We start from the raw sequence: 65,025 nt of genomic DNA, 5'->3' as shown, positions 1-65,025 counted from the left end.
CGTGAATGTTTGATATCTCGCGGGCATAGCCATAGGACTGAGCACCATTAGTTTCACGTTTGCATGTCAAAAAGATTTGCCCCACTCACTGACACACCGGCTGAGCAACCTGTTAAAAGAGTTCTGGTTATAGAAGATTATAGCGACCCCTCTATAGACACCAGCAGCCATAAATTTAAATAAATTTAAATTAATCCTGGGGGCTAGCGCGCCTGACATCATGGCTAACTTAAAGCTAACCGTGATGGCTAAACTTAAATAACCAAACATAGTTATACCCCAATGGTGTGGAGATGAAGCATTCAGAGATTACAAAGGATAATGTTAAAGAGGTGTGTGAGTTAGTAGGTTATGTGTGCTTAACTGCAGCATGTCTAAATGGTGCTCAGAAAACAATGTGGGTTTTATAGAATAACTGGGCCCATTTTGAGGGCAGGCCTGGCCTTTTGTAGCAGGATGTCATTCACCCCTCTTGGGAGGGTGCTGCTCTCATTTCTTCTAGCATATCCACTAGGTGGATGGGTTTGGTGGGTGTAAGGATGGGTTCCGTCTAGGTATCCACTTAATAGTGATAGTGTAGGAGTAGGAGTAGTTCACAGGGACTGACAAACCAGAGCCGAGGCCAGGCAGCAGACAAACAGGCTAAACCGACTGTCTGCGAGCTGCAAAGTGTCACCCTTAAGGTGTGTGCAGGCACTGGACGGCCGATCAGTCGGCGGGGCTTCATCCGTTTCCGCACTACACCTGTACGGCTTACTATTCAGGGTCGCACCGAACACATCTGCTTTTACATTCTCTCCTTCACTCGCCATTTCATCACATTAGGGCTCCCCTGGTTTAAACTGCACAACCGTCAGATAGATTGGACCACGTGGCATTTAGCAGTGCACTCCACCAGCATAGACACCCCAAACATAGCAGTGAGCCAGGTGATACCACGGCCCTATCGTGACCTGGCAGAGGTGTTCAGCTCGGCCAAAGCCCCGCAGTTCCCCCCCACCATCCCTGGGATTGCAGCATAACCCTTAAGGAAGGCACAACGCCCCCGCGAGACAGGGTTTACCCCCTGTCTCAGGAAGAGGAAGCCGTTATAGGTCAGAACATCAAAGAGGCACTCACTCAGGGCTATATCGCTCCCTCCAACTCGCCTGCCTTAGTGCGAGTTTCACCAGCGGGAGGTGAACTGCCTGGATTACACCATCAGGCTGGCTCCATACACATGCAACCTGGTAGGGTGGAGGCGGTGGTCGGGTGGACGCGGCCTCACACACAGTGCAGAGTTTTCTGGGCTTCGCAAATTTCTATAGGCGGTTCATCCGTTCATATAGCTCGATTGCAAAGCCTCTCACAGACTTGTTACGCGGGGGAGCTAAATGACTGCGCTGGAACAAGGAGGTGGAGAGGGTGTTCGGAGAATTAAAACAGGCATTCATCCAGGCTCCAGTTTTGCAGGACCCACCATTCATCATGGAGGTGGATGTCTCTAATGTGTGAGTAGGGGCAGTGCTGTCCCAGCGACCAAAAGAAACACAGGACACAGGACACATCGCTATTTACTCTAAAAAACTCACCGTTGCGGAATGAAACTATGGAGTTGGGGACCGCGAGTTGTTAGCGTTGCATCTCGCTTTTCCAAATGAATGCACTGGCTCAAGAGTGTTAAGCTTCCCTTTATAGTGATCACGGACCATAAGAACTAGGAATACTGAAGAGCACCAGGCGCATGAATGCGCTGAGTGTGCCCACAGCAAAGTGCCACGCACCCCTCCGGCAGGTAATCTGCTCCCTCTCCCTGCTCCAGAGCAGCCTTGGACTTTAACAGACCTCACCCTGTTTGAGGGCATCACCGCCATACTGGTTATCATAGACCGCTTTTCAAAAATGCGCTTTTTTCTGTTGCCTGGCCTGCGTACCTCCTGTTCCGACACATGTTCAGGCAGTTCGGTTTGTCTGAGGACATTGTGTGGCGGGAGTTTCTGTTCAAGCTCAACATCATTGTGAGTCTAACATCTGGTTACCACCCACAGGCTAACAGACTGGTGGAGAGAGAGCGAACCAAGAAGTGGGGCGGTTCCTGAGGGCCTATTGTAGCGAGCACCCAGACACCTGGTGCTCACTCCTCTCATGAGCGGAGTATGCACATAATTCACTTACCCAGGCCAGTATGGGAAAAACTCCATTTGAAATTGTGTTTGGTTGCCAAATTCCCTTATATCCATATGCATAACAGCCCCTCATCGGACCAGCCCATCATAGAGGAGTGGTGTAAGCGGAGCGAGAGGGTCTGGGCGGACACTCACCTGTATCTTAAGGAGGCAATTAAGTGCTTTAAGCACAAAGCGGACCGCAGAAGGAGCGAGGCTCCCCCATACAGAGTGGGAGACAATGTCTGGGTCTCCTCTGGTGACGGTCGCCTGGGCACCAGATGTAAGCTGGGGGGCAGTTACACTAGTCCCTACCTCATCACCAGGCACCTTAACCCGGTGATCTTCAGGATCAGCCTGCCAGGGGACTGCCATTTGTCATTCCATGCCTCTGCCTTGAAACCCTTCCAGGACGAACCCATGGGGGACACGGGGACCACGGCTCCGCCCTCGCCCTTACAGTTGCCGGATGGGCCGGCCTACCATGTGCAAAAAATTGGTGGACTACCGACACAGGGTAAGACCATGCAACCTTGTGGATTGGGTGGGCTACGGCCCTGAAGAGCAGTCCTGGGTTCCAGCCTCCCAGATGCTGGACCCCTCCCTTATTGTCTCCTTCCACCCCAGTATCACCCCAGTATTGACACCTGTAACTAATCAATGTGCACTCTCTTAAGCCCACAGGTTGTGTTGTCCAGTGCTGCACACTGAAAGTGGTTCACGCCTCGCTTCCCGAGACCTGTCCTTCGCCTCACAAGTGATTCAGCATTTGACATCCAGTCTTTATTTTGGCTGTATAGTTCTTTGTTGTTACTTTGCATCCTGTGCCTTTTGTTGCTTCTCACACTTACTATGGAGAATACAGAGTTCAATACGCAACCCCTGCCTCTGGCCGCCTCTGTCCCCGCGTCACACAAAGAGACATCACCTAGGTTACACGGGATTGAAACTGTGTCTGTTCCTTGTGTATAAAAAAAAAACAGTTCTCAAAAAAATTGTGGACAAAATTTTATAATTACTGAGATTACCGAGAATCATTTTAATCTGAATAAAGGGTTGCTAAATATAAGATTGTTGTAATCGAAAGCACTACGTCTTAATGAAATGATTACTCACAACAAGCTAGGCATGCCTTGCTTAACTGAAACCTGGACTCAGCCAGACGACTATATGGCCCTAAATGAAGCATCTCCCTCTGGCTATACTGTAGATATGTTCATAACCCCCGTCCAAATGGTCGCGGATGTGGTGTCGCCACACTATATGACTCCAATATAGGCGTCTCTGGAAAATCAGACTACAAATTTTATTCTTTTGAATACCTCATTCTCACAGTGTCAAGTTCATCCTCAACTAGGAATGCATCACCGCCATTTATGTTAATTACTCTTTACTGCCCTCCAGGTTTTCGGACTTCCTGTCTATTATAAAGTGCCAAATCTAATCCCTAACCCCAAAGGAGTGCAGCAGTAATAGTTTTATGAAGTTCTTTAATGATAAGATTGATAATATTAGGGGGAAAAATTAAGTCATGCAACACAATATTTCCAAAAGTTTTCACTCACCTTCCTTGACTCACATATGAGTTTAAGTGACATCCCATTCCTAATCTATAGGGTTCAATATGACGTTGGTCCACCCTTTGCAGCTAGAACAGTGTAAATTCATCTGGGAAGGCTGTCCACAAGGTTTAGGAGTATGTTTATGGGGATTTTTGACCATTCTTCCAGAAGCACATTTGTAAGGTCACATACTGATGTTGGACAAGAAGGCCTGGCTCTCAGTCTCCCCTGTAATTTATCCCAAAGGTGTTCTATCGGATTGAGGTCAAGACTCTGTGCAGGCCAGTCAAATTCATCCACACCAGACTCTGCCACCCATGTCTTTATGGACATTGCCACAAAGTTGGGAGCATGGAATTGTCCAAAATGTCTTGGTATGCTGAATCAATGAATGAATCAATCAAATTTAAATTATATAGCAGCTTTACAAGTGTCCGAGTCCAAGCCCCCAGTGAGCAAGCCAAGGGCGACAGTGGCAAGGAAAAACTCCCTAAGGGCATGAGGAAGAAACCTTGAGAGGAACCAAGACTCAGGGGGAGAACCCATCTTCCTCTTGCCGATACCAGTAACCATGCCAACGACAACAATTTAGACAGAAAGAATAAAAAGAAAAGGAAAAGATGTCAAGAATCATTACGTTCCTTTCACTGGAACTAAGGGGCCAAGCCCAGCTCCTGAAAAACAACCAAACACCATAATCCCCCACCACCAAACTTTACACTTGCAGCTGCTTGATTATGGAAACCCATTCACTCTTCTTCACACTATTCACTTCAGCATCTGCCAACCACTTCGTGGCTGAGTTGCTGTCGTTCCCAAACACTTTCATTTTCTTATAATACAGCTGACAGTTGACTGTGGAATATTTAGGAGCGAGGAAATTTCATGACTGGATTTGTTGCACTGGTGGTATCCTATCACAGTTCCACGCTGGAATTCACTGAGCTCTTCTTTCACAGATTCCAATAAACACAGAATGAGATGTTATTATTCTTGTGCGAACACATACGCTAATTAGCACTTGGAGAATGGTGTATGGTGCACTTAAGGAGAACGAAATGGGTACGCATCATCAGTATGAATTGATGGGTACGCATCATCAGTAGTGTACTGCTGAGTCATGGGGTGTTTCGGCCTTTAACACTATACCCCCTCTCCAGTGGCGGCCAGCTACAGGGTGATCAGCCCTGAGCTTGCGTCCCAAGCCCAATTACTTTGCAAATCACCTTTTTGGTAGACATCTCAGGGGACTATGCATGGCAGGGTCATCCACTTCCCTGTGTCAGGCCTAGGCTGCTTGACTGCATCCCTTCTGCTATACGACTTGGGAGCCCATCTGGGGTCGTTCCTCTTCAGCCAAAGCCACTGGCTACTCCTTTCAGCTGTCTCTGATGCAGCTTTAATGGCTATGGCTCTGGCCTTTAATTCCCATATCCTTCAGAAGCTTTGTGGCAGATTTCCCCACAAAGCCTCTGCACCCTATCTACACTGGGCAGACTTCAGTTTTCCAACCTTGCTTTCGAGTTTCTGCGGTCAACTCAGAATACCGTAGGTGTTTTTCCACTCATATGCCTCCTCCATGGAGTCCTCCCAGAGTACTGTGAGCGCAACCATGTATACCTTCCTTAGTGAGGGTGACCAGAGCACCAAGTCAGGCCTCAGTGTGGTAGTGGCGATCTCTGAGGGGAAAACCAGCTGCTTGCCGACATCTGCCAACATCTTCCAATCACGTGCTGGACATAGCTGGCTCCTCTCTGATGATTTAGAGTTACTCCTGGCAGCTGTGGCCCCTTCATGGACAAAAGCAGTTTCCCATGAGGTTTTATGTGTTGGCAGCGGTTGGGAGTTAATGCTGGATCGTTTTCCCTCCAGTGTGGAAGCTAGGGTCTTCAAAACTTGGTTGTGTCGCCAAGTGTACCGTCCCTGGGTGAGGCTGGTTTTACACCCTGTGAGTATGTGTTGGAGGGAGGCTGGCTTGGCGCACAAGACACACGTAGGGTCTTTGCCAAACCACTGATGGAGAAAATTACCTCTATATTTCCTCTAAAGTAGGAAATTACCTCTAAATATCCTCTGATAAAATGTTTCTGATAACATGTTTATTTTCTTATACTGTTAGACCTTTCACTGCTTTTGACACTCATTGGCATAAGAGGTCAAGCACTCTACTGACTCTACAAATCCCACCTGACAGATTGTTATCAATTTGTATTTCTAAATAATGAATTCTCAGAATGCACAAAGGTAAAATATGGTGTCCCACAAGGATCTGTATTGGGCCCCATCAAAATTTATATGCTACTACTGAGCATAATCATTCTTAGGTGTTCCAGTAACACACCAAGCTTAGATGTCCCTATTAATTTGGATCTTTCATTTGACATACACATATCCAATGTCACTAAGGCTGCCTTTTTCAATTTACGTAATATTGCCAAGTTGAGACATTTATTTTCTTTAGTAGATCCTTACAAGCTTGTCCATGCTTTTGTCTTGTCAAGATTAGACTACTTTAAAGCTCTTGTAATTGGATGCTCTAAACCGATCTCGCTATCGCCCATATTATAACCCATTTCTCAAAATACAAAAAAAGTTTATAAAAAAGAGACTGCAGCCGGAGGCAGAGCCTTCTCCTTTAAGGGCACTCAGTTGTGGAATAGTCTTCCAGCTCCAATCTGAGATTCTGACAGTTCCATTCTTTAAATCTAGACGTAAGACTCACCTTTTTAAGCATTCAGCCTTCTCAGGGGCCCCCAGTCACTGAGTCTGAGATGTTGATGCTGTCATCCAGCCATGTCATGGGATCACTCTAGTTGTGATAATGACTTCGGTGGAAAGCAATGGCTCAATGAGCTCTAATTACTGTGGTCACCTCCAGACCCCTCCCTTTAGTGCTTCTATAGATAAGCCTGCCAGAGCCACATGCTAGTCACTGGCATGTGTGCTATATATATGGTTGTTTTAAATTGATGTTAACATAGTTGACATGTATTTTATATGCTGGTTACATGCTTCTACCAAAGACATTTCCATACAAGCACCTAGAAGATGTGCCAAAGCCGTAGATGGATGTTCCGATGTCGTGGATGGACGTGCCATTCCCGGCAGCAGATGTGCTGATGCCAACTCCTACCTGGGGCTCAACATCTACATTGAAGGAACTGTGACTGCTAGGACTGGAACCATAACTAGAACTACAGTTCTATTTTAACTAGTAACTATTTTAGAACTATTTTAGAGCGATAAATATGGACTTCTACTAGCGGGCTGCCCAGTGGAGGATGGGTTTGCTTTTGAGTCTTGGTTCTCCCAAGGTTTCTTCCTAATTCCTGCCAAAATAGGGTTTTTTTCCTTGCCACTGTTGCCCCTGGCTTGCTCATTAGGTATCTGAACCCTTTTGACTGTAAAGCTGCTTTGTGACATGTGTTGTAAAAAGTGCTACATAAATAAATTACTTAAATACATTTGACTTTCACTTTGAGATTGACCACAGGATCTGCCCTTTCACACCCATAACTGACCAAAATACTACAGCACAGTTTGATGGCTGCTTGTTAAAGCTTACACAAATATCACACATCTAACAGGTTTTGCTACTCCAAATTACTGAAAATATTGAAAAACAGCATCTTGTGTGTGTATATGTGCAAACGTGGATTTGTGGTCTTATGCATTTATGTATAAATGACTGCAAGTGGGAGTTTGTTCAACCAGTCCACATGTGTTTTGTAGAGATGGAGGAAGCATTCGACCGTGTCCCTCTGTGATTCCTCTGGGGGGGCTCTGGGAGTCAAGGGTACTGGGCCCACTGTGACAGGATATCCACTCCCTGAACAAATGGAGCAGGAGCTTGGTTCGCATGGCCAGCAGGAAACTAGACTGGTTTTCAGTTGGGAGTTGGACTCCGTCAGGGCTGCACTTTGTCGCCAATACTACTCATAACTTTTATGGACAGAATTTTTCGGCATAGCCAAGTGGCCGAGGGGGTTCAGATTGGTGGCCTCAGGATTCCGCGTCTCCTTTTTGCGGATGATGTGGTGGTCCTGTTGGCATCATTGGTCCGAGACCGACACCTCTCGCAGGATCAGTCTGCAGAGTGCGAGACGTTCATGTTGAGAATCAGCATCTCTATTACTGGGACCACGGTTCTAAGTCGGACAAGGGTGGGGTATCTCGGAGTAGCAAAACCTCCCAGAAGAGCTGGGTGAGGAGAGGGAAACCTGGGCCTCTTTGATAGGCTACTGCCCCCATGACCCAGACCCAGATAAACAGATGAAAATGGATGGACTGCAAGTGAATATATTGCATCCATACTTAATATACTTCTGAAGTTGCCACTGATAACAGAAATAATTAAAGTAACATTACAATAATCACTGACTATAATTATCATCTAAGGTGACAAGGGGATATTTTTGTCATTATTTAAAGATGAAAAAGGGTTTTATGTGCAATATTTTCTTTCACTCTAAATTTCAGCATAATTAGACTGCCAGCTATGTGTGAGAAATAATATATATATATTAGTTTGGAGGAATTATTCACCATCTCGTGCAGACACAAATGTGCATACACATGCACACGCACAAACACCCACAAACATACACACATAGAGCTGGAGTGGAGATCCTCTGGGAAGGGTCCGTGCCCTAGCAGACAGGTCCCTTCTAATGGTGAGGACACTCCACCACACACACCTGGTCTCTGCTGTACCCCTCTACATGTTCAGTATGGTTAATGAACACAACAGTCCAATAGTCCTGTCCCAGTGGAGACCCATGAGAGATGCACAAAGAGTATAGGTAAACAACCAGATCTCAAAGTGGGTCAGTGGTGTGGCTGTGCGGGTATGTGTGTTTGTGTGTATGCCTTCTGTAAACTGAGGATGATCCGTATAAGCTGTTCCTGACCCTTAAGAGCCAGAGCATTTCAGATTACTACCATATGGAAAGTGACAAACTTTGCATAGATATGGAACATCTAATGAGAGGATGTAGGGTTATACTATTCCAGTATGTCATAGCTGTGTGTTTCATTTGCTAATGCATCACTGTCTACAACGCAGGTCTGAGAGTCTCACCAGGTACGTGTAAATTTCCCAAAGGAAGAGCATGAAAGTTTTTCATCCTCCAATTAAATAAAGTAAAAAAAAACAGCCATTAAATTAGACAAGGTGTGGATCCATTGTCTACATAACCTTATCCAACATGAAATCAATTTAGGAGCTGCGTCCATGAAAAAAAAATAGCTCAGAAAGCTATGCAAGTACCATGATAATATCAGGAGAGGGTGTTGAGCTGCTTCATGGTGATGTAAACAAGGTAATAATCATAAACTTAAGTCTTGAAATGCAGAGTGTGTTTCAGCTGCCTACTGGTGTTGTCTAGGGTGATTTGATGTCCGGGTTCAGTTCATGTATCCATTTCAGAGGTGGGGACTCGAGTCACATGACTTGGACTCGAGTCAGACTCGAGTCATTAATATTAAGACTTTTGACTTGACTTGAAAAAATATTCAGAGACTTAGACTTGACTTGGACTTTTACACCAATAACTTGGGACTTGAATTGGACTTGAACCTGTTTACTTGCCAATACTTGATTTTTTTTTTACCCCAAATCTAAATTTTAAAACGCATATTAATATTTATAAAGTGCGCCCCATTAATTTCATTTCCGTCCTTCTGACGCAGACCGGCGTTACACCAGATTCTGTGACCGTCGAGTTTTGTGACCACAGGGGGCGCTATTTCACAGTTTCTGTTCAGAGGCACAAACGCTTTACGAATGCTACGTAAACTACGCTGATGCACTTTCTTTACTCGTTTTGTTGGTGTCCACGAGCCAAAATATGACAGATGTTTATATTTACATTTATCGTCTCTTAATTACATAAATGTACTTAAACAAGATTTACCATCCCCTCACCATTGCAGCCAACAAAGAAATCATGAATGGGATGTACAGGCATGGACGTAGTTTTGATTTCATAAGTGGGGGGGACACAACCTGGGGTGGCGAACTGTTGAGCGGGGGGGGGGGGGGGGAGCTCGGAGCTGCATGATCCTAGTGCTAGATTTGTCGCTATTTGGATATTGTTTTTTTAACCGTTAAAAAGTAGGGGGGACATGACTTCGTCGCTACTTAAATATTTGGTTTTAACTGTAAAAACTGGGGGGGACCAAAACCGGCTTTTGAAAAAGTGGGGGGGACATGTCCCCCCCGTCCCCCCCCAAAACTACGTCCGTGTGTACAGGTGAGCCTTTTTAACTGGGGTCACCAATTCTGACGGCAGCCATCAGAATATGTGACCCCACTGAATCTCCAGGTAACAATAGTAGCCTACACCGTGACCCCACAATAACAGAAAACAATGAAAAAATAACCATAACCTTTTATTAGTCTATATTTAAACATTTTATCCAAATGTTTAGAATAACCAATCGTAATGACAGCATCTTGCTTACGATGAAGCTTGCTATTTTCGTGTAAAATGATGTAACGAAACATTCTTGTTTAAGTACATTTATGTAATTAAGAGAAGATAAAATGTAAATGATCTGTCATCTTTTGGCTGGCGGACACCAACAAAACGAGTAAAGAAACGCATCAGCGTAGCATTTGTAAAGCGTTGGTGCCTGTAAAAAAAAAAGACTCGAAAGGATTTGAAATTCCAAGTTTCAGACTTGGGACTTGACTTGACGGTTGCTTGTCTTGACTCGAGACTTGACTTGAGTTGACTGTCTTTGCTTGAGACTTGACTCGGGACTTGAGGATAAAGACTTGGACTTACTTGAGACTTGCAAAACACTGACTTGGTCCCACCTCTGATCCATTTCAACTCCAGTTAAATGTTCATACCCATTCATCCATTTAAATAAGGCATACAGCTAGTTCAACTGCACAGGACACCTATCAGTCCACGCAGCTCGTTTGGTATTGCATTTCTCTCGACTTACATCCCACAAATAACTCCACGCTGCTGTAATGATTTCAAGCATACTGTGCTACACCTGTGCGGAGAAAGAGAGAAGCACTTTGGAATGGGGCTGATGCGTGTGTGGTGCTAGCCTGTGTGCTAGTCTGAGCTGTCCAGTTGATGAAGTGAAAGGTGCATGGTGTTTAAATACATTTAACCCTTCTTGTAACCCCACATGAAGTTGTCTTTCATGTTTTTGGCCAGGAGACCGTGGAGATAAGTTAGAAAACTTCCTTATCCTCCCTTTTCTTCACTCCTACTACATAACACTGACCGCATAAATAATTGAATTAATTTTGGCGAGGCTAAGCAGTACCCAGTCCATTCCATTCTTTGTCCTGTATAAGAGAGAGAGAGAGAGAGAGAGAAAGAGAGAGAGAGAGAGAGAGAGAGAGAGAGAAGACGAGTCCCAGGGGAAATACAAACATAAACATTAGCCTGGCTAAGCCCTCTTTAGGCACACCTGCCTTCTTGCTCTCCAGACTGTACAGTCACTAGGAAGAGAATCTCATTATCATTCCTGGCCTCCTGTCATTTCTGCGCCTGAAGCCTTTTGTGTTGCACTTCTGCATTGGTGCTAGGATAATTTACAGTGGTTTTGGAATGGAGGAGATAATAAACAAATGCTAATGAAGTAAATGTTGACATTGTCCTGTCAACTTTGCCAAAGTAGTCTTTGTTAGATTACAAATCAATCATCAATAATCTTGTTTTTCAGGGTCTTGGAGTAAGAGATGTGTTCATATTCTTGCCATTGTCAAGCTTGTTCAGTGCTCCTATTTGCAAAATGTAACCAAGGACAGGGGGACTTCCACTGATTATGCCCCTGTGTCTTCTTTGCAGACGTCTTCAACATACACTTTACATAGCTGACTGTGAAGCAATCAATATGGGCATCAGCACATTCAAGTATGAGGCCAAGTCCAGTTTGCTATACAGGAACTTTGTTATTCCAGGAGGAGCTCAAAGCCCCTTCTCCTCTGTAATGAAGGGAACCAGTTGAGGTGGTTTGGGCATCCAGATGCCCCTTGGTTGTCTCTCACCAGAGGACTTGAAGAAGACCCAAAATGTCCTGGGACTACGTCACTAGGCTGGTCCCAGGGCACCTGGGGATTTGATTTGTGCTACTGGAGACTTCCCTCCTCACCCTATTGCTATGGCAACCCTGAAATCCCTCCCCTATCCCTCTGACACCACATCTCCATACCAGCATGGCAGAGCTGGTCGTTGGCGCTCTCTCTCAAGTGCTGTACAGTGAATTAATGCTGGCGGCTGTTCAAGAAGATGGAGCGGCTGGCTCCATGTTGGTTCAACCCATGTGCTAGGGTTCAACCTACCAGGTTGATAGCATCATGGGATTGGGGAGAATGAGTTAGCTAATGCATGGAATTGGAGACCGCTAACGTTGAAATACATTTGGGGAAATTATAAGATTCTATTGCTCACAGTTTGCCACTTCAAGACCTGGGAGAATATTATCAGTTGTGTAACTGTTTGCTAAAATGTACATGTAGGATAATGTAATATACATGTAGTGAAATTAAAATGCTGATCATCATAACAGGCTCATTTGATTTATAGACAGCATTACAGCATTGGAGATAAACAAACAACATGTTTTAAATAAACATGTTTTCTAGATGCTTTGTTTCAGAAGGAAAATACTAAAACTGAAATATTCTCACAATCCGAGGTACTGAGGAATCTTACAAACGGAGGTACTTTTACTCTGTGCAGTGTTCAGACTGAATACTTTATCAGAATTTTGCCAATGATAACTGATAAATGAACCTGCCACAAAAAATGCATTGTGGGCCATGTTTTCACTGAGGAATCTACCAACCATGGGCATGATTTGGAGAACACTAAAGAGAAGGTCTAAGGAGAAAATGAATAACAAGTAGAAAAAATACCCTGAAACCATTATTTCTGCTAAAAGTAAATGATGTTTTATTAATTAGAAGTGATATCATCTTTTGTACAGCATTTCTTTATGGTTAAAGGTAATGCATCTAATTTAATGAGGAGCTGTATTCATGGATCATAGAACAATGGTATTCTGAAGATTTAATGGTGGAGTCTCCATACACTCAGTTTGTGTGTACACAGTTGGGTGTTGAATAAAACAATGTACTTGCTCTGCACAAGGCCAGAATGAATTCATTCAGCTACCAAAACTCTTTCACTTGCTCAAGGCCCACTGCCATTTATACAGTTAGGTTTTAAAAAGGCCGAAAACTCAGAAACACGGAACAGTGAGCACTCCTCGTCCTTGTATTCGGATTTTTACTTGTTTACTCTATGAAATGCATAATGCTTATGAAACCCTGGGCAGCCAGTGAAAGGTGTTGCTGCCCTGAGTGACTCTGGTACCTTTTCTACAGTCTTTCCTGAGCTTCCTAATATTCTGAATACAGAAAACACCAGTCACACGTCAGCCTGTCCTCATGCTTTGCACTGCAGTCGATTCGTCTACCGTGAGGTGAGGAAGGCCAAAGCTCTTACTAGGGAGCCAGAGAAAAGTCATAGACAAGAACTGGTCTTGTTTAGAAGTAAGTACATTTGAGAAATTTGCACTGTAATCTACAGAACAACACACACGCCAAAAATAAACATGTTATGTTTTATTGCAATTCGTTTTTTTTTTTTTTTTTTTTAGCTCGGGAGAACAATGTTGTATTGTACAATGACTGAAAATGTACAAACAAATATAAATGTTAAATGCAAATGTTATATTTTTTTACAAAAAATCACATGGAATTCAGAAAACCTGCTTTATGCTACTTTCTGCTTAAAAGAGCACAGAGTAAGAGTAGACTCACTAAAGCCCTCTACTGGACTGGAGGAGCACAAACGTAGTGACAGAAATAATTGCACTGACAAAAATAATTGCACGTCTAGTTACGCCAATTACAGCATCACCGACAGGAATTTGTATCAGCATCCACAATTTTGATAGGTTTTCATTCTGAACACATTAGAAGGTTCAGGTTCTAAATACAGTAAACAGCTACAAGAGTACACAAGTTTTTTTTTTTACATTTAGCACCCTATTACCATCATGTCCAAGCCCCAGAAACTCAGAACCCCATACTTTAGAAACATCTCCTGTGACTTTAAAATTGTGCAAAGAGCAAAATAACCAACGGTAAGAAGAGAAAAGCAGAGAAACAGTGACAAAGGGAGAGGCAGAGCAAAAGGACTGCAGTATTAGAGGATTCACTCTGTGAGGGATCTAAAACAAAACATTACCAGAAGATGAACATAGACTACTCTTTAAACAATCAAAATATTTTGTTTAAATGGTCTGAACCAGCTTGATCATTCTTTACCTTATGGTCAACACACATAAAGCATTGGTTTAGAATTTTATATCTAATCTTTTATAGTATAGATTTCACAAGCAGAAGACGCATCGAAAAGTCACTTTAACAAACAGTGGCAGGACGTAATATAATTTAAAACTATAATTTAATCACACCCACAGATTACTTTTTAATGCAGTTCAAAATACCTTGACTGATATAACTGTCACAATTAATGAGCATCAGGTGCCTTTCAGGGTCAAACGCCTCTCTGCTTCTCAAACGGTAGTCTGTAATTGAAGTGGACATCGTGCTCTGAAACATGTTCTGCTAAGTCTCAGTTAAACTCCATGTTGTCAAAATATCTGGACGTGAACTGATTTACAGACAAAGAATACTCACTGCATTTGCTATTCAGATATGCGATGCAACGCGTGCACTGGAAGTGTGTATGTGACGCGTCTCCTGGGTTATCGCTTAGCTCGCTGAGGGTGTGATGATGCTGATGATGATGATGATGATGATGACGATTAATATTTACAGCAGCCAGAGGCAGAGTTGCTATTTAACCCTCAGCCACTCTGGACCTTCTGCTCAATCTACTGTTTAAATGTGCAAACATCAGTAATCTCTCCCTCTGGTACTGCAAAACTAACACAGATTTAATACACATATTTCAATTCAGGCAACACAAGTTTGTTAAGGGTTTGAAGTTACATTCATTTTCCGACACAGTCTGGACACTTTGTGAGAAGTTCATTGGCTATATAACCTGAAGCTTTTTGTGAATCGGTCATGGCGTATCCTCTCGACAGTTCAGCTCTTGGACAAAACCCAGCTTGCTGACATTCAGTGTTCACCTCTCCAGGACTCGATGCACGAGACGCCATCACGCTGGAAAGGGAAGAGAGTTGAGAAATGTCACACGCAGGCCTCATTACGGTGGGGCTGGAGAGGAAGAATGCATTATCACTGACACAATGCCACAGCCGTCAGCCGGGGGCAGAACAAGCCCGCGCAGCATGTGAGACTGCCACGGGGTAGCCGTGATGAGCAGGGCACCTTTCTGCCTGGCACAGACATGGGTAATGAGACACACACACACACACACACATCCTGTCACCTCCACTTCTTTTCCTCTTTATCCAGACTCTAAAATAGCCGCCTCTTATTGGCAGGTGAGTGGTATCATCAGAGCAGCGGTGAGAAATAATTCTTCACCATTCTACCTTCTGTCTTCTCCCAGTGTGTGTGGCTGTGTCCCACCTGTCACTCTGGTGTCAAAATGAAAATCAGTGAGACACATCAGTCATTATGAGTCACATGGCAGTGAAGCCTCATCCTTCCACCACTAGAGTCCCCCACTGGTTCCACCACTGAAGCTTCCCTCGACCATACCTCTCCACCTTTAGACACAGCTGGCCTCGGTCCTACTCATTCATCTCTGGGCAGAGTCAGCGTCTGACTGCCCCTGATCTATGGTGGTGGTGGCTGGGGGGGTGTCATTGATTCTTGTGAAAACTTCATTGAAATGAAGTGCAATCAAAAAGTGTTAGCAAACTGCTATGTGCCTTGAAGTATGAACACAAGAATGACCCAAGGACAGTACTGCAGGGAGGACTCTGTGGGCACCAGGCCAAGACCCTGATTCACTCGGGAGTACCAGCCAATCGCAGCCACGTATTTGGGATGGAGATGCCAGAGCAGTGATTTAGATGAAAGATTGCAGAGGAGCGGTACACAGTTCAATTATAAAAGCCCAATTAAAAGGATGGCAGTGCTTCAGTTATATAGTGTTATCATACACCAACCGTTAATCTGTTTCAGCAGTAAACTGACAATAAAACGAAAGTACAAGCAGGCTGTTAAACATATTGGTGTGGTGACTAGAATGATAGAAAAATAAGCAATTGGCACCTAACCAAACATCAAACCCTTTTCTTTTTCTGCTTAATGTGGTCCATGCTTGACTTCATTAGTTAGAGGGTTTAATTATAGCAAACGACATGCCAGTACAAGGCAATGAAAAATGACATGTCAGCTTGAGTGAAAAAAAGTTGAGTGAACAGGTTTCACAGTGTGATCAGGGGATTTTACACAGTATTGACATTCATAGCCTGACCCAATAAAGGACTGTAGATGAAAAATACATAAAAACCTTTGTCTACCAGTCCCCATCCTAGAATAATCAGTCTTTTGATCATCTCATGGACCACTTTAAACCAAATAATTGTCTTGTGGATGGTTATTGCCTTTGAAGGAAGGCTTAGTGTGCTGTTACAGATACTTAACCCAACCTGCTGCTACACTTACAAACCATCCTGATGCTACAAGCATTTAACTCCAACCTGGTGTTACACACCCATCATTCTACTGTAACAGATTTTCACCCTCCGTCCTGCTGATACAATCACCCTGATCTTGATGCTACAAACAAGCCATCAATACATGCATCATTACGTCACTCTGACCTGCCATGATGCTCAGTCTGTCTAGTGGTCAGTGTATCCAGTCTGTCTAGTGTTCAGTGTATCCAGTCTGTCTAGTGTTCAGGGTATCCAGTGTACCCAATTTCCAGAAAATTCATATATGCTCAGTATTCAGTGTATCCAGTGTACCCAGAGTTCAGGGTATCTAGAATGCCCTTGAGTTCAGTGTAACCATAACAAATTATGTTCCATTGTATGCTAAGTATGAGAAGGTTTTACAATACAGAAGCAAAAATTATGACAGTGCTGAGCTATTATGCCTCTAGTAAATACTAGTGGGTTCTTTTTCTCAAAGACAAACGACATGTAATGGGAGCATAAATTCAACATATGGGCTAAGGACTAAGAATTTAATTTTTTTGTTTTAGAAAATGGATCAATGGGCTAATGACATAAAGCCATAAACTTTGAATGTGGGACAAGTGTTCCTAAACCTTCACAGACATCTACTTAACTACACTGTTCATTGTGCATATCTCTTTATATGTGGAGATAATAAAAATTGCACTGTAGCATACAAGGTTTCCAATGAAATATGATGTTTTGGACTGAGGTCCTTCTTCAGCTGAGTGGGCCGGGTGATTCTAAAGCTGCCGGAGATGAATTACAAATGACACACTGGTACTCTGGGCTGGGTCAGATTTTATTTTCAATGACTGACCTCAAAATAATGAATTTAAAGTGATAGTGCTTTTATGAAAAAAATTCTGTTTGCATAAGTATTCAACTCATGTGCTGTGGAAGCTCCAAGCTTACACAGATTAACAATATTGCCCTAACAAACACAGTTGCCTTACAATTGACTTCTACCCTTTTAATAAATCAAAAAGTTCATTTTCTGGAAAAATTACCCCCTTAATTGGTTAGACTGTTGATCTAAAAGAAATATTTGAAAAAAAATGAAGCCTATTAAAATAAAAAAAGCTAAATTTAAAAGCTAAAGATCTCCCAAGTGAAGACCCTCAGAGGGTTTTCTGAGGGGAAGTCACAGTGAGGCCGGCAATCATTTTCAAGAAGATGCATCGTTGACAGAGACAGATGAAGGTGCACCAGGAAGAGAAGTCAAGAGCTCTACAGTGAGCTCCGAGTGGGAGGGCTGCTAGAAATGAGCCATTTTTTAACACATCGAAAGATGAGTTTGCCAGAAAACATCACAATGATCCATCCTAAATAGAGAAGGTGTTGGTCACATGAGACAAAAATGAAGACTGTTCCATTAAAATTAAAAAGCCAAGCACAAACATGTTTTGACACCACCAGTGAAAACTGGGTATCATCATGATGGTTTCCCTCAACAAGGACAGCGTATCTTGTTAAAATTGAATGACAGCTGGATATAAGGCTTTTTAAGACTACTAAAAAATGAAACCTTGGGAGAAATAATGACCCAGAACACAACACCAAAGCCACTATGGAGTGAGAGAACAGACGTGAACGTCATCCCCAACCCACCTCAGCAGTCTGGAGCAAATCTGAACTCTGAGGGAGAAGCACTGTGGCTGCACAGCTGAAGGACATCTATCCACATCCTGTTTCCCTGGAAACCTCCATCTTCTATGAAGATTTTTACCTTGTACCTTACATCATTTACTACAGTTCACTAGAGTTACTGTCCCTGGAATCTGCACACACAACCATTTATATATATATATATATATATATATATATATATATATATATATATATATATATATATATATATATATATATATATCTGTACGTTGTTGCTTTCACAACAGGATAATCTTGACTGCCACTTTAAAGCATGAACATCTCCACTACCCCGGTTCAGGATGTGCACACTTGGAGAAACGTGAGCTCAGTTCGGACTACTGCCAGATCTTTGCATGAGGTGATGATAGCAACAGCAGAGAACAGCACACAGGGATCATCCTTGGAAAAGCAATTGAGGTAAAAAAAAAAAAAAAAAAAAACTCAGTGGACTGCAGCTGAGGAGACAGCTTACATTTCCCAGCTATAGTTTTGGTAATGTTCTAAAGCTTCAGAAAGGAAGGCTAACTTAAGAAGAAAGAGTTTGTGTTCTCATACAATACTTCTGATTCAGGGATGAAGAATACAGATCCTAGATACTGTATATATGACATGAACAGATGCAGACTACACAAACACATGCCCGGAGGGAGGGGATGTATATAACACATCACGAAGGTGACCTTTTTGGATGTTTCAGAGAATTTGACAAATTTTTGTTTAAATACCACCATCCATTATAAACCTACACTCTCATTCCTACCTACAATACCATTTTTCCCATTCCAAGGCCTGAAAAACTCGATTCTCACTACTCAGACATAAATGCATTTGTGACAGTGAAGACTTCCTCCTGAAATGCATGAACATTTTCAAAACTGGTTTTCTTAAGGAAGTCATAGATGCTGCTGTTGCTCATGTTATACCAATTCAGAGTGGATACACAGACCTATAAACACTCGCTTGCACAGCTGATGAAGGACCTTTGTCCAAAACATCCTGTTATATATATACACAAATACATGGATACACACAAACACATTTTGTATAGTTAAAAAAGGTTTTGAGTATGTTTATGCAGCGTATGCAGTATGCTTACTGCATTATTAGAATTCAGTACAGCTTTACTGAGGATGTCTTCACACCCACGCACTTTCTCTAATCTGCCATCTCTTAATCCCTTAATAATGAAACCTTCACACATGGGACAGCATGGGGGAGACCAACAGCTGCAGTAGCACTAACAGCACCAGCAAATCAAACCATGTCTGTTCATACACTAGTGCGGCTCGCCAGGCTGACGGTCTCCTAACAAGAACACGGAGTGTCTAAGCACCTTATCATCGCTTCTGAACAGGGCATGGTGTTGATGTATTTAGGCTCTGTTGTGGTGGTAAATATCATTATTCTTCCCAGCCTCAATATGCGCAGCCTGAAAAATGTCAAGCTCGTCCGTAAACAGGCAGAGCTGTAGTAGCTCTCCCTAGAGGAGCCCCACAACCAATGGGGATCTCCAGGTTTCTGTGGAAAAAACACAACAAAATAAAAACACTGACCTGGTTTCATTTTCACCCTGGTGGTAAATTTGATTCTGCTCCTGCATTCTTGTGAAATGCAGTTCAGTCCCGCTCTGTTTATCTGAGTTTTAGGAGACTCTGGGCCAGCGCACAGGAACGGTGGGCCCAGTTTGTAGGGGCCACACTCACGGCTCTTTGTCTAGTCAAGCCGATGACATATTTCTTACCCCATCAAACAATAGTCATTCATCCTAGTTTTGTTTACTTACTTCTTAATCTCAGAGGCAGTTAATTTAACAGCAACTGGTTCTAGATGTCAACAGCAACATTGGGGGCTATAAATCATGTGAGGGCTATCCTGAACATCACTGATCTTTTCTGTGGTTATATGGACAATGTGAGGATGAGTTGCACTTACATTGAACAGCACTGGCAGATGGAAATAGTCAAACCTAGTTATTAACTCCTGCTGAGCTGCGTATCAGCACCTCAGATGATTGGAAAACAAGGAACTCCAGGATCTGCACCTTTATGTACATGTAATTAACCAAACTCTGCAGTGAATAGTCTATAAGTCTATAACCTACATTTAAAAATAAGGTGTGTGTATGATTAATGAGGTGTGTATTCTAGATTAGCTGCAAGTGTGTTAGCACTGTCAGGATTATCTGGTCATTCCGATTGAGCTGCAAGTGTGTTCTGAATTAAACAAAGTCAGCGTACAGCACTTTTAAAAGCATGTGTTGTCATAAAACAGCTTTCCAAATATTTGTGTCCTGGTCCCTCATGAGCAAACCAGTGGTAACAATAGCAAGGGGAAAACTCTGCGTGAAACTAAGGAAGAACCGTTGAGGAAAACCAAGACTCAAAGAAGGAAGCCATAAGAAAACATTATGAAAACAAAACAGACAAAATGGCAGGAGTACAAGAAAGAAAGAAAGTAAACCAGACAACATATACATGAGTGAGAACCGAACCTGAAGACGAGGACAACCAGCACAAAGCCAAACAAAGTAATTTACTACATAGACAAAATACACGGCGTAAATATATTAACTAGAAGAGAAACTAGGGCCAGGTGAAATCAACTAAAAGAGGCATAAACAAAAAGAGGCATAAACAAAACGAGGCGAGGAGTTGAAAGGAGGGTAGGGAATGAACACAACTCAAACTAGGAAGCATACAAGATCTATAACCAGGAAACAACAGAAAGCAAATGCATGAGGATGCCACGGTGGGGAGGCCGGGTCGCCTCCAGAGGGCGCGTCTCTCAGCTCACATTGCCTCACAACACACGCCCCCGAACACCAAACCACTCCCTCGGTCCCGATCACCTGAGTACTAGCACCTGTCCCTATTTATGTTGTGTACCCTTTTTATACCCGTGGGTCGTTCGGTCTAGTGCTGCACATTGCCCCGCTGGAAGCTCTACGCTGGACCTCATTCTTCCTTCTTTCGACTGGTGGTTTTTTGGGCCTTGCTAAGTTGACTGCTTTGCAGTTGTTTTTCAGTTGGCTGTTGTTTGAATGCTGTATCTCTCATGGAGAATAAAGATCATTGGATGCAACCCTGGCCTTCGGTCACCTCTGTTCCCGCGTCACAGAGGAGAGGCAGTGCTGTGGGATGAAACGTGGATCGATCGTGAGGTGAACACATTTCCAGAAAAGAGCAGTGACAAATTCATAGTCAGCATTGTTAAGATGGTTCAAGGTCAGTTTACCAATTTTCAGAGTACCTGATAACAGAAAACAACAATGAATGACAAGCTACAAAAAATAAAAATAAAACCACCAATACACACACACAAGCTGAACACATGGAGCAAACACAGGGGTTATACAAATGACAAACACAGGGGTTATACACATGACAAACACAGGGGTTATACACATGACAAACACAGGGGTTATACACATGGAGCAAACAAAGGTGTTATACAAATGACAAACACAGGGGTTATACACATGACAAACACAGGAGTTATACACATGACAAACACAGGGGTTATACACATGACAAACACAGGGGTTATACACATGACAAACACAGGTGTTATACACATGACAAACACAGGGGTTATACACATGACAAACACAGGGGTTATACACATGACAAACACAGGGGTTATACACATGACAAACACAGGGGTTATACACATGGAGCAAACAAAGGTGTTATACAAATGACAAACACAGGGGTTATACACATGACAAACACAGGAGTTATACACATGACAAACACAGGAGTTATACACATGACAAACACAGGAGTTATACACATGACAAACACAGGGGTTATACACATGACAAACACAGGGGTTATACACATGACAAACACAGGGGTTATACACATGAGATAAGTACGAGCAAGGAACTAGAAACAGCTCAAACTAATGACAGCAGGCAGAGAATTAATGGAAGGTGTGTGAAAGCCAAAATAAGGAAGCACATGGAAAACTAAAACAAAGACATGATTGTCAGATAAGGGGCCAAACCTGACATGGAGACACTGACTCCAGCAAGGGGGCAACCGTCCTATCTTATCAGCATCACATGTTTTTTACATTATATTTAGTCTATGTTTCCAGTTCAGTATACTTGTGGGAGTTTCAGCTATTCTAGTAGGTCTAGTGGGGGTGAGTTGCGTCTGCAGCCACTGGTGTAGATGCAGCGGGTGGATGTCACCACCACCTCTACTGGCACCAGGACATTTCCAGGCGTTATGTTAGGTGCACTGTCAACGATGAGCAGGACTGGTCCAGTGTTGGCATCGTCTCTGCAGTAACATGTAAATAAAAGATTTAGACATATCTGTACAGTTAATGCACAGTCCACAGAGAGAAAACACGTGACTGCAGCTGTGACAGGCTTATCTGCAGCAGAATAACTAAAATCACGGGACAAAGGGTGACTGCAGTCAGCAGTAGCTGGATGACAAAATCAATGTCCAAGAATTAGCAAGACAGCCATGTCAATACCCAAGATGACCACAAGACTCTGTGACCAAGCTTCTCAAGCTCTGCATCCTTATATACAAGAGCTTAAAGCCTGAGTGAATACAATTTTTTTTAGCTAGATTTAAAAATGGTGAATGTGTCTGATTATTCCTTAGTGAGCTACGAGTGTGTTAGTATTGCCTGGGTTATCTCTTAACATCTGAATTATGCATTCATTCTTAGCTCATACTGAGTCTTGAGTTAGCACTACCTGAATTAGCTCTTAACTTTTACTGGGCTATGAGAGTTGTCACTCAAATGTCTGTTAGCACTAGTCTGGATTAGTACTTAACTCCTACTGATCCGAGTTTGTTTTAGCACTGCTTGGATTAACTCTTAACACTGCACTTAAGTTCAGTTCATTAGTACCACCTGTTTTGACGCTTAACTTTATGATGAAAGAGTGTTCTGTATTAGTTCTTAATTTTTCCTGAGCTGTTAATGTGTTCTGTATTAATTGTTCACTTTCACTGAGTGTGTGTGTGTGTGTGTGTTTGCAATGTCAGTCCATCTAGAGTTACTAAGCCATGTACAATTTAAACCTGAATAAGACAACCAAAAATATAAGCCATTTTCTCCCACATCTCTCAGTTTAGTTGGATCATGATTGGTTTATGCATTAATTATTTTTCTATAATATTTGTATGCTGCCTTTCTGCCCAGTGACCTATAGGATCCAATAAAATTTGGAGTTGAACAAATAATTCCAATGATTCACAATTAATTACATATTTAATTTTGTAAATTTTTATGTAAACATACTTTAGCAAGCCAGGGCCAGGGTAGCACTGGACCCCTGTGAAATCTGATTGGATCCCCAGGTGCCACCCCTAATGACTGACATGTCGTGGCACTGCACGTTTTGTTGAGGAGAGCCTGTTGCATTTTGTTAGTGAAAAGTCCTGTTGACTTCTAGGCCCCTCCTGTGCAGTAGCATGAATGAAATGAATGCAGTAGTTATGAAAACATTATGTTTACAGATTTTGATTGCAATTGATTGTGCTTCTTGAAAATGTAGAAGTCTAGCTCTGCTACACGGCAGGGAGGGCAGGCACAGTGACAATAACCATTTTAATAATTAATAAGACAGTGTGTTTATGACGGTCCTCATAAACACATCGTTAGGCTTTATTTAATATTATTTTAAAACTAAATATGAATATTAAACATTCTTTTTTTTTTAAGAAAACAAGACAACTCAGTGATGCTCTAGAACAAGGTTCTGAAGCATTTACATGTAAAAGTAATCACAACACAATAATTCTTCAAAAAACCATTAAACATCTACGATGCTGGTGGTTGTCATCACTCATGAGGGCTTTAAGCACACGTTTATTTGTCTCTTCCCCAATTCTTCACTCCACGTGTGGTCAGTAAATGCTTATTTCATCCCCAGATGGAAGCCACTTTAGGACCTCTTACCTTGGAGAGCAAGGTTAGACATTTTATTCCCTCCCTCAAACATTTATCTGACATTTTTAGTTCTGCAGTACCTTGCCCATGGCAGGTCTATGCTTTAATATTAATAACATTCAGCAAAAAAAAAAAAAAATCTCATTTTGACAGTCCCAGTGTTAAAACGACACTCCCCAGGTGTCGTTGGAGAAGCACTCGACCTTTTCCTAGAAAGACTCCTAGAGAGACGGTATTAAAATGGACCCCCCCCCCCAGATAAGAAACACCACCCTAGTCCTACTCAGAGTGGGCAAATGCCGATCCATAATACAGAAACGCCGATGTGTTCCGCCTGAACACAGAAATGTCCAAATGTTCATCCATAACACAGAAATGCCAGTGGTTCCACATTAAAACAGCAATGCAGACCAGAAAAGGGTTTAGTCTGAAATTAGGAGAGAGCACTCTTTCCTTACATTTGATAAGACTTTCATACGTTTTATTTTCAATCTTTATTCTATTGATTTACCTCCTAACTCAAAATCTGCCTGGTAAACCTACTGTTCATCTCTGATCTAATGGCCAAATCAAATCTATCTACTGTGTATGTGCCTCGCTTCAGTCTCTGTTCCAGCTGGTCACGTTATTAATACATCACTTGTTTCTTCTCTTGCTGCCCAACACCTGCAGTCATTTCATTCTTTAATAACATAGTCTTGATGTTAGCACTGAAGGACACTACTCACAGATATCACAGTTCTTCTTCACACCAAAGATGGTTGAAATCATTGTAGCTTCTCAACTGAAGTATTTTTTATTCACATACAACCTGTACAGCTAAAAAGCTGTATAACTCTTTATTTAGTTAAAAGATTGCAATCTCTCTTTTTAAATGACTGCTTTGCTCTCATGGGTGGTTGTAATGATCTGTTCTGTATTACTGATTGCGGTGTTGTCAGTAGCCCTCTCCTCTTACACCTGTGCACTATATATGTTAACATACTGAGACACTTTATTCCCTGTCTGCTGCTGTTATTATTGGTACTGCTCTAACCTGCTTCATGAAACTCAGTTTTCTGTCCTGAGGAAACAAATCTTCTGTTAACACTTGTAACGCCGTGGAGAGTAGACAACAGCTGTTCTCTTTCTTTCTTCCTTTCCAAGTGTACAAGTAGTTGAGCAGTAAGATAAACTCTTCTCACCAATCAGAAACTGTGTCCTTGTTCCTTTGATAGTTTGTATCAAAGACCTAGAAACTATGAGAACCACACAACACAAACGACTAGGAGTGAAACCATAACAAAGGAGTTGCAACATAAAGGTGGTACATAAATGCAACGTCTAGTTCCAATTCCCTAGTTAATCCAGTCCTTGTTTTCTGTAGGGTTCTCCTTTACATGCCATTTTGTTAGGGTGGAGCTTTCCACGCCCTCTTTGGTTTGCCACGCCCCCTCATTCTTGCTCCTGCCCTTCTATTGGTTATATGTCTTGTAGTACTTGTGTTAATGTTCCATGAGTTAATCTATTTTGTCTATGGATTTAGTCATTGTATGTTTCATGCTTGGTTCTGGTGCTTTCGTTAACGTTTAGATAAGTTAGTATTTAGGATTCCTGTGTAAGCAATGTTATGCAATGCTAGGTGATGTCTATGTATAAATCTGGTCTTGAATGTTCAGCCTAGTTTCTGAGTTGCTCACTAGTTGAGCTGAGTGTCTCTTTACCTAGTTAGTTATTTCTAATTTGTGGTCATTGTTGTTTTTTTTACCTTTTCCTGAATTAAGAATTTTCTCTTGGTTGTATTTTAATTAATCTTATGCCTTGTGTCTTTCTGAGATGTGTTGTATGAAGTTGAATACTTCATAGTGCTGTGATGTTGTTTTCAATGTATGGTTATTTCCATATATTTTGAGATTTCCAGACTGCTTCATTTCAGAAAACACTTTGCTGTCATATATTGTACACTGTAGTTAATTTTACAAGCTGAAATGCTACAGGAGGACAGCAGTGGTCAAACTAAGTCACACTAATGAACAGCAGCTCTCTGGAAGCTGCCACTGCATTAATGTGAACACATTAATTAACCGCATCATGATGTATGTGTACGTATTAGCTACTTGTGGTATGATGTGTGTAACTGTATTAGCCATAATTTAGTAGTAATTTTCTGTATTGCTTTGATCATTATTTTAATTATCAGGAATCTGACGGTTACAACTACCTTACCACTGTCCATCTTTCAGGAATCTGGGCCTGTAGTTTTTATTTATTTATTGTACACTCAATATCTTTCATTATTAATGGGTGGAAAATAATCAAAGCATGCTTAACGAGTCTAAGTGGGCAACAACAGAAAGAGAACCAGAAACGTCTTATCCATTAGTAGTCCATTACTTAGCTTTTACGTATTGTATCATCTGTGTGTGTGTGTGTGTGTGTGTGTGTGTGTATGTGTGTGTGTGCATACTGGAGGAAGAAAGAATACTGAAAGTTTCTGTCTGGTTTCATGAGTGTGTGGCTTGTTCTAGTAAGTTAATCTTTCACTGTGAACATCTGGTAAATGGTGCTGGTCAGAAACGTCGAGTAATGATGTGATCTGAACACTGGGGCACCTGCATACTATAGGGACGTATAGCAGGATAAACTGCAATAATAATAAGGATCTACTGTTTAGCAGTGAGGGAAATAAAGCTAATGAAAGGTCTTCCATTCAGAAGACTGTGTCCTGGGCATTTTAATCAGCAAGCCGAGTTTTGTAGACAGTTACAAGAGAGGGATTTGGACGAGGTATCTCTCCGTTTAGACTAACTTCAGCTTACTGCATGATTGCCTTGTAAAGGTTGAGATGTTTCTGATGAAGGCCTCACATTTTACTGTCAATTACGTTTCCTGTTTCCTTTATTTCTGTAATAAAAGTCTTAAAGAGGCACTCTATCTGTCTCTCCATCCAGTCACTTTATTGGATATACCTATATTTTATTGTAGGGGTTTCACCTACTAATCCTTTAAAGTAGTTATACTTTGTTTTACCTTAATTATTAATCAGTCTCATTAATTTAGAAATCAGTCTCATATTCTAATTATACCAGAACCACAAGTTTAGTCATCAACTAAGGGTAATTAATGGTTTGGTATCTGAAGGATTTAACAATGAATTCTTTGGAGGTTTTGGCAACAACCACTTTTGAATGACATCAACACAGACAATTTGGTGAAAATAAATGATACATTTATTTAAAACCAACTATTCTAAAACACAAACGGCATCAACAAGGATCAGTACATTTACAGTGAAGACTGGGTATCTAGTGTGTGTGTGTGTGTGTAAAAAGGGGAGGAGAGTAATGTGTGCACGCGCTTGTGCGCGTGTGAGGAGGCGGGAGTTGTAGTTTCAGTTCTCCTATAGAGAACAAAGCAACTAAAATGGCGCCGACTTTAAACAGTAGAGCAGCGCGACTGTGTTAATTAGCTCAGCTGGTTTATTCCAACGTGGTCAGAACAAAGAGTAATGGAGCTGGCTTAATAACTAAAAATTAATGTGATGTGTCTGAGAATGGGGAAGACTACAAGTTGTCCATTAATCAGATAAATAAAAGATGGTGGCATGCACAGCAAAGAGAACTTTGTATGTACAAATCTTGATGAAGATTATGAAAATAAAGTTAAACACATTCAGAATGTATTAACAGAAAGCTTGGTTAACTCTACAGTTCAAATAACTTTGCCCTTTTATAAACTATGCCCAGCGTTAAGAGTCTCACGTGTTGAGGATTTGGGGTAGTGTCGTCCTCCCTGAATTCTCCTGGAATTAGGAGGGAATTTCCACCGCAGGCTCCTCGTTGATTAAACGACGTCGTCCAGGTGTGCTGGGGAATCGTCCAGGAACGCGAGTCTCGTTCACGGTTTAACAACAGGGAGTTGATCGCCTTTGTTTCAGTCCGTGTGGCCGCGTTAGCAAGCTTGATTGAAGTCGTTCGGTGAATCTGTTGTCGCGGTAACGTTGATCGGTTGCTGGTTAGATTGCACCATAACTCGGGCTCGTTAATTAAGTAATACGACTTTCAGCTGTTTGCCGTTAGTCGTTGCAAAGTTCGCGTGTTCTCAAAGAAAAACCGGAGAGAGAGGAGTGGCGGAGCCTCTCTTTAATAGGTCTAACCTATGTGTCGGTCAAACCAGAGAGAGATATTACGGAGCCTCTCTTTAATAGGTCTAACCTATGTGTCGGTCAAACCAGAGAGAGATATTACGGAGCCTCTCTTTAATAGGTCTAACCTATGTGTCGGTCAAACCAGAGAGAGAAGGAGATATTACGGAGCCTCTCTTTAATAGGTCTAACCTATGTGTCGGTCAAACCAGAGAGAGAAGGAGATATTACGGAGCCTCTCTTTAATAGGTCTAACCTATGTGTCGGTCAAACCAGAGAGAGATATTACGGAGCCTCTCTTTAATAGGTCTAACCTATGTGTCGGTCAAACCAGAGAGAGAAGGAGATATTACGGAGCCTCTCTTTAATAGGTCTAACCTATGTGTCGGTCAAACCAGAGAGAGAAGGAGATATTACGGAGCCTCTCTTTAATAGGTCTAACCTATGTGTCGGTCAAACCAGAGAGAGAGAGATGAATGGCTGTTCAGGGTATTTAAACACCTGAACTGTAGACACACCCTTACTTCCGTCAAAGCAAGCTTGTTCCATGTGTTTCCAGTGGTACTGCCACCTGCTGGTTTAGCATGGTACCTACATTCCCCCCTTGGTCTTCAGACTGGGGCTGATGTCACAGTCCTGAAGAGCACAAAAGGTTATCCATGCAGTCCATGTTCCCTGTAGCATCCACTGGAAGGTGATCAATTCCATGAGTCAAGTTGTCCATCCCGCTCATAGCATAATCCATGAGATGGCTGGGAGACGCTGTAGAGACACATCTGGGCAACAAGTTCACTACTGGGCAGTTCTTGAACAGTAACTAAGGTTAACCAAATCAAGAAAAACAATGAAAGGATACTAATGCATGGCTTAGATTTCTCTTGGCTTTACAATAAGAAAACAAGGTCACATGCAGGATTAAATGCCTTTGATGGAAAAGAGGAAATGGAGAAAGGTGTGGAGTTAGCACATGTTGGTGTTAGTCTGTTGGCTGGAACAAACTTAACAATGCTTTAAAGGAAAGATCTTGCTGGACTAAAACATTTGGGTTAATGTCCAGTTAGAGTGTGGCTTCTTGTGAGATCTAGTAAAATGTAAATGGGGGTTTAACTGAGGTGTAATGCCTCATCCTATCCTGTGATAGACAAGTATTTAAGTATCTCACACTTGCTATACTGGTAGAGGAGAGAATAAGATCTGTGTGAGGGGTAAAATGTAGAAGTTAGGAGGTAACGCCGGGTACACCCCCCTTAGTAAAGAACCTACTGCATTGAGAATGCAGAACTGTGAGCGGAGATGATGTCAGGAACATCTCCCTTTAAAGGGTTAGAGATCTGGAAACATAGCTACATGTTTACAGGCTGAAGGTTTACATGTAACTTCGTATAAAGTCAGTTCTACCTCCTCCTGGCTCAGGCTGGAGGTCCACTAACTGACCCTTATCTATGGCTGTCCCCCCTTCCACTGGTTCTGCCTCTCTTTCCACCTCTTGGCTCTGTCCCTGTGACGAGAGTAGTGAGAGGGGCCTGCAGAAAGAACAGTGTCTGAATTTACAGGGAAATCATAGGGAGGATCTTGGAGCTCTTTGGAGTCTCCTTCAGGCAGACTGGGCTGCACAACAGTCTCCCAAACTGTCTGCGTGGTCTTTCTGATCTCACGCATCGACAGGTCACCTTGGCGTGCTAAAAGTGTGACATGGGTTCTCACACAAGGTTGGAGATTGTGCAAAAATAGGGATTTGAAGGTTCGGTCTTCTGTGAGACCTGGTCCATTTCTTCCCTGGAAAAATGTTTGTTTCAAGCGATTAAAGTAATCCCTGGGATGCTCTGAACGCTTGTGCTTAATTTTAATGGCTGACATGAATGCTGACGCTTCGTCAAAATAAGGGAAATACTCCTCAGCGAGGGCTTTGCATAGCTGAGTGTAACTGTCCCTAATGGAAAACGGCTGTGACTCTATGAACGTGTGAACTGATCTAGAGGTGGTTTTCCAAATTAGCTTCACTTTCTCTCGTTCTGTTGCATAGGGCAAGTCCGAGAGGCTACACTCAATTTCTTGGAGGTAGTCTTCAACATGGTAGTTTGACCTTGCTGGGTCGAATGGCTCCATGTCCTTGGCTAGTGAATCTAGTAACTTTAAACGAGGGAAATGTTCAAGGACATGTTTATTAGAATAGGAAGGTGGACCTTCCCTGTCCAAGTGTTGTAACTCTTGGTCAATATGATGCCTACTGCCTCCTGTCTCTCTGTGCCTAGGTGGCAGTAATGAGCCTTTATGCATCTCAAGTTGAGAAATATCTGTATTTCTCCTTGAGGAAAAAGCTGTAGCATGTACGTCACTGTGCCAGCCTGTGCGTGGGTCAGTGGAATGATGCTCAGCGTTTAAGTAAGGCCTGTTATCTGCTCTACCTGGTGAGACGTCCCTTGTCTGTACGTTCTGCCAGTGGTGTACATCAGCATGCCTTCTGCCGTCCTGCTCTGTGTCTATAGGGGGCAACAGTGAGCCTTTGTGCATCTCAAGTTGGGAAATTTCTGCATTTCCTCTTGAGGAAACAGCTGGAGCATGTACGTCACTGTGCCAGCCTGTGCGTGGGTCAGTGGAATGATGCTCAGCATTCATACAAGGCTTCTTAACTGTGGTACCTAATGAGATGTCCCTGGTCTGGACATCATGCGGAGGATAATGGTCACCAGCATGCTTTCTACCTTCCTGGTCTCTGCCCATAGGGGGCAACAGTGAGCCTTTGCGCATCTCAAGTTGAGAAATATCTGCAGTTCTCCTTGAGGAAGAAGCTGGAACATGTACGTCACTGCGCCAGCCTGTGCGTGGGTCAGTGGAATGATGCTCAGCTTTTAAGTAAGGCTTCCTAGCTGCTGTACCTGACGGGATGTCCCTGGTCTGGACATCATGCAGAGAATAAGGAGGGCCAAAAGACATAGCAGGATTAGTATTACTCTTTTTGTTACTCAAGAGTAAGGGGGCAGAAGCTAGGGACGAGTAAGAGGGCTCTGCTGACTTGTAGCAAGAGGATGCAGACAGGGCATCTGCTCTTGGAGGGTGCTTCTCCACAGAGGCTTCACTTTGAGCTTCAGAAGCTGAACCGTCAGTAGTATCATATGGATACTCTGAGGAAGAACTAGTTACATCTAACCTAAGACTCGTGGGGACTGGAGCCGGGGCCTTAGGATGTACGACAGGTGTATCATCACCTGTGGAGTGCTGACTATATGGGCTTTCTACTGTAACTAATAAAGAAGGTCTAGAGGTGCCAGATCTAGTTATAAGGAAATCTTGCGCTCTTGCACGGGCAAACTCACTCTCCCCTTGGAGGCGGGCAGTTTCTGTTAAGCCCGTGTGACGTTCACTTACGGTGAGCACGTCATTCAGCGCATGAGTGGTCAGTTGGAGGTTGTGGCGAAGGCTCTCAACCTCAGAACTGAGCTTAGCAGTATCCTGTTTGAGGAGTCTATTTTCCTTGCGTAGTGCCTCTACTTCTAAGCGAGCCTGCTGCTGACATAGAAGGAACATTTTAAAAACTACATCTGGAACGGTAGGGGTCTCCTCAAAGGAGTCCTTTAGAGGTTTGTCAACTTCCTTTCTACCTTGTTCAAGCATCTGAAGGAGCTGAACAACCAGAGATGGACAAGTATTCTGCTTTAGAAAAGCCATGGTTAGTCTAAATGTACTTATAGACTAGCTCAAAAAAAAGGGACAAAATCAAGTCAGCTTCAGTACAATCTGGCTTAGTTAATGTGCCGCTATCCTGTGTCTGGCAAGTGTGGGCAGGTAAAAGGGTAATACCTAGATAGGCAAGCCAAATTGAAACTGGGATAAAAAGAATTGTGCAAAAGGTGATTACGGTCTCTGAAACTAAACACTAGCACACTGGACCAAAGACTGCAATAGTGAAGTTATACAAAGACTGTGAAATCTGATAACGGTGCTAAATAATTATCCCAATACTTCTGCAGTATAGGGGAAATCAGTGGGATGCCACACAAGTTAAAGCAACTGAGTTACTATTGAAGTAATCAGAGATTAAATGAGTAAAATAAATATACTGATCTTCAGTTGATTGCTCAATGAATGTGAATAGTAACCAAATGGTAAACAAATTAGAACAAGATATCACCAAACTAAAGTTACCAAGGATTAGCTTTCCTCTATAGGAAGACTTAGGAAGCGCTCTGGCGCCCTCTTCTGGCGAATTTGGAGATGGTCCTATTTTAATGGCTTGAAAGCCTGTGATATGAAAATATGGTCGATATCAAACAAATATGGTTGAGCCAGAAATCTGCCTCACACGGGGCACCAATTATGTAGGGGTTTCACCTACTAATCCTTTAAAGTAGTTATACTTTGTTTTACCTTAATTATTAATCAGTCTCATTAATTTAGAAATCAGTCTCATATTCTAATTATACCAGAACCACAAGTTTAGTCATCAACTAAGGGTAATTAATGGTTTGGTATCTGAAGGATTTAACAATGAATTCTTTGGAGGTTTTGGCAACAACCACTTTTGAATGACATCAACACAGACAATTTGGTGAAAATAAATGATACATTTATTTAAAACCAACTATTCTAAAACACAAACGGCATCAACAAGGATCAGTACATTTACAGTGAAGACTGGGTATCTAGTGTGTGTGTGTGTGTGTGTGTGTGTGTGTAAAAAGGGGAGGAGAGTAATGTGTGCACGCGCTTGTGCGCGTGTGAGGAGGCGGGAGTTGTAGTTTCAGTTCTCCTATAGAGAACAAAGGCCACCACCACCTACAAATGAGCTGTTTTGGTATGAACTGATACAGGTGAATGAGTGTGAACTGATAGAAGTGAATCAGACAAAGCAGCATTGTCCTGGGAGTGGAGCCGGTCCAGGTGTATCAGACACAGCACTGTTGTAGTGGCTGTGGGCTGGTCCATGTGTATCAGACACAGCACTGTTGTCATGGCTGTGAGCTGGTCCAGGTGTATCAGACACAACACTGTTGTAGTGGCTGTGGGCTGTCCAGGTGTATCAGACACAGCACTGTTGTCGTGGCTGTGCGCTGGTCCAGGTGTATCAGACACAACACTGTTGTAGTGGCTGTGGGCTGTCCAGGTGTATCAGACACAGCACTGTTCCTGGTGTTTTAACACATGTCAGCATTCCAAAAAATCCAGTCAACCGTTATGAAACCCAAACATATTCGGTCAGGAATGGTGTGGTTATTTTTACATTTATATTTACCATATAGAGAAGGATAAAGAAAATCACACAATTTTGTATATAGTGACAGCTAAAATAACATCAGTCTCTGAAACCTTCTAAGGAAATTAAAAATAACTTGGATTCTTTCTCAAAGCAAGTGTTGACTCCAAATGTTATTGAGTGAACTACTGCAAACAGCTGAACACCTGAACTCTGTTAATACTCCCTTAAATTGCAAATATGTCTTTGTTTATAAGCACAAAGACAAATGTGTAATTTTTTGCTGATTCACATGGCTGCCTGTTACATAGAACAGGTGAGTTTATGTGACTGTATATATAACCTAGCAGACCTAACTTTGAACACTTCACACACATCACCATTCATCTGAGCTGTTGGTTCCAATTCTGCCAGCTCTATCTCTCTTTTTCTCTCTCCCTCCCTCATCTCTCTCTTTCTCTCTCTTCCTGTTCCTCCCTCTCCCAACCACCCTCCCATCCATGTGAGTAATGGCCTGCTTGGCTGAACGTGTCGTGGGGTAAATTGTTAGCCTTTGTGTCCCGTGTGGAGCGCTGCTAGCTGGAAGTGCCTGATGATTCATCCCAGTCACAGTAGACCCACTGCCCCAGGCAGAGAGAGAGAGAGAGAGAGGGATGGAGAGAGGGATGGAGAGATAACCTGTGTTGTGAAAGACAGAGTGCTGCATCCCTGGCTGCTAAATACACAATAAGGTGTCTCCACCTGAGAGAAAGTGAGTGTCCCCTTCCTGCTTTCGTTAATCCTGCACCCATGTGGTTACATGATTGGTCGTGCACACGCCGGAAGTATTACCTCGTTTTAATATCAGTTTTGTTACATTCATTCAGTTATTAATACAGAGGTAGATCACTTCACTGATGGTAGTGGACCCATTTTCAGTGGAGCCTTGTCAAACACAATAAATAGAAACCATCATATATAATAAAAAGACAATATTTCAAACATTAAGATTAATTAAAATGAAATTAAACAAACATGTAAAACAAATAAGGGCAATAAATGAAGTTAAACAAATTATAAAGCTAGATAAGGGAAATGAATCGTGAAAAATATGCACAGCTCACATGTTTCAATCTATATGAAAGTGCTTTAAATTGACTTAACCAATAAAAGCCCCTGTGTTGTATAAGTAGAACTGGAAATGATTTAATGGGGCATGAAACACTTTCTTACTACATTCTGTAGATGAAGATGATACATTCAACACCAGCAGATTGTTCTACTTCATGAATATTTCATTCGTTTTAAGGCAAAGCGTGGAGGTAAAATGAGGGGAGAGTAGTACTGTAGTCATGAGACGAGTTTGAGTCAAGACCGAGACCAGATTGAGATTACGATAATATTTTAGATAATATAAAGGCAATAGACGAAAATGATACCTGTAATTAATACATGAAGTATCTTCATTGCACTTGTATATTAGTGAAGTTTTATTTAATCATTTATTAAGATCATCATTAATTAACATTATATTATAGTCTTACTAAAATGAAGGTATTAGCGTGTTTGGAAGAAAATGATGGTGATGTTATTTGGCACCTCGATCTTCTCTAAAACCAGTCCGTTTATCGCTAGTGTCACTGTCCAGCCCGGACACCTCCCTTCGGGCATGTCTGTGTGTCTGGATTCATTCTTGTAGGCATTTGTTTCTGTGTGTGTGTGTGAGTGTGTGTGTGTGTGAGAGAGATAGATAGATAGATAGATAGATAGATCTTTATTGATCCCTTTGGGAGGTTTCCCTCAGGGAAATTAAGAGAGAGAGCACTTGTCTCATATTGATGTTACACTTGTTGCTTGTTGCAATCTGTGTATTTAAGTGTGTGTCTTGCTCTTGTTCCTTCTAAGTTGTAATTTCCGCTATGTGGTGTGGTTGTCATTTTTATGTTTAGTAGCACTATTGCGCTATATGCTAATATATCTGTGTAAAACGTGCTGTTGTCTTGACTTCCTGCCTCAGCCTTCACAGCTGGGCTTAACAGTAGACAGCAGCAAGTGGCGGTCATGTGACCGCTGTGAGGTCTCACTAGAAGCACCGCGCCTGTCTGACCTACTTACACCTAGGAGCGCCGGTCATGTGACCACAGCATCCTCCTCCAAAATTAATTCTTTGCACTGGGTCCAATTTCAGAACCCACTTTAATGACATGTCCCAAACTTGTTATGTGAATACATTACATTATGTAGGCTTATTATGTAAATTATGTAAATTAAAGACTTGTAGTAGTAAATGTTGGTGTGTGTGTGTGTGTGTGTGTGTGTGTGGGTATATCTGTGTATTAAATAACATTTCATCAGCATTTTTAAATCATTGATGTGCATCGAAAATGTGCATGTGCAAAATCTTGAAGACAGTCTTCTGCAAAACTGTGCTCGTCATATGTTTTCAGTCATGTGGACGTGTAAGTGGTTGATCCCAATAAAACACTTGTACAATATATATTTATTTTACAAAATACATTTTTTGTTGAGGGGGGTTCAACCCAAAGATTCACTATTTACCATCACACAGTAAAATTTACAATTACACTACGAACTTCCAACATTGTGACATTATTAATTAATAAACTAGTAGGTTACATAAAATTATTAGCTATTAGCAAACTGTCACGGTACGGCGGCCCCCTACTGGTCGCCCCCGTATATAGCGGCAGTTGTCCTGTTGTTGTGGGCGTTGTGTTCGTCCCTCAGGTGGGCGGAACCCGCAATCCGTCTCACCTGAGGGTCGTTTGTTCGTCTATATATGTCTTGTCTTTGTACCAGTTCACCGCTGGTTATTATATCCTTAATTCGGATCATGTTACAGGTTTTTGGTTTGCGCACTTTCTCTATTAAACCATCCTTTTTCCCTGAGACCTGGCGTGATCGCTTCCTTTTTATTTCGCACTCCCTGCCTGTCACACAAACAGTAAATGCATTATGAAAATTAACACAGCCACACACTGAGTGAATTCTCTGTTTGCGTGATTGGTGCAGGGGACACATCGACTTTTCTGCAGTCAAACATCTCTCCATTTGAAATGACAACATAATACAGCGAGAGCAGAGTGATCATCACAGACAGGAGTGAGGCAACTATTAGTGTGAAGATCATTTTTCATACTACCATTGCATTCTATCATTCTAATAATTTTGCATTTCGTGAAAAATTCAAATGTTTGGGGGTGCGAGCCAGTGGGTCAGTGGTGCACCGTACTTTTGTTTGGTCATACAAAAGTATGTAGTTAATTTATTTAAAGAACAAACAGATCTTCAACCAGCTGAATGAACATCATAGTGCTCCAGTCTCCATTCTGTCATTACCTTCTTAGTCATTTCGAGACCCCGCAAAACATGTGGCTTGACATTTAGAGGGATTTAAACAAACAAATGTTAATGGTGTCTTACCTCATCTCATTTTGATAGCATGGCCTCTATAGCAGCGAGCTAAAGAAGATGTAGTAATCCTGAAGCAAACATCATGAAAGTCAGATTAAGCTTCTCTCTCAGTGTGACCCATTCTGTGTCGTGTCCAGATTTGATCTATACCTGCTCCATGACGGTATGCAGCATGGTGAATCATCCCTGTGCAGTTGAGCCCACTTTATCCTTCACTTTATCCACCTGTTCAAAAACTGCACCTACTGTAGGTTACCTCTCATCATTCATTTTACCCCCCACGTCTAAAAAAAATACATTCCAGTGTATCTATCATGTATGGCCAGCTGCACCCAACTGACAGTCATTAATAATCAGTAATTAATCAATATTTCTACTTTTTAACATTTGTGTATATATTCCCCTTCTGTTGAGAATTATTGCACTACAGCCTGGTTTTTCGTTTCTTGTTATCTGCTAGTGGTTCTATAAGCTCTTGTTGTTGTTGTAAATGTGTATGTATGTAGGTACATGTTGCTATTCTGGTCTGTTTATTTTAACCTGCATTGTGTATATCTAGAATGTTGGTGTGTAGTCTTGTGTTTTTAAACTTAGCTGTGTTTCTCCGTCAGTTGACTCCAGTTACATTGTTTTCTACAGCCCTAGTTTGTGTCTATCTTTTGTTGTGCATGTTGTGTTTTGTTTGTCGTGTCTTCAGGTCTTCAGCGTATTGGTAATCTGTCCCTGGAATGTTCTTGTGACTGTTCTTGTGACTGTCCCTGGACTGTTCTTGTGACTGTCCCTGGACTGTTCTTGTGACTGTTCTTGTGACTGTCCCTGGACTGTTCCTGTGACTGTTCTTGTGACTGTCCCTGAACTGTTCTTGTGACTGTTCTTGTGACTGTCCCTGAACTGTTCTTGTGACTGTTCTTGTGACTGTCCCTGAACTGTTCTTGTGACTGTCCCTGAACTGTGCCTGGACTGTTCTTGTGACTGTTCTTGTGACTTTTGGATTAGCTCTGAAAAAGCTCTTCTCAACTTTTACTTCTTCCATCCACTCGATGCATTTTCTAGAAACATGGAAAAAAACTCTCTTTCAGCTGGATATTTTTCCTATGTAGTAACTCTTTAATATTATCCCAGAGTTTGCAAATATGATGATGTAATTTTCCCTGTTAGCCAATCAGAGAGCAGATCTTATTGAACTGAGTATTTTATTCTTTTTCAATGAAACATTGATGTTCAGCAAATAAGCTTCAGTGTCTAATTACCTCAGGTAAAGTCATGGCTCTCTGTTGGTCTTGAGTACACCTTACCCTGAGGCACAACCCAGTGCAAATAATGTCGATATGGTTAATTTACGGACTCTGGACTGAGAGCGCATTGCAGTACTACAACACTTTGCAGCCTATTTCATAGTAACAGAACAAGAAAATATCATATATTATTATATGTCATCCACATAAAAATGAATTACACAGTTGTCACCGTGCTTTCTGAGCTCATTGATATACAATAATAATTTTAAAAACACCTTGACTTGAGTAAGTAAGGGTGGGAGAGACCAAGTGTGTGTGTGTGTGTGTGTGTGTGTGTGTGTGTGTGTGAGAGAGAGAGAGAGAGAGAGAGAGAGAGAAGATGCAACCTTTACAGAGAAAAAGCCATGCCTGATTTCAGCTCATAAAGATGAGGGCCTTTATACAGGGATGATGACCTTGGAATGATGATCGCAGGGATGATGATGATGATGACACTGGGATGAAGATGACAGGAATGATGATGTCATTGGGCATCAGCTGCTTATTCTTCACTCCAGTCATTGATCTTGTGTGACTCAATTTGCTTTTGTCAAAAAAGTGCAAAGTTTAATGTCATTCACAACTGGATCCACTGGATTTGTGATATGACAAGTAATGGAAGGTGATTGGGATAAAAATATTGGAATGAGCAAAACTGAACTCTAATAAGATAAACCAGCAAAGATTTGGCTAAACCTCGTACATGATGCTGTAACTGGATGAATAATAAGATAATGGTCTTACACAAGAAAACTCCCTGAAGAGCTTATGGGAGTAAAGACACCCTCTCTGATTGAACTTCAGTGCAGCAAATCTGGGTCCTGCACAATGTCATTTATCGCAATGCCAAACGATGCTGCACATGGTCGAATGTAACAGAGCTACCTCACCACGTAACACACAGGCAGACTGGCCACACCTGCTTCAGCGTCCCGTACACACATCCTCTAACCCTCCACACACACCCTCTAACCCTCCACACACAGCCTCTAACCATCCACACACACATCCTCTAACCCTCCACACATCCCTTAACCCTCCACACACACACCCTCTAACCCTCCACACACACATCCTCTAACCCTCCACACATCCCTTAACCCTCCACACACACCCTCTAACCCTCCACACACACCCTCTAACCCTCCACACACACCCTCTTACCCTGCACACACACCCTCTAACCTTCCACACACATCCTGTAACCCTGCACACACACCCTCTAACCCTCCACACACACATCCTCTAACCCTCCACACATCCCTTAACCCTCCACACACACCCTCTAACCCTCCACACACACCCTCTAACCCTCCACACATCCTCTTACCCTGCACACACACCCTCTAACCCTCCACACACACCCTCTTACCCAGCACACACACCCTCTAACCTTCCACACACATCCTGTAACCCTGCACACACACCCTCTAACCTTCCACACACATCCTGTAACCCTGCACACACACCCTCTAACCCTCCACACACACATCCTCTAACCCTCCACACATATCCTCTAACCCTCCACTGGTGTCGACATCGTGGGTAACAGATGCTGTGAGCATGTTTTCCTGCCACCATTGCTGTTTCTTTTATTAATCAGGATGGAGCTGTTTAGATTAAGCAGATTGATATTTCGGGGTATGAGCTACCAAGGGAAGGTTGGCAGGGGGGGCATCCAGTCGGTGGGACACCTGGTGGTGTCAGTTAAGGACAAGCAGCACCTTCTGCTTCCCTACACACACACACACACACACATACACACACACACACACACACACACACACACACACACTGTCCAGGCTAGCAGAACCCAGTCCAAACAGAACCTAACCTCCAGCATACGGCTCAATACACAAACACTAGAGGGCACTGTGAGCACTATGGCAGATACATTGGCCACACATCATACAGTCACACACACTGACCACACATCATACAGACACACACACTGACCACACATCATACAGACACACGCACTCACCACACATCATACAGACACACGCACTCACCACACATCATACAATTCAACTCAATTTTATTTATATAGCGCTTTTTATAACATGTCACAAAGCAGCTTTACAAATGCATAAGTCAAAGATCCATAATGACCATGCCAGTGGAGATAGTGGCGAGGAAAAAACTCCCTATACAAGGATTAGTAAGAAACCTCGGCAGTGTTACCAGCTGGTTCTGGAGGCAGGACGCAAGTTTAGACTAACACCTCAAAAAAGATATTGACATTGAATAAGGACAAACCAACCAGACTAAAGAACATAACCAATTACTAGAAACACAACCACAGACAACTCACTAAACGTCAACCAAGATTTATCCAATTGTAACAAAATGATGAAGTGGAGAGGGATCTTTGTGCAGAAGCACAATGCTTTTATTTTTAAAGATCGGTACAACGACGATGTACGAGCTGGTGATAGAAGAGCGAGAGTTAGCTCATGTAGCTGTAGAAGCGTAGTCTATCCGGTCCAAGGTCGTAACATGATGGCAGAGTCCGCGAGGTACAAGAGGGCGAGGCAGGAGACGTGGTCTTGGGAACAAGCAGAGGTTGATTCAAGGATTCAATTCAAGTATTCAAGGAGGTTTATTTGTCAATTACACTGTATGTCCATGACATATAATATAATCGAGATACTGTTTCTCTCTCACCTAACACTTAACACGTAACACATAACATTTAATTTAAAGAATAAGAAGTAAAGTAAGTAGTATTCATAAATAAAGATGATAATAGTAACAGTAATAGTAGTGCTGAGGTACTACAGTGTTCACTGTGCAAAGTGGCAGTAGTGCAAGTATTATTATAAGGGATGGGAATAGTGGTAGTGCAATTTAGTCAGTAGCAGCATGATTGAGGTAGGGTTCTGGGTCCTCATGTACGAACGGTGCGTACGCACAAAAACATTGCGTACGCTATGTTTCACGCAAACGGTCAGATGTACGAAATGTGATTTGAACGTGAGAAAGTGCGTACACCTACGACACCTTCACCTCTGGCGTACGCATGTTTCTAATGTGTTTTCGTCAATTAGCGACACTTACAGGTGATGCATTGAAATTACAACTATTAAGATATCCTTCACGCACACATTGTAGTAAGACCTTATTGGGTAAAATAAAGTAAATTAATCAGAAAATTAAACAGTAAATTAATCAGACAATTTCACTGCCTTAGTGAAATAATCATTCAACATGTTTCCACTTAGCCTAGATTATAAAAACATGCATTAAATGTTGCACTGGAGTTCTTGGGAGATGGCAGCGTTGGCATTACTGGAAGATATTGCTAATGGCCAAATTCGCAGAGAGCGCGTTTTCCGTGACCATTATGATTATTTAGCCCATGATGATGACTGGCTTATAAGCCGTTTCAGATTTCCAAGAACTGTCCTCTTGTGTTGAGTTGGGTCCAATTTTGGAGAGAGAAAAGCGAGGAGTTGCGCATTACCAGCGACAACGCTCGGCTTCCTGGCGACTGGCTCGTTTCAAAGCGAACTGGCAGCCCGGTCGGGGATATCCCAGTCATCTTTGAGCCGGGCCATGCCAGCTGTTTTGGATGGGATCATTTGCATGTCAGCTAGGTATATAAAGTTCCCATATGAAACGGTTGACCAGGCAAACATTAAAGCGCAATTTGCAGCGATAATGCAACCCTAATATAATCGGAGCGATCGACTGCACACACATTTCTATGAAGGCACCATCTGAGGAGGAATTTGCTTATGTGAATAGAAAGCACTTTTATTCCATAAACGTGCAAATAATCTGTGATGTAAAAACTTACTAATGTAGTGGCACGTTGGCCTGGATCAACCCAATGATTAGTACATCCTTACAAACTGCATGGTTGGGATAAGATTACAAGCAGGCAGAGTGCGTGACGGGTGGCTACTTGGTAAGCAACAAAATTTAAGCATTTAATAAATAAAAGCATTTGACATTTCCAGCTTAGAATAATTCATTTTAAACATGGGTAATTGTTAAATTACTTAGGAAACAGCAGCTACGTGCTCAAGACGTGGCTGATGACCCTTTGTAATCCACAGACTGACCGGGAGCGGAGATACAATTCTCTCCATTTTCCACCCGGTCAGTCGTGGAGAGGGTGATTGGGCAGCTGAAAAGCCGGTGGCACTGGCTGGACAGGACCGGGGGATGCTCGTGTATTGGCCAGAGAAAGTGTGTCGTATTGTGAGGGCATGTGGGGTTCTGCACAATGTTGCGCACAGGTATGCCGTGCCATTGTTAGAGGTGGTGGAGCACCCAGCGAACCCAGAGCCAGGACAAATTAATGCGCAGCGCAAATATTAGCCAATTATTTTATTGAGTCGCTGATGCTAGTGAGCGCATCACTGATATTTTTAGGTGCATTATTCTGACCCCACAACATTTAAAGCTTCACACACGCTATCCCACTCAGACCTTTTGTGCTTTGCCGTAATGCCACAACGTGCCAAACAAACATTTTTTCCGCACCTCTACCTCATTCAGGAGCATCTCTACTTTCACATTCGGTGAAGTTCCTCTTTTTCCCTGTTTAGACATGGTTTGTGATAGATCAGAGAGCAAACTTCTCCGGTGCAGGGCAAATTTAAATCTATTTGCATATTTATAGGGGGGGGCGTGTCACCGTGTGTGCTCAATCCCACGTTGATTGGGATGTACAAAAGAAATGTGCGTGGATTCCGGCGTACGCACAGTTTGATACATCCGGATTTTTTTATGTGTACGCCATAAAAAAAGTCTTTGTACATGAGGCCCCTGGTATGCAAAAATGTTCTTATGTGGATATGTGTAGATCCAGTCTGTTTATTGCATTAAAGTTCAGAGTATGAGATAGATGGTGGATAGAGTTCAGCTTCCTGACAGCCTAATGGACGAAGCTGTTCAGCAGTCTTGTGGTGCGGGCCCGAGGGCTCCGGTACCTTTTCCCTGAGGGTACCTTTTCCCTGAGGGAAAACACAGGAGAAGATACACAGGAGAAGCAACAGGCAGAGATAACGCAACATAGTTGGCAATACTTCACAATGAGGAAGTGAAGCACAGGTGTATAAATACTTTGGGGAAACTGGGCGTGGTGAAGAGAACAGGTGATTATCGTAGGACGTCAGGTGGTATTCCTGACCCAAAATATACAGAGACAGCGACAAACCAACACAACAGAAGCAAACAGGCCTACTTAAACAGCACTCTGACTTGGAACAAAGACAGATCAAACACTAACCATGAACAGAAAACACCAACAGAAAACACTAAGACATAGAACTGAGGAAGCGTTAAGCAACAGGAACCCAAAGACATTAAGAAGCAAAATCACAAACAAGATATAGATATCGCGCACACAATAACCAATAATACAAGATACTAAACAAGGAACCCAACAAGACACCAGAAAGCAATAACAAGGGGGCGGAGAACTAGGAAGGGCTGTGAAGACCGACACAACCAGGAATTTCAAAATAAAAGGCACACAAACAAAAAAAACAAAAACAAAAAAAAAGACATGACTGACAGACTTCCCATCCTCCATTGGGAAGCCCAGCTAGTACTCTATATTTATAGTTCTGTATCTAGGCTGAGCAGTCCCTCCAATGTGTCGAGATTGAAACTCAATATATATGTAGTAAGATGATAGGTATGAACAATTTGCTGTATGGAGGGTATGCTTATATTTAATGAAGCGATTTTTCCATGACAATCTATATCAAATCAAATCAAATATATTTGTACAGCTCTTTCCCCAACACATGTCGTCACAAAGCGCTTTACAGGATTTACAAGGTTAACAATACTATGGGTCCAAATCCCTAATGAGCAAGCCAAAGGCGACAGTGGCAAGGAAAAACTCCCTAGATGGTGGGGATTAGGAAGAAACCTTGGGAGGACCAGGACTCAAAAGGGAACCCATACTCCATTGGGTGGCCCGTTAACACACAAATTACACAAAAACAAACTATACAGACGAATGCACAAGTCACACACAAATCACACAATCAGGCTAAGTATAAAGTAACTAGAATGAAAGTTCTGGGTGTTGATATTGTCAATGTAAATGTCTTGTGATGAACGCCAGGTTTTCATTCCGTGTCGGAGCGATGATACTGGTATTGTAGGCTCTAACTGCAGTGTTACTCCCCAAGTGAACCTCGGAGAAGAAAGATATGTGATGTGGTAAATATGTAAAAGATTATTCAAAGGCCAAACTAAACAGATAAGTCTTTAGTCGAGTGTTAAACATTGAGACTGTGTCTGAGTCCCGAGTAAAGGCAGGAAGATTATTCCACAGTTCTCTTCCACCTGCTGTGATCTTTTTGATCCTAGGAACAGTTAATAACCCTGCGTCCTGTGAACGAAGTGAATGTGCTGGGTTGTAATGATCAATAAGTTCACTAAGATACTCTGGAGCTAAGCCATGCAGTGTTTTATATGCCAATACGGAATCTAACTGGCAGCCAATGTAATGACGATAGTACAGGACTAATGTGATCAAATTTTTTAGTTTTCTTTAAAACTCGTGCTGCTGCATTCTGAACCAGTTGGAGTTTGTTTATCGATTTACCAGAACATCCAGCTAGAAGACTATTGCAATAATCTAGGCAAGAGGATATGAATCCATGGATTAGTTTTTCCGCATCACTAGTATTTAATATGTTTCTAATTTTAGCAATGTTGCATAAGTGAAAGAACGCTACCCTAGTTATATGTGTGAATCGAACAAGAGATCTGGGTCTATTGTGACACCAAAGTTCTTGTCAGGAATAGCCGATGACATAATCGAATTCACCTGTTTCACCACCACGCCCACATTCCTTGCGTACTTAAGCACCAGAACTATACTTCCTGGTTGCGAAGTATTGCCTCCATGTTGTCGCGTACCAAGCCTTTATTCCTGACTGTCTCTCTGTGCACCGAACTCTACTTGTTCCCTAGACCACGTCTCCCGCCTGATCCCTGGTACCTTCTCGGACTCTGCCCTCGCCTCACGACCCCGGACCATCCTGACCACCGCTACTCCGCTGCAGCCCTGCACCAACATAACACCGCAGCTTTGTCTGCGCGGCTCGCTGTACAACACTGTGTCAATAAAAACAGATCAGTTCCGCATCAGGATCTCTCTCTGCGTGCTCTATTCGTTACAGTTCTTTACCTCTGCTCTGGGGGTTATAGTAAAGGAATGTAGACTCAATGCTACATTACGTATCTTGTCTCTCGCTGCCCTAGACCCAACTATTATTAGCTCTGTTTTATCTGGATTTAGTGCTAGAAAGTTACACACCATCCAATGTTTTATCTCTTCTACACACTTCTCGATTTTACTGTTTACACCCAAATCATCGGGTTTAGCCAGGGCTTAATTTGAGCCGGATCCTGCTGGAACAGGATCCAGGAACTCTTTAATTTGAACCGTGCGTTCAGGGAACTGTCTGCCTCAATCCTGCAAAATATTATACCGCCAGTGTAACAATTTACGCTTGCATTCCGGCAACGTTTGATTTACAAATTAAGCCCTGGGTTTAAATATAGTTGGGTGTCGTTTGCTTAGGAGTGGAAACTGATGTCGTGCTTATGCATAATCTCGCCTAAGGGTAACATGTAAAGTGTAAATAGATGTGGTCCTAGGTCTGTCCCTTGTGGGACACCATATTTAACCTGCACAGATTTAGATGTTTTATTATTAACACTTACACATTGGAAGCGGTCGGTCAGATATGATCTAAACCAGGAGAGTGCAACTCCTTTAATACCTACCGTGTTTTCTAGTTGATCCAGCAAAATGTTGTTGTTATATACTTCACCATTTATGTTCCAGGACTTGCACAACTCGTTTGACACATTTGGTCGTTGTACCATATTGTGCCATTTTTTTCTCACTTATTCTCTTAGATCGCATTGGCACTCTTTTTTCTGACTCTTAGGGAGATTTCCTTGCCACTGTCGCCCTTGGCTTGCTCACTGGGGGGCTTGGACTTGGACACTTATAAAGCTGCTTTGTGATAACAACTGTTGTAAAAAGCGCTATAGAAATAAATTTTGATTGATTGATTGAGAACTCAGGGTAGGAACCCGAAGCCTGTAAAGAGCAATTAACATAAATGACTGTGATGCTTTCTTAGTAGAGGACCAATTAGACACAGTGAGAATGAGGTTTTCAAAAGATTTAAACATGTAGTCTGACTTTGAGAGACGCCAATATCTGATTCATGTGTGCCACCACACAAACACACACACACACACACACACACTGTCCAGGCTAACAGAACCCAGTCCAAACAGGACCTAACCTAACACACACACACACACACACACACACACACACATCGTTTTTAAGTCATTTTTTGCCATCATAACAATTTCCACTGTAAAATTTCTCAGCATTTCAAAAACATATTTTATATAATTTATACCAAAATTATTGTTTAATTATTCAAAGGACATTCAAGTTATAAGACATTTTAATTTGATCACATGATGCAATTAAATTTGCTTCTTTGCACATAAACATTTGAAGAATATAATTAAGTAAGTCAATTAAGTAAGATATTATTATTTCAGTAAAATTGATTAAAGCTCAAGATGAAGAATGAACATCTAATTTTAATTCTGTGATAAATGTCAATGTCTCAGGTAAGTAAAGGCAGCATGCAGGGATGAGTACTAGTGAAACACGCCCATTTTTGGGGTTAACAGCGACTACAGAAGAAACACTATGCAAAGACTTGACATGAAACTAAACCAGCATGAGGCAGATTCACAAAGACAAGTCAATATATTAATGAGAGGTTCAAAGCAAGTCTTTTGTGGTGTGTTTGTACCTTAGGTGCATTTTCTCTCATGTATAGTGTCTTTTGATACTGAAGAGTGGCTAGACCTGCACTAACAGTCACGTTGGGAGGGTGGGGGCGAGTCACGGGCGTGGGAGTGCAGTCTGTTCTCCACAACACCACAAATGAAGACACACTGAACACAAACAGATACATGGTGTTAGAAGTAAACCGCAGGATGCTGAGTAGAAGCAGGCCAGCATTAACACTGAAGGCAGCTTCTTGAATGCAGCGTTGATGAACAATGCAGCACTGGACATGAGTTCTTCTTGGCTTTAAATAGAGGAACAGAGACACAGGTGCAAACAGTCAATAATCAGGTGATGTGTGCGCTGCTCTAGGTAATGCACCTTCCCTATCATGACCAATTAACATACACTGTACATGTATTGCATTTATATCAGAAAACGTAACCAATGTCAGAAAAACCTTTTGCACTTCCTGTCATTGAGGAGGGAGAGGAGTTGAGATGTAGCCTCTGAGAGCAGCAGGGGGATCTGAGTGTGTGCTGTCATCATCTCAGACTGACTGTCCTCCCCTGCCTGAGTCATTCTCTTAGCCTTCAGTCTCCTCTTAACACCGCACCACCAACGCATCACGTGGACTCTGGCCCTGAGCTGCACTGAACTCACACACCACCAGGACAATACTTCAGCTCATGTCTACGGTAAACATTGATTAATCTGGGGTTGTTTATATATATATATATATATATATATATATATATATATATAATTTGGTCTGTGATGGAGATAAACAATGAGGTTCTATGCACATCCACACCTGCACACATTCACCTGCATCTAGATATCATTGCTCACTCCTGAGCCTATTTCATTCAGAACATGTTGAACTTCTGAGAATAGTCCATTTAGTCATGCAGAAAACTCATGAAACTAGTCCATTCAGGAAATGCCAACCTGAGTGTATGATATCCTGAATACACTCAGCAGTTTGTGGTGTCCTGAATGAACTAGTCTCAGCAGGTTCTGTAGCTTGAGTGTCGCGGATGTTAAAAAGAATCTCCATTGGCCCTGATGATGAAGTAAGTGGTCTGAGATGAATGCCAGTGCTCTGAAGGACCTACCTGGGAAGGATTAATGTAATGAGATTGCACAATTCATTACATAATAATGATCAACTAATCACAAATAAAAGGAAAAATAAGAGACTGGTAGACCTCAAAATGTCATGTTACACTTATTGTGCATGTAACGACGGTGGTAGGGACGCACACACCGTGTTAGAGAGAGCGAGAGAGAGAGGTGGAACCAAGTGCCACAAAACAATAACAGAACTAAAAGGAGCGCCTTCATAAACGCGGACTGCTCAACGCGTAAAAAAGAAATAAAGCAAAACAAGGACGCCAGGGGAAGTAGCTGGCTAATAGCAAAAAGGCTAATCAAACAAAAAACCCTTCCCATACAAACAGCAACAGGATAGGAAGATAAACAGGTAGAGGAAAACTTGAGGAAGGTCAGTAAGCGACGCAGGAGAGGACTCGAAAAAAGACAGAGAAAACAGACAGGAGAGATAGGTGACGGGACACCTACAGAGGCCAACGCTGCAACAGAGAAAGACAAGAGAGGCTGAGAGCGTAACGGCATAACCACAACGAATCAGCAATGATCTGTCTCCACTGGCTTCCTTAAGAAGCCATGGCAACAGGTGAGACAGATCATTGCTGATTGCGTTGCCGGAGTCTAGGACTGGCTCGGGTGCCCCTTGTGGATGTAGACGGCACGGCATCCGAGCCAGCCCTGACAGAGCCCCCCCCTCTAGGCCCGAGACCCCGCGGGCCCAGAGCGACAGCCCTGTCACGACGGAAGTCACGAATAAGAGAGCGGTCGACAACCCGAGAGGCGGGGACCCATGACCGTTCCTCGGGCCCGTAACCCGCCCAGTCAACGAGGTACTGGTCCCGACCACGAACACGGCGGTGATCCAACAACCGAGAAACGGTGTACACCGGACCGCCGTCAACCATGCGGGGAGGCGGCGGGGCCGGAGCACGGGGCAGGTGACACAAAACAGGGCGGAGACGCGAGACGTGGAACACCGGATGGACCCTCATGGAAGGAGGGAGCAGCAGCCGGTAAGAGACGGGATTGATCCGCCTGTCCACCTTGAAGGGACCCAGGAACCGAGGGGCCAGCTTCTTGGTTCCACCACGGACCGGCAGATCCTTGGCGGAAAGCCAGACCCGCTGCCCGGGGCGGAAAGACAAAGCCGGAAGACGGTGCTTGTCAGCGTTGCGACGGTAACCGGCTGAGGCAGACAGAAGGGCCCTACGGGCCTTACTCCACGCCAACCGGCACCGCCGCACCAAGGCACGGGCACCCGGAACCGCCACCTCGTCCTCCTGGTCAGCAAACATAGGAGGGGCATAGCCATAGAGACACTCAAAAGGTGACATCCCGAGGGCAGAGTGCCATAGGGTGTTGTGGGCGTATTCGGCCCAGAGGAGCTGGTCAGCCCAGGAGGAGGGGTTGGAGGACGCCAGGCACCTGAGAGTCTGCTCCAGGTCCTGATTGGTCCTCTCGGTCTGACCGTTGGTTTGGGGATGGAAACCCGAGGACAGACTGGCCTTGGCGTTAAGCAGACCCAGAAAAGCCCCCCAAAACCGGCTAGTGAATCGCGGCCCACGATCGGAAACCACGTCGACGGGGAACCCAAAATGCCTGACAATATGGTGCAGGAAGAGCGAGGCGGTCTCTTTGGCAGACGGGAGCTTGGGGAGGGCTACGAACCTAGCTACCTTGGAGAACCTGTCCACGATAACTAATATGGTAGTGTTGCCACGGGAGGGTGGCAACCCCGTAACAAAGTCTAAAGAGGCGTGAGTCCAGGGCCTGGATGGAATAGGCAGGGGGCGAAGAAGACCCGAGGGCTTAGAGTGGGTCGTTTTATTTTGTACGCACGTGACACAAGTCGAAACGAAGTCGCTAACGTCCTTATCAATCCCCGGCCACCAAAACCGTCTACGAATAAGTTCTGCCGTACGACGAGAGCCAGGATGCGCAGCAAAGGGTGAGTTGTGACCCCATTCCATGACCTTCTTTCGCAGGTTAGGGTGGACAAAGAGACGACCCGATGGCTCACCACCTGGGCCAGGATCGGCTGCTAACGCCCGTTTAACGGCGGTCTCGACCTCCCATTGAATGGGCGCAACGATTTTGGAGGCGGGAATGACCGTACCGGGCTCGGTGGAGTCGGGGGGTGTCTCCCATTGACGAGAGAGAGCATCGGGCTTAACGTTTTTAGTCCCTGGGTGATAGGAGAGGGTAAACTCGAAGCGCCCAAAGAAAAGCGACCACCTGGCCTGACGGGGATTGAGCCTCTTGGCTTGCTGGAGGTAGGCCAAGTTCTTGTGGTCTGTCCACACAAGAAACGGGTGCTTGGCCCCCTCCAGCCAATGCCGCCATTCTTCCAGGGCTAGCTTTACAGCCAAGAGTTCCTTATCACCCACATCGTAATTACGCTCGGCAGGAGACATACGGTGTGAGTAATAAGCACAAGGGTGGAGCTTAAGTGGCATACCCGTTCTCTGGGAAAGGACGGCCCCAACCCCGTAGTCAGACGCATCGACTTCCACCACAAACGGTAGGTCAGGGTTAGGCATGCACAGAACAGGTGCCGAGGTGAACCGCTCCTTGAGCTTATCAAAAGACTCCTGGGCAGCAGGAGACCAGACAAAGGGACCCGGGGTTTTCTTGGTAAGCGCAATGAGGGGACCAGCCAGAGTGCTGTAGTTCTTAATAAAGCGACGGTAGAAATTAGCAAACCCCAAGAACCGTTGAACCAAACGAAGCGATGTGGAAGTGGGCCAGTCGGCGACTGCTCTGATCTTAGCAGGATCCATAGCAAGAACGTTTTGGGCTATTCTGTAGCCCAAAAAGGCCACCTCCTGGACGTGAAACAGGGATTTTTCTAATTTAACGAACAGGTGGTTCTCCAACAGAAGTTGGAGAACCCTCCTGACGTGTTTGACGTGCTCAGACCGTGAACTACTGTAAATAAGGATGTCGTCAAGATACACGAAGGCGTACCGGTCGAGAGCCTCACGCAACACCTCATTAATAAGTCTCTGGAAGACAGCCGGGGCGTTCATCAGACCAAACGGCATCACAAGGTACTCGTAGTGACCCGATGGTGTGATGAAGGCTGTCTTCCACTCATCCCCCTCTCTGACCCTCACTAGGTTGTAGGCACTCCGAAGGTCTAGCTTAGTGAAAATGGTAGCTTGTTAGAGTGCCTCAAAGGCCGTTGACATAAGTGGCAGGGGGTGACGGTCTTTGACAGTGATCTTATTGAGACCCCTGTAATCAATGCATGGCCTCAACCCACCATCTTTCTTGCCGACAAAGAAAAAACCAGCACCGGCTGGAGACGTGGAGGGCCGTATGAACCCAGCGGCTAACGCCTCCTGGATGTACGTTTCCATGGCTCTTCGCTCAGGGGCGGCCAAAGAGAAGAGACGACCCCTAGGAGGACTAGACCCGGGAAGTAGGTCAATGGCGATGTCGTAAGACCTGTGAGGCGGAAGAAAACTGGCCTTCTTTTTGCTGAACACCGCTTGGAGGTCGTGGAATTCAGCAGGGACAGAGGACAGGTCAACAATCTCGACCGGCTTTTCAGCAGAAGAAGCAGGGAGGCTCTTACGACATGTGTTTTTGCACATAGCACCCCAAGACCCGATACTGCGCGAGAGCCAGTCTATGTCAGGGTTGTGTCGTTGCAGCCATGGAAACCCTAGTATGAGCGGCATGTGAGGGGCGCTGATGACATATAGGGTGACTAACTCAATGTGCTCCCCGACGTGCATCTCCAGCGGTATGGTTTGGCGGTCGATACCGCCGGAGATAAGGGCGCGGCCGTCCACCGCGGCGACAGCGAGGGGTTTTTCAAGGCGAACCAGAGGGATTTGTAATTCCTGCGCTAAAGAGCTGTCGATAAAATTTGCCGCGGCACCAGAATCAACAAAAGCCATAAGGCGCTTTTCCTGTGATTTATGCCACGACAACGAAACGTGGATGGATAAACCGGTTGTGGGAGGACTTGTGTTACGACCCGCCAGAGCCTTCCCGTCTACTGGTGGGTCGTGTCTTTTCCCTGCAGCTCGGGGCATTTGGTACGTTGGTGTCCCCCGCCCCCGCAATACAGACACCGCCCCTCCTGTAAACGCGCCTGTCTTTCCTGCCGTGACAGGCGTGTATGACCGAGCTGCATGGGTTGCGGTTCACTACTGGGATTATCGGTTTCACCGGACTGCACAACGTCAGGCATGCGGGGTGTTTCGCGATGGAAATGCTTTTTGGTGTTTTTGCGCTCGCGCTGGCGGTTATCGAGCCGTACCGTCAGGCTGATCAGCGTTTCTAGATCAGACGGAGGGTCGCGGAGAGCTAGTTCGTCCTTCAACTCCTCCGTTAGCCCTTCCAAAAACACGGACATGAGGGAGTCCGAACTCCAACCACTTTCGGCTGCCAACGTGCGAAACTCTATGGAGTACTCTGCTACGGACCGCTTTCCCTGCTTGAGACGCAGAAGCCGCTGACCGACAACCCCGCCCGACGAGGGATGGTAGAAGGCTCCTTTCATGGCCCGGGAGAAGCTATTGTAAGTACCACAAACTTCGTTCTGTTTTTCCCATACGGGGGTTGCCCAAGCCAGGGCTTTGTCTGTAAGTAAGGCTATCACGTATGCTATTTTTGCACGCTCGGTAGGGAAGCGTAGAGGTTGCTGTTCGAATACAAGCGAACACTGTAGTAGAAAACCCCTACACCCTTCGGGATCCCCTGAATAGCGAGCCGGGGCGGGGAGAGTAGGCTCGAAGTGCCGCGGGGCTGTTGCGGGTTCGGTTGGGCTTGCGGGAGGCGGATCCCGATGAGCGAGAGACGGGTTACGTAAAGCCCGGATGGCAGTGGTCATGTTGTTGAGCTGATCCATGATCTGGCGGAGGACCTGGTCATGGCTGCCCAACAACTGACCCTGCTGGGAGAGGGCTGCCCTTAGTTCTGCTGCTTCGTTAGAAGCGGCTGGTTCCATGTCACAGGCTGATTCGTTCTGTAACGACGGTGGTAGGGACGCACACACCGTGTTAGAGAGAGCGAGAGAGAGAGGTGGAACCAAGTGCCACAAAACAATAACAGAACTAAAAGGAACGCCTTCATAAACGCGGACTGCTCAACGCGTAAAAAAGAAATAAAGCAAAACAAGGACGCCAGGGGAAGTAGCTGGCTAATAGCAAAAAGGCTAATCAAACAAAAAACCCTTCCCATACAAACAGCAACAGGATAGGAAGATAAACAGGTAGAGGAAAACTTGAGGAAGGTCAGTAAGCGACGCAGGAGAGGACTCGAAAAAAGACAGAGAAAACAGACAGGAGAGATAGGTGACGGGACACCTACAGAGGCCAACGCTGCAACAGAGAAAGACAAGAAAGGCTGAGAGCGTAACGGCATAACCACAACGAATCAGCAATGATCTGTCTCCACTGGCTTCCTTAAGAAGCCATGGCAACAGGTGAGACAGATCATTGCTGATTGCGTTGCCGGAGTCTAGGACTGGCTCGGGTGCCCCTTGTGGATGTAGACGGCACGGCATCCGAGCCAGCCCTGACAGTGCATGCCATTGGTTTGTGTGTTTCTCTCCCTCTCTCTTCCTCTCTTTATTTATCCAGGCACCACAGTTCCTGGACTTTCAGTTCCTGGACGACTAGCTCCTGACCATATTTTGTCTTGTGCATACTATGTCATGCATGCATTTTAGCAGTCTACCAGTCTATATGAACACACAGCAGTCTACCAGTCTATGCGCACACACAGCAGTCTACCAGTCTATATGCACACACAGCAGTCTACCAGTCTATATGCACACACAGCAGTTTACCAGTCTATATGCACACACAGCAGTCTACCAGTCTATATGCACACACAGCAATCTACCAGTCTATATGCACACACAGCAGTCTACCAGCCTGGTGGTCACTAGCATGGTGTGATTGTTTCACTGGGTTTTTGTTTGTCTATTTCTACTCTTGCCCTTTTATGCTGCCCAGTACTGGATTGATAATGTATAATTTAAAAAGTCTTTTTACATAGTTCATCACTGTATGGTTGTCGTTTACACAGCAGGTATAGGGTTGGCTACTGCTTGTGTTGGGTGTGGGGTTTTGTGCATTATTTTCTGCAGTGGCCAGCCTGAATACTTGTCTACTACGTCTACTGAATACCCACAATACACCATTCTGCTCAGTGTCTCCATTCTGGCTCTTTCTGCATATCTTTCACTTTGGCCATTTAAACAAATATGTATGAAACATCCACCAGTTTTCAAATGGGTTGGTTGTTACATCAAAAATGTCTATAAAAGTTTTCACTTGGCTGATAATGAAATCTGCATAGCTGCAGATGGTTATTAAATGTATAAGCAATATGAATGTTTGAAGGATGTTAAGTCTTCAGAACCTCTGTCCCACTGTGTGTGTGTATGTGTGTGTGTGTGTGTGTGTGTGTGTGTGTGTGTGTGTGTGATCTTCTGACCCAGAGTCAGAGTGTGAGAGCTTGGCAGTCACTAGACGCTTCAGTTCTGTCTTTGGTGACCCTCATTAGCAGAGGCCCCCTGTACCTACTCTGCTCAGACGGAGTCAGACCCATTGGGTTCGGACAGAATCCATAAATCAGCCTGTCTGAGCTCCATGGTGTTAAAACCCCTCATGGCCCCATGCTGAACCAACTCCTGACATTTTGAAGGACGAGCTGCAGTTCATGTCAGTGAGTTTAAGTTTCCTAACTCTCTAGGTAATCTTCACACTACTCAGTGACAGTGCTCATAAGAACTAGACTTGCAATCAGAATCTTTTTCATTTCGTCATTGCTATTTTTTGCAGTACATCTTGGTATGGATAGTTTTAGCCCTGAATATGTAATGCTTCTCACTGAAAACAAATATAAATTCTAAATGTCTTAGAGACCTTTCTTTAAAAAACAAAAAAGCAATGGAATTAAAGGAGATTAATTTGAACACCTCGGATCTCGACTGGAGCATCACAGTCCTGGCCTGTGTTTACCAAATGCTTCAGATTTGAGTGTTCAGATAATCTTGAATAAGAAAGTGAGTGTTCAGTCATCTACCATAACCTTAATGTTAACATTAGTCCTTTGGCTTAACTAAAATATCATAAAACCATAATCGTCATCATCAACCTCTTTATAAAAGTGTGTGTAAGACCTTCCAAAACATCCCTCTGACACTTCAGGACACTAAAAGTGTATTTCATTTGTGCCTTCCAATAACAGAGTGATAACAGAATCACTCATTTAAACTCCATAGAAAGACTGTGGCTGAGCAACAGGTTGAGATGTGAGCGAATGGCTACAGGTGACTTTCCAGATGTCCAGTGTAACATCTCACCCCAGCTGGGCTCCGTGCCGTGAGGCGTCAGCAAAGCTTGGCTTGGTGCCAGTGCTGTGTGCCGCTGTGTGAATCCATCACATCCACATAGCATCGACAGGCCCAACCACTCAACCAGACATCCGACTGGAGTCTCCTCGCTTCTGAAAAAAACAGTGTTGCATTAGCCATACTGCATGCACAAACCACACTCCTGGGCAGCCTTGGAACCAGACTGCTACCAATTAGCAGACAGGCGTGCACCGACAGGAGCCTGAGGTGACATGCTAAGTGCTTTAATTCATGTTTCACCCTGCACGTTTGTTCTTTTTGATACATGTGTGACCAAGCCTGGACCCAGACCTTCAGGATTACGTAAATGCATAGTGCAAAGATTAAACCTTTGCTGTATTGCCAGTCATCAGCACACAGTCTCTGCCCTAACATATGAGGTAATGAGTGTTAAATGTTGGTGAGCTAGCACGTAAAATAGTTTGGGTCCGAATCCAAGTGGCAGCTATCAGGACAGAAATATTCTGTGCAGGAATATTCAGACAAAGTGCTGCTGTGGCTCGCGTGTGGGGACACTTCCGTGCACTCACTGAGTTTTATCCACTTAAGACTCAGTGAGCGACTGGACAGAGAAGGAGGCAAGCTGTTAAAAAACAGCCATTTGTAAAATCCTGACGCCCGGTTCTGACTGCTGCTGAGTTTTCATTTATCGGGAGAGGAGTTTAAAGGTTTTTTTATGGTTCTTTGGGCTTGTGAGAAATACAAAGAGGTTAAATTACCTGATTAGGGGCAGAAAACCCAACTAACAGAAAAGTACACCAGTGATTAATCCCATTAAGAGCACATGATCCCTCCCCTGTATAATACAGCTCAACATAAATGAAATGAGCAGTCTAAGACAACGGCATAAAGGAAGTGATCAAATCAAGAGAGGAGGAGGAAGCTGAGGACATTTCTAGAGAAAAGAAAGGTAAGCTTGCTCTTCTGTACAGCTGGTGGTGTGCATTTGATATGTAACATATACAGTCTGTTATATATTAATTGTAATGTTGGGGCAGCAGTAGGTGGTGTGGCTGTGTATTCTTTATTAACACCTGTGTTAAAAACACCTGTGCACTAATTAGAAGGTGGGGAGTGAACGAGGGAGTGTACGAGAGATGGAGTGTTTAGTAGTGGGCGTCTCCGTTGACATGGTGGACCGTCCTGTCGTGACATTTATATGTTACATATATTTATATATGTTATATATTTGATTTGGACCACTTGTTTTATTTTTTTTCTTTTGTTTTTACAATGCGCACTGCTACAATATTTCTGTTTCCTGCTAGTGACGAACAAACTGTTATAGGACAGAACTGTACTGGAATCTAGAAATCAACTGGAGTCTCTTATCTGACTGTTGAACTTAATCCACAATGTTTACTGAGATCAGCAATATGGAAAGGTAAAATAGGCAAAGACAGTTTGCTTTAGTCTTAAGATAATTTTAGAGTATCAAATGAACTCTTTAGAACAGAACAGAAAAACAGTTCTTAACATCATTATGGGACAAAGTAGAAATTGGTTAATTAATTAATTGTCAGATTGTGAAAATTATGTAATCAAAAGTTTAATTTGCAGAGAATGTGAAATATATTAAATTCCAATCCAAGTACAGACTGGAAAGACTAGTAATTATATCAGCAATATGCTGGGATAAACGTGTCTGCAGGAGCAGTTTGTAACGGCGAGACGAAAATGATGCACACACAACATTGATTTTTAGTTAAATAGCGCAGACAGCGAACACTAAACATATACACACAAACCATCAGACTCACACAAAAATGAGCATGAGACATTGTGTAAATGCACATTACATGAACTTAACGAGAACCAGTGGGACAAGATGCAGTGAGACAGATCACATTGAACACTCACATTGAACCACACCCAAGGAAATACACATATGGACATAACCAGACGTAGACTACACCTACACACGCCCAAAGGGGCCCGGGGCACAGTTTAGCCCAAACTAGCAAAGTACATTCAGACTGGGGTCAGCTCTCACCTCAAACAAACCACTCTAGAATTAATTTGGGACCAGATCAAGACCACCTGGGAAAGGGTGACGTGTCATTATTTTGATCGACATTCAAGTGCAATTACTGTCCAAATGAACTGCACCAAGGGTGAATCTGAACCAGAGTACAGTCTGACAATTTTAACAAGTACAAGTGTGAAAATACCCTTATAATAGGCCAACATACTGGGTTACAAGGAAGGGCTGAGGGCTGACTAGTTTATGATCACTTTTTGTTTATGATACAGCCAATTTGTGATGTGGAGAAGCAGGTCATGCTATTTGGCTTCTGTGAATTTTGATCCGGAGGAAAAGAATCAGACTCTGTAAATCCTACACCATGAATCACATGTTTGTCTGTCACAGAGAGAGAAAGTTTCTACACTGTCAATACAAGATCAAAGCTCACTACACTTATTACATTCAAATATTATACAGAGCAGCTACAGTCTGAACAGCCTGGATAATTGGAAACAGAGTTAAATTAATGTTATTTTAAAGTTTAATGAGGAAGTTTTTTTATCGTTTCATACCAATGTTTATCTTTTTATTCTCTTTCATTACTTCATTATTTTGTCTTTGATTTCACATTTCTCTTATGTTAAGCATTGTAATGACCACTGATTAAGAGCAGTTGCCTTCTGTATGCCTTACTAAAGGCACCACAGATGGAGCGAACTTTGGGGAATAATTTCCTTCACCCATCCATCCATCCATCCATCCATCCATCCATCCATTCATCCATCCATCCATCCATCCATCCATCCGTTATCTTTATAGCTTCATCTTGGGGTGGTGGGAGGGGGGGGGGACAGGTCGCCAGTGGCCAACATGCTCCACACACTCACACCTACGGGCAATTTAGAGCGATCAAGCCAACATGTATGCCTTTGTTTGGACTGTGGGAAGAAACCAGAGTACCTAGGGAAAACCCACTTTATATATTATATATATTATTTTGTATTTGTTTGTGGATTCACATTTGAACTTATCTTAGGTTTGTGGGTTTATAAGAATAAATAGGGTTTAACGTCACTAATATGATTTAACAGTGTTACAGTTAAAACAAGTTTGTTCATGCAGTGCTTGGCTGTTCTATCAAGCATACAGAGACTATAAATAAACATTATATGTTAAGCAACTCCACTTTAAAGCAGTACACAAGAGCTGATTAAAAACTTCAAAGATTGAAACAAATCGCCACCATGTCAAAGAATTGTGTGACAATGGGACACATCTGGGGTAATGTAAAAAGAACTCATCTAATTAAACTATGCCTACCATACATGCTGATGATTTTCTCCAAAAGCATTTAAAGAGAAATTCCATTCAAACGTTGCTGTACAGCCCACGGGAACATTACAAGAGTCCCGGCAGATTTCGTGCCCCTAGTACGGAGGATAATTAATTTTCATTTTTGTGCACTGAAATTCAGCACAAAAACCTACAGACGCTGGAAGTCAGATTCTCAATGGATAATTTGCAACGGCAAAAGAAAAAGAAGTGTGTGTTCTCTACTGGTGCTGTTAGGACCGTGCAAAATCCACCCATATTGACCATAGGTTGAGATGTGCACAGGGTAGAGTAAAGATTTATATGAAGAAATACAGCACACTCTTACATCATACAATGAACTTGGGAAACAAAGGGAACAGTTCTGAGCTTATTTCAGTGCTCAAAAGTTCATAGGTCACTGTGTTGGACACTTAACTAGCACATGCTCATACACACAGTCTCATGCAGAGACTGACATCCTCTGGGCTGCAGTCAGGTGACAGACAGGGGAAGCACTACAGTGGCAGGACTTCAGTATCAGGACTACAGTGGCAGGACTTCAGTATCAGGACTACAGTGGCAGGACTTCAGTATCAGGACTACAATGGCAGGACTTCAGTATCAGGACTACAGTGGCAGGACTTCAGTATCAGGACTACAGTGGCAGGACTTCAGTATCAGGACTACAGTTGAGACGCATCGGCTAAGCGTCTCCAAGATTAGCCAAGCAGGATGCTAAAATGTTAGCTTTGACTTGACAGAACACAGAGAATAAGAATGACATCAAACAACAATTATTCTTGGCTGACGAGCTTCAACTACAGAGCTTCAACTACTGTTCTGGTGTTCATTCACAGTTGAAGAGCTTCAACTACTGTTCTGGTGTTCATTCACAGTTGAAGAGCTTCAACTACTGTTCTGGTGTTCATTCACAGCTGAAGAGCTTCAACTACTGTTCTGGTGTTCATTCACAGCTGAAGAGCTTCAACTACTGTTCTGGTGTTCATTCACAGTTGAAGATCCTGATTTATCACTAATGCATCAAAAACATATATTAAAAGCTTTCTTACAGGCCACATTTGTTGCCAAGGACAAGACACCAGTGTACTGCGTATTTGGTATATGCAGGTTCAGAAGGTGCAGTACCCAGCACAATACTGAGGAGAATATGCAGGAAAACAGCACCCCCTGGTGGCCAGTATGCATCAAGTTTCACAATGCAGAAAAAGCTGTAATTCCAAATTTGCACAAACTATTAGCATTATACAGAGCTGTTTGGTACTTCAGTGGTGGGTGCTACCTCTGTATTCTCTCTGTCCATGTACCTGGAGTGACAATGTCAAGTCAGCCATGTTATGGAGATGTTTCCCTCATAGAGATATGCACAGCCTATCTTTTGTCCAATGCTAAAATTTGTTCAGCTTTTCACAAGGTCATTTTACTATTTCTCAACCACTTTCAAATATGACTAAAAGGGAGTGCATTGAATTTGTCACTCTGCAAATCACAAAAGATCAAATGTCAAATCACACACACGTGCTCACTTTGCCCCCAGAGAGCTCCGCAGGTTCACTGGTGGCAAAGTGACTCAAATGAAAGAGCCGTATTTTAAATGAGGAATGTCAAAGAGAGTGCTGTTACGGCCATTGGGTTAATGAAGTCTGAGTAGTGCTGAATCGTCCCCAAGATGGTGGTGAAAACCCAGCCTGCCCCAGTCATGAAAGGTTCCAGCATTTTCACTGCGCACGGCCGGGTGGGATTTAATTGAATGGTAATAAAAGTGAGGGGTGGGCAGGGGTTGGCGTGGGGATGGGCAGGGTTTGGGAGCGGGAGAGTGATTCATATGATGCATTCTTGCAATTGTTCATTGGTTCCTGAGTGCCTGTATCTGCTGAAATGGTTGTGAATGTGGAAAAAATCAGCTGACTGATGGAACTGAGAAAGAAGAATATAAAATTAATTTGGCTCAAGTGAGATCTATGTTTAAAGTAAATTAAGAAGCCACATCAGAGCAATAAATCACAAGCGTTTAGCCGATGAGCCACTTTGTGTCTCTCTCACCGGGGTCAGGTCTAGAAGTAGCCTGTGTTTGGTTTGATGTAGTGGTGGGACAGATCGCACTGGACACTGGACTCATCTGGGCTCATTTGGACTCATTTGGACTCATCTGGACTCATCTGGGCTCATCTGGACTCATCCGAGCTCATCTGGGCTCATCTGGACTCATCTGGGCTCATCTGAGCTCATCTGGGCTCATCTGGATTCATCTGAGCTCATCTGGGCTCATCTGGACTCATCTGGGCTCATCTGAGGTCATTTGGGCTCATCTGGACTCGTCTGGGCTCATATGGGCTTATCAGGACTCATCTGGACTCATCTGGGTCATCTCCTGTGTGTTGTCATTTAATCTGAGCTGCATGGTTCATGTTGCTGTAGGTAGCTGCTCTGCAGACGGTAGATCTCCCTTTTGAGAAACCACGCCCCAGTGATCTGTTGAACAGAGTCAAAAGCAGTCATAGACGGACACATGACTGGTGCAAACAGCACAGTCTAAAAATATACAGTAGGGACCATAAATCCACACTAAGAACTGAAGAAGCTTTAAACTTCAAGAAAACAATTTGGTCTCAGGTTGCTTCACTAAACTCAAGAGGCTCAAACCGCTGGACAGAAGTCATTTGTCAAAGTTAAATACTAGCAGTAGAAACAATAATGCATAGAGGGCCATATGTTTAAAATAGCAGTTATTAGTCATTAAGACATACAATTAAGATTTACTAATACATTCTTGACCAGTAATCAAATGAGTAGAATTCTGAGTTTTTATTAATATGTACTGTATATAACATAACATTTTAAAAAGTTTTAAAAGTGCTGATCTTTTGAACCCTGCTGTATTAATATTCGATTATTGTGTGTTTGGTACATTAAGATTTTTTGACATTTCATTTCAATGATTTATGTTCATTTACAGTAAATGGATTGAAGATTCAACGTTATTATCTCACTTCCTATCTCTGCCATAAATATCAGCACATAGACACCAATTATACTATATACATAAATGTCCAGCTGAAGTCCATACAGTATGTCATTATGTACTGCTTATTTTTCATCTCTGTAATATCTTTTGTTCTGTAACACCTTTCCTCCTGATTCAGCTGACCTCCTGATTGGCCTTTACCCTGTGAGCACATGAAGGGCTTAGGAGCTCAGAACCACCTGAAGATCCAGGGTTCACTGGACTGAATGACACAAGCTCTCAAAACAGTGAGCTCACACAGACCTCGGATTTCTTCAGCAGTCCCACACATAAAGGATGGCAGTAGCACACCCTGGTGATGTCACTGCCGCTTGTGATGGTGTAGTGTGGTGATGTCACTGCAGCTTGTGATAGTGTAGTGTGGTGATGTCACTGCCGCTTGTGATGGTGTAGTGTGGTGATGTCACTGCAGCTTGTGATGGTGTAGTGTGGTGATGTCACTGAAGCTTGTGATAGTGTAGTGTGGTGATGTCACGGCCGCTTGTGATTGTGTAGTGTGGTGATGTCACTGCAGCTTGTGATGGTGTAGTGTGGTGATGTCACTGAAGCTGGAGGTAGAACAGTTTAGTGATGTTACTGAAGTTTGTGATGGTATAGTGTATATAGTGATGGTATAGTGAGGTTAATAAAGCAGCATGGTGATATCATTGAAGTTAATAGAGCAGCATGGTGATGTCACTGAAGCTAATAGTGCAGCATGATGATGTCAATGAAGCTAATAGTGCAGCGTAGTGATGTCAATGAATCTAATAGTGCAGCATAGTGATGTCACTGAAGCGAAAAGTGCAGTATGGTGATGTCAATGAAGCTAATAGTGCAGCGTAGTGATGTCAATGAATCTAATAGTGCAGCATAGTGATGTCACTGAAGCGAATAGTGCAGTATGGTGATGTCAGTGAAGCTAATAGTGCAGCATGGTGATGTCATTGAAACTGGCAAATGGAACACTGCAAACTTTTTAAATGCAGGTAGATTTTCTACCCCTATGCCTTTGAATGGCCAAATGGTTGCTGTGATAACCTCTCTTGAAAGGTCAGAACATTTTCAACAATGTCAGAAACTGTTTAGTGCATGGATAATGTAATTATCTCAAAACAGACAAATCAGTTGATCTTTGCAGTAGTTCAAATTAAATCAGTTAGGGGTTCATGAGGTCTACAGAAGCCTAATTTTGGTGTCCCACTTGGTGTTAGCATTGAGGTTAACGAGCAGATCAGTGTCACTAACACCTGCCAGCCGTCCTCCCTCAGTGAACTGGTACTCTAATCCGGGTGCATTATTTTGTGCATAGCACAGACAGGTTGTAAAAAAATCTGGTTGCTGTCTCCTCCTCTTGAATTAAACAGTTCTACTGTTGCTGTGTAAGCTCTACTGCACTGGAATATCGATGAGGCAAAAACCTCTTATGCACCTCTTAAGGCCTGAAGAAACACTGATAGAATTCCTTTGTCAGAGGTATAAGAACTCCTCATTATGAATACAGATCCCTATTCAGTTTTAATCTTTCATACACTTAACTAATAGGACTATAAGGACATGCTCTAAGGGCTGGCTGATCTCAGATCAGTGTGGTGCACTCCAGCCCAGGCTGCTAGTAGAACACAGAGAGAAGCACTCAGACAGGTCATATGACAGCAGGGTGACACACAGCCAGATTGCTCCATCACCAGACCAAGTTGATTTCCTTTCCTCAACATCCAGACCTACAAAATCGAGACCCGGGTCCCAGACAGACCAGTCTAACGGTGGACATCCAGTACCAGAAGACCCCTCAAACCAGAGAAGCTCTGAATCTACCCCTTGTTCTTCTCCACTCTTCTGTTCCTCAAAACAGCCCAGCTCATAGCCGACAGGTGAACTGGCTCAAAATGCATATTCTGAACCTTAGTCATGATCTTGTACCCCAGCACTGAAGATGGATTTTACCAGGTGACTGACATGGGCTTTTTTATCCAATGCAAAATTGTGGAAAGCTCAAAAGAGGATAATTGAAATTCATCTGGGCTACAGGATGGAGGGCGTGGTTCTTTGCTGACTGACAGAGAGTCCAACCCAAGGCGTAGCTACCTACAAGTGGGTAGAAAATGCAGTAGCAATGTTCATCACACGGGGGCTGACAGCTGTCTCAGATAGGAGGATGGATGGGTCCCCTTTTCACATTTAAAAAGAGGTGATGTTCCTGTCTGGCTAGGTCACCCTCTGTTAAAGAAGGCCAGAGATAGAAATGTCAGCAACGCAGTCGGGTGGAGAAACGTCACTGAAATAACATCAGCATTGATCCTCAGACACAAGAGGCAAAACAAGAGGCAGGATCTGGTCACTCAGCATAGAGACAATAACAAGCAAATAGACGTACTGAATAAATCACCACAATGCCTGCAAAATCCATAAAGCAGATCAGAACTGGAATTTTGAAAAATACATTAATTAATCTAAGAAATCGTCCATCCTGTCTAAAAATATCCAGGACATTGTTGTAGTCTTGAAATGCTGCATTTATTGTTGCACTTGGGTTTCAGAAACCATTCCAATGTGATATAATACAGTTACTCTTACATTTGTTCATTAACTTCTAACTACACACCTTTCAGGAACCTGTTTTACGGTTTATAATCAGGAACAGATTCTGGATCATGTCAGGATGAGCTGAACTGATACCACATGAAGACAGCGCAGAGGCAAGAGCTCAAGATGAGATTAGATAAATCTTCCCCAAAGTAAAGCAAGCATGAATATGAATAATGCTTCTTAACTTAGCATATATTACAGCAATTCCCAACTGCTCTCACATTTTTAAAGCAAAATGGAGGGGCTAAAAGAGAGAACTTGGGAGCATGAATATCCTATTTAAATATTCAACCAATAATGAGTAAGAACAAAAAGTATATTTTGTCTAACGTCTATATTAGTGTCATGAGGCAGAAGCAGCAATTTGAGCTGTAAAGTCTTTATTGTTCATCGCAACATCCATGAGACGTACAGCTCAAGCAAAACTAGGCGTGGTAAGCTCTTAACGTAAGGCTAGGTAGAGTAGCACATGCTAATCAAACACAGCTTTCAAAGGCGTAGTAAGCTCTTACCATAAAGCTAGGCAGAGTAGCCCATGCTAATCAAACACAGCTTTGAAAAGGTGCAGTAAGCTCTTAACGTAAGGCTAGGCAGAGTATCAAACACAACTCTCAAAAGGTGCGGTAAGGTCTTAATGTAAGGCTGGGCAGAGTAGCACATGCTAATCAAACACAGCTCTCAAAAGTCCAGTGTAGCAGGCTGTGTGCAGTGGGGCAGCTCTGAAGCGATGAGAGGAATACACAGCACCAGACGACCCAGCCTGTAGGATAATAAAGGGGCACGATGAACAGGTGATGGTAATCATAAAGACAGTGATTGTGAACGAGGGTGTGTGGTGTTGTGGATGTATCTGGGAGTGGGTATCTCCCCTGTGGACCTGGGCCACCCTACCGGGACAATTAGATATTGTAAAACATTACAGTTGATTATGCG

The 65,025-nt window shown here is 43.2% G+C and overlaps 1 long non-coding RNA gene across 1 annotated transcript; it reads right to left on the bottom strand.

The window, feature by feature from the left end:
* Positions 1-27,333: 27,333 nt before the first annotated feature.
* On the bottom strand, positions 27,334-32,274 carry LOC143488651 (uncharacterized). Its single transcript, XR_013124480.1, has 2 exons — positions 28,459-32,274; positions 27,334-28,028 (listed from the first exon to the last, which is right to left on the bottom strand). It is a non-coding gene; the product is annotated as an uncharacterized LOC143488651 (long non-coding RNA).
* Positions 32,275-65,025: the final 32,751 nt, after the last annotated feature.

The sequence above is a fragment of the Brachyhypopomus gauderio genome, chromosome 2, assembly GCF_052324685.1.
Source record: "Brachyhypopomus gauderio isolate BG-103 chromosome 2, BGAUD_0.2, whole genome shotgun sequence".
Taxonomy (NCBI): domain Eukaryota; kingdom Metazoa; phylum Chordata; class Actinopteri; order Gymnotiformes; family Hypopomidae; genus Brachyhypopomus; species Brachyhypopomus gauderio.
Note: the sequence above shows the minus strand (reverse complement) of the source record. Positions and strands in the feature narration are given on the sequence as shown.